Genomic DNA, 60,948 nt, shown 5'->3' with positions numbered 1-60,948 from the left:
TAGCAATTTACCAAATTAATTCTTTACGTGCTACTCTTATGTCATGCTTATGCGCGTACACGACGCGAGCTATTAGACAATGATATAATAAAAAAAAAAACAAATCTTTCTTAACATTGTCGGAACCATTGACATATAGCTCTACCTTGTTTCTTTCATAAACCTCTTTTATTCATGATAAAGCTCGCAAGTTTATCGCTTTTTAATAAACTTTAGCCCACAGTTGACTACTTCATCGATATATTACAGTACTATCTCCCACTGCAAGAAACGAGATGTCATTTGAAAATGAAAGCGTTGCATTTATCTTCATTATAAAACGACGCATAAAAACATCGTAGTCTGTCAAAGGTCAGTCTAGCTCAGCAAGACTGACGACGTATCCTATATGTTACAAAACTAAACATTGTAGTGATCTATTGTACTCAGTACATGTACTAAGTTGTGATAATACCATGTTCAGTCCTTCAACAGACAAGCCTCTTATGATAAATTCTTATTTATACGACATCCTGCTAACTAGAATATTTCCGCAGGCTTATTACGATGTTGTAGTGCTACTGTTGGGCCAAGTAAGTGATAAGGCCAATTCAATCATCTTCGAATCAGTATTTATGAAACCATCAGGGGATTATGTTAGACGTGCTTCTTCAGCTATGATGATGGGTCGGAACAGATAGACAAAAACACGAAATAAAGTAGTTTGATTACATCGAAAGGGATAACAGTTGAATCACTTTCTGTTGTCAGTTTACATACTTGTGCTACCCTTTAATCCGCCATTATAAAACACAAGGACATGAAGGAGGTAGGCCATTGATATCTCGCGGATATAGTGACCATGTGGTTATCATGAGAGCCTATTATAATCGAATCCATTCTAGCCGCGATTTATTTTGTACACGCTCCACCCTTTTCCCTGATAACAAATATGTACAAAACAGGCAAAGTTGTCACAAACAATACAGATATTGAAAGCACTTTGTCACAAAAATAAGAAAAAACATAAACGTGCCATTCTTTATTGTACACACAATCTCTCCCACATTCCTATTATAACATACAGAGACAATGTAAAAGTAATCGAAATCTAATTTGATTCAAATTTACACTTGAGTTGTCGCAATTAAACAGCATTCACACCAGAATACTTTACATTAAGATACAGTGAACGGCTTTACCTATCAAAATTCGTTCAATTGCAAAGAAATAACATTTTCTAATCTAACAACTATTGTCGTCTGATTAACGTTTTCATTGAGTACTTTTTTGATATCTCAAGACATTCTGATATACAGCCGGCTGGTCTCATTTTCCTTTCTACTTGAAGAGTACTTTCTTAGAGCATACCAGGTTCATATTGTAAACTTTGTTAATTTTACAATATGCAAGAGTTAGAAGAAAGAAAACATCCTGAACTGAATGATGAAAGTTTATGTCCATATTCAAAACTATGAATGTCATTTCGGGACACATACCAGCACAAGCCCAGGAGAAGACAGGGTTCCTGTGCATTAACATTCAAAAGGTAATATTCGTCCAAAACAAAGTTCATATATTTAATATCTGAATATCTGAAGGATGTAGAAGAGGTAAACGCTCTCGCACAGAAAAAAAAAAATAAAACAGCTTTGAGAATATTTCCGATAAAAGATATTGCTGAGAGTGAGTTGAATTGAGTTTATTTATTCTTACTCATCGTCGGTAAATCTCTTTCACCTATATCACCTATAAGCTGCTTTTCAGGAAGACGTTGACATGATAACAACAATACAACATTATGGGTTTTGTTTTTGTTGATAACGTATTGAATTATCTTAATGCTTAAAAAAATGATATTTAAGAATACATGATTTTGGTTTAGGTATATCAGGGATATATTCTAAGGTTAAGTAAATCATTGTGACTTATAATCTTCTCAAAACGTTCACATAGGCTTTCTGGTAAAAAGTCGGGGAGCAGTTTAAAGATGAAAATCAATGCTAGCTCCTCCTCCCCCCCCCCCCCCCCCATAAAAAATACAAGCAGTCAACTTTGAGTGTACTGTACTTAATCAAAGTACAAATCAGAGTATTGCAAAACCATCTTCAACGCATTTTGGAAACTCTTACTATAAAAACATTACAAAATTGGTGGGGGTTTTGTTTTTGTCGGTGATATATGGGGTTCTTGGGTCGCTGTGTCATATATATAGGATTGCTGTCACGCTTGCGGGTTTGGTGGCAAATGTGACCATGTGCTTTCGTGACGAAGATAATGTGGTGTTTACCCCCCCCCCCCCCCCATTCGTGGATATGCCATGAAGAACGTAAAAATAGGACCGTTGGTCATATATATATATATATATATACATATGTATATATATATATATATATATATATATATATATATATTTTATATATATATATATTTTTTTTTTGCGGGGGGGGGGGGAGGCTTCGTGCCCAGGAGGTATAACACCCATTTAAATAGATACATTTTCAGTAAAACTGGCGCTGACCTCTGCGTAATTTGGCCCACTTCCCACTGAAGCAGCTCATTCCCCGATCTGCCCCACACAAACTTGAAACTCCAGTCATTAGTCTAAATTATACAAAGCTCTAAAGTAGCTTATCACTTAAGATTTGACATTAGAAGATTTGTAAAGATTTATTAATTTGGGAGTTTTGTCGCCTCCTGGTGTCCATCTGTGCAAATATAACATTATATCACCAAAGCGATACATTTGGTGACAATCTGGCCACGTGTTATCAAGATGAAGATGACAACGTACATTGTAAATCCAATTATTTTGGTCCCTCCCCCTCCCTTCCCTTGGCCCCCAAGAGAAGCACCCCTGGAGGCACCATGAATAAACTTACAAGTACAGTCATGAACGTACTAACTCAAAATATCAACTTAACTCTATCACCTGTGGTTCTGTAGAAGAACACGTTTAGATGTCCCTTTATGGAGGAGGGATAGGGCCCCAGCGAGGTACCGTGCCCATTTAAATAAATTGATATCCTGTCCCTCCGTCTGTGGATGCTACCTATCAGGTTCGGTGAAAAGCGATCATAAAGTTTATGAAGAAGAAGATAAAAATATACAATTTGGGCCCTCATTTGAACCCCTCCCTATTATGTCAGGGTAAATGTGCAAACTCGTAGTATTAACTCAGTTTTACCACTTCCTCCTATAGAAAAGAAGATACTTAGATATTCCTTAATTTTGGAGTGTTGGGCTCCCTGGGCCCCCAATGGGAAGCATGGTGCCTGTTTGAACAAATTGAAATCCTACACGTGTATTACCCTTGGGAATCTACCAGCCATCTTTGGTGAAAATCTGCCATTGGGTTTTCAAGAGAATATGAAAAATGTAAAATACGCACGACGCACGACACAGACGTACAACGGATGACGAATGCCGGAAGGTGAGCTAAAAACCGACAAACATGAGTTATTATTGAACCTTTGTTAAGTTCACAATAAGAATCTTAACTTGAAACATTGATAATTAATTCAGTTTGCAATGATACAATATTTCAGGAAGGATTCTTGAGACTATCGCAGTCACTTCAATCTTGATCAAAATTAAACTACATGTATTACCAATAATGGAATTAACCGACGTGACGTTAATTACTTGCATACATCAGCTGTAATCACGAAATATACACATCAATCAAAGTGCTCAATTTGACTGAGGAGATGATGCAATATTCATTTTGCTTTTACTTCAAACCTTAATTTTCATGTCGTTTGAAATTCCACAATTGGCATCTCAAGGATGTATCATGATAGGGTTAAAAAGGGTAGAAGTGTGTCAAAACAGTCGGCTGAAAACATAAACAATTTTTGACCATTGCCAATATTCCCAACAGCTACCTTTTCTATCCTCCATCCTCCCCTGCCTTCCACCTCTTCTGTTTCTCCCCTCCCCGGTCCTATTTAGTCGATATCCTAAGAACTTTGCGACGATTCTTTGTGATGTTGGATACTACTCAGTAGGCCTGCTCCACTGATGTGTACACTTCTTGTTACTTATTGCTTGTCCTTTTCCTGGTGTGTTTGTCCCGTTCCGTCGAGAAATCATCTCCTCGAGCGTTTTCCCATGTCAGCTCGTTCCAATTCTTTTCGGATGTGGTAAACTTTGTCCCAAACGTAACTGTGTCTTGTTCCTTCTTTACGTTCTCGATACCTTAATCTCTGTTAATCACTGCTCCCCTGTAATGAATTGTGTTTTGATAGTGCAAGACAGTAAAAGGGTGAAAACAACAACATTAACAACAGCCGCAACATCATAAACGAAACAACAACACCAACAATATAGAAACTGGCCTTTACATCTTAAAGTTCGCAATCAGTAATAGAGGTGAAGATTCATCTTCAAAATCAATAAAGGGACCACAGAAATGGACACCCTTTTGATCAACTGCCTCTGTGTTTGCTAGCAACTTATATGACAAGATGTGAAAATGTCGACATCTGCGCTGACGTACCGCTTGTTCCTTCTGACAAACTGCATGTAGGGCCTTCTGGGATTTCTTACACCTCAAATTTAATTGCTTAAGTGTGTATCCCTGATAGATAAGCAGACAGGCCAGCACAGACAACAAACAATCACAATCGCACGCATTTACTGTCACTAGGATGTCTTATTTTTGATTAATTTATCTATTTTTTGTGCACATCTCTTGGACTTCAGTATCACCAGATGTGCGAATTAAAATGCATTATAAAATGGGTTCAAGAATGTAGCCAATAGGAAGCGCTGAAATGAGACACACCTCCTTCCTTTACTTCAGTACAATTGCACTGCCTGTAATCCTATGGTAGATTGCCGATCGTCTGTGCGCGCGGCGGCTCCTTTGATGAATTGCATGCATACGCGCTGTCAATCCTGTAAACAACTTCTAGTTCGGGCTGCCGGCCGGCCGGCCTGTCTTCCCTTGTGCATAACATGTGTGGCGTACGTACGTATACTCTACTATACGTACACTTTGTACAGTACAGTAGACCAAGCGTTATGGGACCGGACGCGTACATGGAGTCATTTTGAAGAGCAAATCCAGCGATTTAGCAGGTTAATTCTCACGCCGTTTTCAGAGTATGTTGTCTAGTAGGCCTATATGAGGAGTCTATATCAAGTCTTTAAGGTAAAGGGTGCATATTCTATGTAAAATAAGTAAGTTTTCATGCGGGAACTTAAGTGTCCGGAAACCCAACCCCCCATTATACTTATACTGTATGTGCGGGACTTCCGCGAGTGCGACGTGCGTAAATGTTTGGGACGAACATCTTCGGACGTCTTGACCCACAAAGGTACGTGAAAAACGCTGAAAATGATGTTAGTTTTCGAATTTTCGACCCATTTTATAAAACAAATGATGCACAGGATTATTTCGTGGCGTTAGTGGAGGCGTAGCTCACTCTCGGGTATTTACAATGTAGTGCATGTTTCACAATTGTAAATACCCTCGAGTGCACCACGCCTACACTAACACACTCTATCCTGTGCATCATTTGTATATTATCTTAATCGTAAATCCGAAAGGCAGTGTGGTTTTGTTGGTAGAATAAACTAAAAACACGAAAAATGCAATGTATACCTGCATCGAGCCTCATTGACTTCCACTGATCGATCAACTTCTGTACAGGCTTTCCATCGACTGTAATGCAATCCAGCTATGGCATGTACAATGAAACAAAAAAAAACATATGTACATGAAAATGTATACATTAATAAATCACAAGCACACAGGCATACAAGTTCAGAGAATATAACGCATCCCGTGATACATCGAATCTTATTTTCGTAAAAAACAAAACAAAACAAAACTGCTGAACCATACAGCGAATGCATGACATTACTCGTTCCTGCTAATGAGGAATGATGCAGCCTGTTGCTGGTGGGTTTTTCTTTTTCGACATAATTCCTTTCAATGGATTAAGGTTGATTCACCGAATAACAGTGAGATAATCCCAAACATTAGCAATATCAATGTTTATGAGTTGTGTTGGTCAACACTACACCGTTTTGTCAAGCATTAGTAGTTATGTATAGGACCTATGCACAGACTCGCTTTTGTCATGGAGGACAGATATCAGACAATACAACCTGAAGGTATATCAAAATGCAGCTTTTTGTGTTATTTTTTCCTCTGTTACAGAAGTAGTAAACAAACTGCAATGTCTAGATTTACTTTACAACGTTTGGCCTGTGATGCAACTGTCATGAAGAAAGTTTCTGGAAGGTTATGACATTTGAGATCGGCACGTGTAAGATTTGGCATGCGACACAGAAACTCAGCTAGTTTTGCTGCTGCTGCTGGCTCCGAAATCCAACCCATGAAAAACTCCACGGCAAGCTCTTGAATCTATAAAAGAAAACAATTCAAATGCACGATTATCTGTAACATATTGAGGAGCTCCTTAATTTCTAGCTTCTTTTGTACTTATTCAGGAACATTTCCTCTCCGACTGATCAATGCCAGCTGTATATTTTAAAGCCTGTGAATGATACAAGATTGGACCCTAACTGGGCGTCAAACTGCAATTGTTTTATCGCGCCTACCTGTAAGATTGAAAAAATGAAAATAAAATCTTTGAGAAACAAGTGAGAATTGGGATTAAGAATTTTCAATAAATTTTAAGAATAAAACAAATAATCTACAGCCAAAAATGATACAAATTGGGAAGAAGTAAATAACTGAAATCATCATAAATTGATGGCACAGGCGGACTGAGAAGTAAAGGGGTTATGTCATATGATATAAATCTTTCCGAAACACTGTGAGGGGATGGTTATTTCATTTTACCGAATTTCCAACGATGGGTTTTATGCAATTTAAGATTTCAAAACAAAACTACCATTACATTCATGTTCATGGTTCATATCACATCTATGACGATAATAGCTACCAATTATGACAAATATTCGACGGAAATCATGCTATGTCAAACCATACTTGAAGTCATTAGGGGGAAAAATGATGGGATCGACTATCGCATAGACTTTTTGCCTTAATAGGTTGGAACTTATTATAAAAAATGCTTTTGAGTTTCCTGTTTAAGGGTGTTGTATTAAAAGTTGGATGATGCCGAAATTACAGCCAAAACAAATAAACAGTTACGAGGATAATTATCTTTATATTGCATCATTCTTGACGATCCGTAAACACAAACATTATTCTGAATGGAACTCGCTAAATGCTAAGCTTCGTAATATGTGATTCTGCAAAACAAAACCAACAAAGACAAAATGCCAGATATGGAATGCCAGTTAAGGACAGAATCTAAAACAGCAAACTCTAAGCTTTAAAATGATATATAATTCGACTCAATGGTTCGTCGTAACCAGTCTAAACAATTGAAAGAAAGCACACCCTTTTGAAAAGTATATAGGAAAGAGGCTCCGAAGTATAGGGTGTATTCAAACGCTTGACGCTTTTAAGTCGTACTCCATACCAATAACAAGGAAGAAATTATAATATTTGGTTGAAATAGGCCATGCTCTATCAACACATTCTACCCATGACTAATACCAACATTCAAAGCAGTAGCATCTTCCTTTCAATTGTTGCTAAAGTTGAAAGTGGAGAGTGTGTGAAGGGTTTTTAAGAAGTTTCATAGTCACACATATAATCTCAATATTATTCGTAAAAGTGTTCCAAAAAACCCCACTTAAAACACAATTTCCCGTTTGTTCTATGATCCAAAACTTTTAAATTATGTAGGAGATTATTGTCCTTTCAAAATATATGAAAAAAAAAGGTGATGGCAACTTGCCTGGAAACAGAATGAAAATCGTTATGTTTTCATTGTTGCATGGATGTTGCATCAAGTGTTCATTATTTTGTTCAAGTAACACATACATGTACCTGACAGGATTGTGCCAGCTCGACGGCTGTCGAGAGGAAATCATCGGACAAGTAACAGCATTCCACACTGAAGCTCGACAGACTTGGCAAAGTACAGACCCATTGAACCAAATCTTTTCCCAGCGAGAATGGATGTTGGAAATGGGTTTCCCAATTTGAAATTATCAACTTCAAATGTTTAATCTGTCAAAAAACAAAGAAAGAAAATTGTTACCATTAGGAAATAACCTGATAAATATGAGAAAGATAATGACGAAACACACTCTTATTAGGCCCACTGTAAATGTTTAATCCTGAAATATGCCGGAAATATATGCACGCATTTATAAAAAGAAAAATAAAAGAAAAAGGAAGAAACCGCATATGATTATTCTCAACTCCCAATAATATAACTGGGCTATTTTCTCTTTTTAATCCTTCTACAGTTCATGGTAGGATTTCCATAAGAGACTATGTTACATATCATGCGTGTGGACAGAGTTTGAAACAAACAATGTGTTCAAACGTCAATCCTAAAAAATATGCCTAGGGAGATCGACACTGCCAAAAACAAGAACACACACTTACAAAAAAAAAAACACACACACAATGTCGCAAACGAGTATCAGCGCTTAAAAGTGTTTGTTCTGCTACAGGCCTCGGCTATCCCAAACTGTATGATGTGCTAGCATTTAAACTTTGAGCCTTTTTTTTTTCTTCTTTCAGAGCGTATTACTCTCAGAAACAATACTCAAACTAGGTATTATACATAAAGTAAACTTTGTGCATCCGATGAGCATGCTTACGATATGAAATTTCATTAGATTTTCCACAATATATGTTCGATGTCATATTATTGAAGGTTCCTATATTGTTTTCTATTTGTGAATAGTAAATGAAGAGTACTTTTGAGAGATTCTAATGGTTTGTCAAATCAATGGATACAAAGATATAGACTGGAAGGGAATTAACATTGGTATAAAGTTTTAAATTACCATGGAGAAGTAGTGAAAAAAAAACATATAATTTTACTTTCTCATTTTCAATCATCTGTTCCAGTTCGTATCTAGCAAATCTAACAAATATCCCAAATCCTCAAGATTTTTAACACAGAACACTTGACTTTTAACGAGAGGAAGAACGGGGTAGCCTATCAGAATTGTTACACCAAAGAGACCTGGAAAATTTTTCAGGCATGAATAATGTAATATCAATGTATCTATTTTCATGCGGAAAACAAAACACAAACGGGCTAGATGTTCTGGGCTTGCGGTAGTTTGTAAGTATATATATTTTTCTCTGTCAGTAGATGTGTGTGCGGGCATGTCTGTTTCTATGTGTGCTGCTCTCTGTGATCATGAGGGAGTTTGTTTTGGAAACCTATGTTCTCTGTGATTCTTGTTATCTTAGTTTGGTAGTAAGTCTTATTTTGCTCTTTAAGAAGCATTCTTTGAGTTTGATTATAGGTATGAAAATGTGTTCTGTATGCAGTTCTCCTTACAATGCTACGGTATTTTTTTTTAAATCAAAACTGCAATATTATGATGCAATGAGTTTTGAAAAACGGAAGTAATATATATATATATATATATATATATATATATATACATATATATCTTAACTAGCTTAACCTGGCTTTCGGTGTTGGAGCTCAATTTAGCATAGTGGTTTTGAAAGTAGCAACAGACCCAGTACTATCAGCAAAATTATTGATATTGCACAATGAAGCAGGGTCTAGCAACACTATCGTGGATGTAAATAATTTCTGACCAAGAATTAAAAAGGTATATACATCGAAAACCGAGTTTACCTTTAAAGAAAAAAAAAAGAGAAACGAGTAATTACGATTTTATGTAGTAAAAACGGGAAAAAATCATGTTAGAAATAAAATCTTTGCAAAGGACAGACGTAATAATATATTCGGCAACTTCACTTCGGTCGTCGAAGTTTTGCTTAAAATTCTCTTGTCAGCCGCCGAATAAGCTTCAGTCTCCAGAACGTAGATTTGTGTTTCATCTCTTTTGTTGACTGGCAAATTCAATCCATTTGTTTGAAAAGGCTGTATCTGAGAGGTGCTGAATATTCGATGCGATGCACATATTCGCTGACCAGTAGTATTCGTGGTTTCCGAATGAACCGGATGTTGGCAGCGGTCAACCATAAATTCCCCTCCCACTGATTTTACTGTATTGTACTGAGCCTAAAAATGATTCTGGAGAAATTATTATGCATTTATATTTCTCGTTACAGGAATATCTGTAGAGTTTGTTTGCAAAAACCGATAAGTCCATTTTTTGAAGATTTTGAAGTATGGTTCCTGTACAAAAGTACAACATAATACCTTTTAAATACTATATTGGTCACTACATATCAAGATACATTTTTGAAGTTATGGTCAAAAGAAGCAAAACTTCTCTATTATTCTCCTTATTTCTCTTGACATTTAATCGCAAATATCTCCATTTGGCAAATATGGACTTATCGGTTTTTGCGAACAAAATCTTCATCTTTTCCTCGGGGATCTTTTTTCCCTTTCATAAATTTTAAGAATCATGTTTTTTGTGAAAGTATAGATGCCCCCAGAAAAAGGAAAGTTAACTTAAATACTTCAATAAATAGATAGACAAACAGATTGGTGAATAGGTAAACGACAAGTAAATGTATTTTCTTTATGTATCTCTTTATTGTGCCCTTCGCACAATTACCCCCCACTCAGTGAGTGGCAAGATTTTCTTTATGTATCTCTTTACCTGGGGCCATCTTCCTCGTCAAGCTTAGCTTATGATGATGGTCCCCTGCATTTCATTTTTATCATTTCCTATTGCTTCCTTTCATATATGATATTCGTTCTTGAAAAAAAAGAAAATGTATGTAAGATCCAAACGTTACGAATATTAGCTGTGTAAATAACTATGTAAGTATTTTGTTGATTTGTTGATTTGTATTGATTTTGAAATGCAGAAATAAAAACTGAACTGAACTGAACAAGTAAATGTAAATATCAAAATGTCCATTGGTGAAGTCATTAAGCACAACAACCACTTGTCCAGAAAAGTAAAAATATCAATGCACAGATGATCAGCTCTGCACCTTATTGAAACAGAGTGATAGAAGCTTGCCCGCGTATCCATAAACATCTTATGCAAAGACAATGGTAACGTACTTTGCAGGACGCAGCTGTTGAGAAGAATTCATGGGTCAGTTGAAAGCGTGCCAGAGTTAGGTCTGAAAGACGTGCCATAGTGCACAGCCATCTGGACAAGTCCCCTCCTACGGATGATAGATTACCTGAACCTCTAACGAGGACGTCCTGAGACAACTTCAATTTGTCTATCTGAGGAAATAAAACAAAACATAACTAAAATAGAATAAATTTAACCATGTATTGTAAAGGCAAAATGAAGGTTTTATAAAGACCACTATAAACAATTCAGTGTTTGAATGAGATTCAAGTATGTTGATTTTTCACGTTCCTGACTTGCTTGCAGTCAGTTTTGGACGAAACTGCTGGCGATTGTCTGCACGTCTCATTCACTGCAAATGGATTTATTGGGGTAACTGTTGATAAATGTTTGAAAATGTTTCCTTAATAGAGTTCTCAACGAATTTCGATCATAAGGGAGTTATGAAATATTCTTTCGAAAGTAAAGAAAAAAATGTTTGTCATGCCACACACACACACACAACACACACACGCACACACACTGAAATACATTTCCATATTATATGACCCTGCATCACAAATCCAACAGGTCGTCAAACATGGATGTTTAGTTTAGGACATATTTCCTAAGAGCAGATTTTTAGCTTTAAAATAATGTATTCCTCAATTCAAATGGACTCTCCCAACCTTATTATTAAAAAGGAAGTATACCGCAACAGCAACAATGAAGAGAGTATCAGATTAAGCTGAAATTGAGCACGGTCCTTTATCACATTCTATTCATGGCTGTTATCAACTTCTAAAGCAGTAGCATTTACCCTTTCAAACGTTATTACGCCTGAAAGTGAAGAGTGGTTAAGGATTTCTTTTTTAAGACATGAAAAGGGCCTCAAAGACATCCCTAAAACCACACTAACCATACTATAAAAAAATTGTTCCTCGAAAAAAAGAAGTGTTACAAACACATTGCCCCATTATGTTTTTATGATCCCAAATTTTAGGAAAATGTAGGAGAGGAATTGCTCTTTCAGAAAATACGAAATCCCAAGATTGACTGGGTTGAACCGTTGGTTTTGTGATCCATGGTCATATTAATTCACGTTTAGAATCTGCATATCAATATGTCCATGGATAAATCCGTGTATAGTTCAATTATACATGATACACATAATGTTATTGTAATGTTATAAACAAAATTGTCCCTATTGATAAAATTGAAATCATAATTATACATTTGCTCTTCAAAAATAAGAGACATGGTGTCAAATATTCGTCAACGTGTATATTACTCCTATAACACCAAAGTCCTTGACAGTTTGATTTGAATGGACTACATTTTCTAGACAAATCCTTTTGAGGTGTTGGTCAATATATGGCAAATCAAATAAAAATGAACAACCTCGTATACTGTTGCCACGGCAAAGAAAATAAACAAAGTCATAATTATGTTTCATGATAAAAAGTGGAAAAAATATGTCGATTTCTTTGGCAATTTAAACACTGATGAGCATGTTCTTCATACTTGATGTGTCATCAAAGTCTATTATGAAGCAGAGTTTACAGTATTCTACACATCTTCTTCATCGTCAATTTTTATTAGGCATGGATCAGACACATTATATGTCATGATTACACACAGAATCGTTCAGATTGACATAGTTAGATGCGAGAATATGAATATCCTATTGTCTTTTCTAAAAAAAAGAAACAAAAACAAAAAACAAAACATCTCGTCTTAATACTTACAAAACTTTTCTCTTGAATCTAACTTAATTCTAATGACATACATCAAATATAATTTGCATGCACATTATCTTCTACGTTTGATAAGCACATGGGTCACACACAATCACCGTCGATGAGCCGAGGATTACTGCTAGATCTTCTTCCTTAAGGGAGGATATGTATTAAAAGCTACGTTAAGGTCACGCCCGATCACTTTACGATAATTCATTCAATACGTAAGTTATACCGGTACGTAATAAATGAAGCCATTAATGACTGATCGTGCATCTAATGGATATTCTTTTTTGCTGGTTCTAAGAGCTAACAGAAACATATAGAGTAGCGTTTATATCACAGAAAGGAGAAGGGGAAAAATTGATCAGTACTTTTGATATACATGTATGTAAATCTGTCCTTTCGTGTTTTATGTTCACGTAACAGCACTATTTGAGACAATAGAGGGATGATTAGACATGTAAAGAATTGTCTTGAATTAAAACAAGAAGTTGCAACTGTCATTAAATTGACTAGCCGATCTTCTGTGATGCAATTCTTCCATATAAATAATATGTAAGTATGAATTAACAAGGTTTTTTGTTTGCATGTTTGCGTATCCTGTGTTTCATATCACAAATACTTAACCCGTTCCATATTAGAATCTAATGTGGCCCGTGTTATTCTATATAGATTTAAAAATTCAGTATACAACGAGTTGCATTAATCGGCGTAAGCGGTTGTATCGTCAGTACAATTGTAAATTCATGCAAAGTCCATTTTTTATAGTTTCGTATATCTATCACTTTACCATCATGACCGTGTTCTTCATTACAACCATTTCCTATTACCGATGCTTTGCTCATTTCCTTCATTAGAACAACAACAAGAGGGAAATACCGGGTTAACAATATTAAATTGCAAAAGACTAATTTGAGTGAATTTGTACAGGTTTAGAAAGTGATTAACATAATTGTCTGAAACGCAATGGTAATTTAATACTCACCAATCCTTGAATTGACAAAGTTTGTCAAAGTTAGTAGAGATGGTATGGCAGACTATTTCACTAACAAAAAACATCCGAAATTCAATGAAGAAAATGACACATTCACATTCGCGACAAAAAAAAAAAAATGTCAGGCATGCTATTTTAGTCAAGAGCAACATACCTGGCACTTTGATGGCAATGCCGCGGCTGTTGAGAGGAAACTACCGTGAATGTAGGGACATTCCAGACTGAAGCTCGAAAGATTTGGCATAGTACACACCCATTCGGCTAAATGTTCTTCAAACGGCAATAGATCTTGAGATTCGTCTTTCCAGCTGTGAAAAGACAAATCCAGGTTTTGAATCTGTAAAGAAAAAAAAAATGATATGCATCACATAAATAAACAAAAAGACAAGGATCAAATCACATGAATATAAGAAGAATAAATGATTTTTTTTAATGGATATACGAGCGCTTGCATGTATACCCCTGAAACAAGCCTTTTGAAACTTTGATGATATCTTAATTGATATTAAGTTGATATTAGATAAAATCGAAATTACTGTCTTTTAAAAGTAGGCGCACAATGAGCACGGAGATGTATTTGTCGCGTGCGATGGATTTGAAGGTAACGTTTTACGATATCGCCTGCGTGAATTGTAGATTAGGAATAATGCCGTTTTCTATGGGGACAAGCGTACACACGAGTATTTTGGCATACCAAGTTGTCAAAGAGAAAGAGATAGATAGTCGAAAAGACCTATGAATTTTAATGATTGATTTAACATGTTCAATCCTCAGAATTACGTTTAACTTTCTAAAAGTTTGTATGATATTTTTCCCCTTTTCCTTCTCATGTAATGGTATACATACTTTCACAGTTATCCAATATCAGCTCCTTATTTTCCATAGAGCTTTTCTCATTCACCTACCATCATGAAAGGGCTTAATATCGGGTTTAATTTAGCGCGATAAATATTAGTTCTTCATGTAATAAGATCGATGAGCATGATTACTGGTACTTGAAACATGTCTTATGTGACACGTGAAGTATTGTTTATTCGACAGTTGTATTATGTAGGAGAGTACCAGTTGACCAAGCAAGCTACAAAAGTGTTTTGATGCAGATAAAATCCCTAAACTAACCTGCTATATATAAAAAAAATAGTTTCAGTGAGTCATACTATCAACTTCGTAGTAACATTGGTATCCATGCGTACACAAACATTTGAATATTGCTGATTCTGAAGAGAAGTATTGCGTATGATATGTAGAATATAAACATTTGATTGCTTACTTTGTGGTGTTGTTTTTTTTTTGCAACTGATTGACAAAGCGCCCTACATCGACGTAATAAGCGCCACTTCATCATTATTTTAGCAGTATTATGATAGAAAGACATAGGCAAACAAACTCGGTCTGGATTTCAACCAACGACCACCAAGCTGATCACTGGTCACGTGTCCTATGCACTTGATAACCTAGCTTCCGGCCGACAACCGGTGCTGGCTCTTAATCTACATCGGGTGATGCTTATTCATAAAAAAAAGAAAAGAGAAACAAACAGAACCCGATGTATTTTTCCGTCGAGTTGTTTTATAGCATACACCTGAGTGATAATCAGTTGCAATAAAGAAAAAATACACTCACGACTGAACAGTGGCTTCATAGCTACTAGCTCATAATGTCAATCTATTTTAACAATCTTATTAAATTTTAGGCAAATTGTGAACTATGTTACGCATTTTTCAGTGAATGGAGAATGGAGTCACTACGGGTGCATGTCGTGAGAAAGACACCCACTAGTCATACGGCCCACGAGTCATCTTAGCTCACAAGTCATAGAGCCTAGGAGTTATACACCTCACGAGTCATACAGCCAATTTGTTCGACACTATAGCTAACAATGCTCACGAGAACTACACATTAAGTCCCATGTTGTTTGTATCGAACTCGTGGGCTGTATTTGCTTAGCGTCGAACTCGTGGGCTGTATGACTCGAGGGTGTCGGTCTAGTGGGATGACCCCGACGCTACACGCTGAAATGAAGTTACCTACATTTATGCTGAGGTCACTCCCAATGCCAATTAATTCTACACATTTACCAATAAACCTATAATGAGATTTACCAATGGATAATACATCTTGGCTAACGTCCACTTGTTCTGACAGTGAACAGAGCCATTATGGATCCTTGCCAATTAGCATAATTAGCACCTCAGAAAGAAGAGAAATATAAAATAAAAATTTCTGATAGTGTTCATCTTTATAAAATTATTATTGTATCACTGAAATCACTAGGTTTCACCACGTACGTGAGACAATATACAGCTGATAAACTGTAACATAAACATGATATCAACACTACTGAGGGTGTACAAGACTTTCCAAAAGGATGTTTACGTGAGCTACAAGCACTAACACTCGCACAATAAATGACCGGCCTCATGTAAAGCTGCTTTTCTATGGAAGTTTGACAGTAGATAAATCAAAATTTCATTGGTACATGTTTGCATGAATGCGCATAATCTATAATCATGTAATAGTGTATACTTCTATGGCGCGACAGTCCTTCAAAAAGATGCTCATGGCGATTTTGGTCTTAAGGTTCGGAAATGAACAAAAGAAAGAAAGAAGAAGAAGGAAGAGGAATTATATAACATCTTTACTTTTTTGTTGTTTCCTACAACATAATAAAGAGACGTTTTAAATGATTCCACAGAGGATGACTGGCGAACAGTGACAGGTATGTCTTTCAAAACTTTTGGTCCAACGTGGGAGAAAGAATGAGTTCCCCATGAGTGCTTAACTTTAGGTATCTGAAATGAAAAGGAAGTAGATGATCGAAGTCCGCGAGAAGGGTTTATAACAATATAAAGAATTCCGGAGATAGTCGGATGCAGTTGAGTGAACCACATGATAAACAAAACGAGCAATTTTGAGAATGATTCGCTTTTCAACAGGAAGCCAATGGAGAGAACATAACACTGGTGTAATGTGAACAGCTTTCCTAATATAGGTCAGTAATCTTACAGGAGAGTTTTGAAGACGTTGTAGAGCGTTTATTTGTTGTTGTGACATACCAAAAAACAAAGAGTTACAATAATCTATACGAGAGGAAAGAAGGGCATGTATAAGCTGTTCGGCTGCTCTTTTAGCATGTTTAGTGAGATATCTCCGAATGAAACCAAAATTACGCAACTGGAATCTTTTGAAGGACATGGTACTATTAAAAACAACACCAAGATTGCTTACCTTTTCAGAAGAGTTGATAACACTGTTACCAATTCTCAATTGACACTTCTTCATGTAAGCCTTTGTCAGCATTTGTCTTGACCCCAACACCAATAACTCTTTTTATTGTCGTTCAACTTTAGTTGATTTTTGCTCATCTCATCTTTGATTTCATCAACACATGTTTCAAGTTGTTTTGATACTGTTGCTGCTATGGTTTCGGTTGGCGGGAAGGAAACAAACAATTGAGTGTCATCAGCATAGCAGTGACAATGAACACTGTGCTTCCGAATGATCTAACAAATGGACTGAAGATAGCGTGAGAGGAGGAGTTGGCCACTAACCGATCCTCTTTGAACTCCAAACTCAGTTGCTACATGTTTTGACGCTGCATCATCAATCTTGATGTACTGGAAACGGCTAGATAGATAGGAGGTGAACCAGCGCAATGCAGTACAAGAGACCCCGACAGATCAGTCGTTGAATGGGATTTCGTGATCGCCAGTGTCAAAGGCGGCAGACATGTCAAGGAGGACAGGCGCCGTGATGTTTCCGCTATCCATCTGTTTCAAAATATGATCCCTAAGGTTCGCAAGAACCGTTTCAACGCTATGGTGAGGCCTTTACGCTGCTGGAAGCAATCCAAGAGATTGTTGTCTTGTAGATGACCAAGAAGCCGTGAGAAAGCAACACGTTCCACTATCTTGCCGAGGTAAGGCAAGTTGGATATCGGACGATAGTTTAGCAGGATTTCAGGGTCTCAACTGGGCTTCTTGAGGGGTGGACGAATCACGGCTTTCTTCAGGGCAGGTGGGATGATCAATGCCAGTAAGTTAACTCTGATTAACTATTTTTGCAATACAGAGAGCAAATGCAGGCAAACATTTCTTCAGGAGAGTGGAGGGCATCGGGTCCAGCTCACAAGACGTACGTACATGGTGATTTGTATGATCTCAGATATCTCATTAATAGATATGGGAGAAAGATATTCCTGGCATGCAGAGGTCTTCAGAGTGAAGTCAGTCATATGGACAAATTAACGAATGTCCAGGATTTTACTAACAAAGAATTTACTGAACTGATCACACAAAACTTTGTTCGATTCATGCTGAGGAAAGGAGGAAGTTTGCTTTCTGCTCAGGAGTTCATTTGCAACTTTAAATAACTGTCTCGAGAGTCTTTTCCACAGTCTCCAACTCTGTTTGAGTGATACTATAGCTGCACTGATGAAGGCCTAAACCCGCTGTTGTTGCTGGCAATACAGTTGTCTGTGGATCTCAAGTTTAGATGATCTCTATTTTCTCTCGAACTGCCTTCGAACTAACTTTTCTTGTCGTATTTCGTCACTCTCCCATTGAGTCATGGGGCGAGTTACGACAGAGCGACGTTTTACTGGAGCATAATTATCCAGGATGGCAGAAAGGATGGAGTTATATGCAATAACAGCTTCCTCAGTGCTTCCAGCAGCAGTACACATTTTCATTCAGCGAAAGAACTCTTGGATCGATGCAGATTGTGTTATGGTCTATCGCCTTAATGTTCAGAGACATGTTTTGTTTGTCTTTTAGCAGCACACTTTGGAATGTTCTGTTTGCAGATGATTTTCATTATGATCAGATATACTATCATTGGCAGAAGCATCAGAGATAGTTGCTCCATCATCTAAACGGAAGATAAGCAAGTCTAGAGTGTGCCCTCGGATGTGGGTTGGCTCATTTTTATTTTTTATTTTTTGCTTTAGATTATGCTGACAGAATTTCCGAGAAGCTGAGAGTATTTGTGGTGAGAGAGTCCATCTTGATGTTAAAGTTTCTACAAATAACAAGGCTTGGAGATCGAGAGAGTTGTTCATTCAGAAGATTGAAAAACTCTAGAAATTCCTTTAAAGCATTAGAGTTGGGAGGTTTGTATCCTATAATCACATGTACAGTTTTAGAGGACTGACAGCTGTCCACTTGAATTACCTCGAAAGATTTCACATGAGTTGATGAAATCATCTTGATGTCAAGATTGCTTCTGTTGAGGAGTGCAACACCTCCTCCTCTTTTACAATGTCTTGGTATATGTTTGAATGTCAATCTTCTTGGGATAAGATATGCAATGGGAGCTGCATTATCAGTGGTAAGCCATGTCTCACAAACACCAACGATGTCTAGATCGTTGTCAATCACAAAGTACAAAGTCAGATGTTTTGTTTTTCAGCGACCTTGCGTTCCTCATGCAGAGAGAGAGAGAGATGTCCTGATCAGCAGATACTTTCTTCAAATAACGAAAAGATTTCACACCTTTCCTTTGGCTTGGTACCTGAGGCAAAACGTCACTGAAGGATGAATATGAGTCTGCACTTTCAACATGTCGAGATTTACGCCCACTGCCCTTCTTCCTCAATGTGTCCGCCTTCTCCTTATATCCAGAAGTTTGATGCGTTCATGGACTTCCTTCCTAAGTCTGTACGATGCACCATTACAGAGGGAAGGACTCAATTTTCGGAGAGCGGTCGGATCATATGAAACATGCTGATTTCGTTGAGAAGAGGAGTACACGTTCAAGGCAGTCACAGAGTCCAAAGGCCCAGAATTGGGACTAAGAACCCGAGATCTAATAAGGAGCAGTTGATAAGTTACTACTGTGTTGCCATAATAGCTAACACTTGGTCCACAGTACTTGAGTATGTTAGATTTCCACCTGGCATTCGCAAGGGAGCCGTAGCAGTCATGCTGTACGCTGAGGCAAATTCCTTTTGCAAGAAGTAAATAGCACACAATAGATATCTGCTTGGTCAACTCCATTGTGAACTGTTCAGCTTCTGAACCAAAACAATGTGAGACTTTGAGTAGGCTTGAGTGAACAAGTAAGGGACAAGAAGAACATGGCTGTTTAGGGCTCGCGCAAGATAGAAGTCAAGTCAAAAAAAACTTACATCAGTGTAGTTCTAGCTCCACTCAGTTGCAAGTTGGTCCTGCTGATTCCAGAGTCACAAATAAACTCAATAGTAGTTGATTTGTTGCAGATGTCAAAAATTTGTAACATAGTAGAAACTTGAGGAGAGAGAAGAGAGGGCTGCCACACAGACGCTTCCTACTCAATCAAATTGAGTAGTGAGTACGAAAGTAATCAAATTAATCTATATAAATGGTTCCATCATCAGTGAAGCTTTGACATTTATTGTTCGAAGTCGGTTGCATTACAGCTTCTTTTATCTACTAATGCATGATGCTTATCGCATTCTATGATAGTTTTCCCTTCCATCCTTTTCGTTTTACATTTTAGGACCAAACTGTTGCAAAACCCCTGACCAACAGACAATGGCCATTGTAACAGACTGGTGTCAGTGTAAAGAGAGAGAGAGAGAGAGAGTGAGAAAGAGAGAGAGGATATAATTATACCTTGACAACTTTGCAAAGAGTGTTATTCCTATATATCGCTAGAATGCAGACAACATGTATAAATAGTAGAAAAATGTTTCATAGTACGATGAATTCGTCATACATAGTCCAGGGTACCATACCTGACATGATGAAGCTAAGTCCACGGCTGTTGAGAGGAAATAGTCGGGCACGTAGGGGCATTTCAGACTGAAGCTCGAAATTTTTGGCATAGTACACACCCATCGGGCCAAGTTTTCTGCAGAAGTGTCATTCCAGCTCTGTAAAGATAGATCCACATCTTCAATCTGCAACGAAAAAAAAAATAAATACACACCAAATAAACATAAATGAATTAAAAAAACAAGGCATGCAAAGAAATAAACACAGAAAGACAAAAGTCAAATCAGGTGATTATGATAAAATAACAAAAATAATAAAAAGTAAAAATATACAACAATGTTGTGTAGCCGCATTCAACAAAATGCTTTTTTAAGATCTTTATATTGAAACTCTTTTTAAAATCTGCATACAAAAGACGTACTAGAGGAGTAGACGTTGTGTAAAGTGCATGAAATTGATGGTACACGTCAGTTGTATCATGGCGTGTCATTTTATAAATGAGATCTGTCATTGTCTCTGCAGTGGATGTGGTGACCACTGGGCTCATGAAAAAAAAAAAGAGTAGAGTCTCTTTGGAAATTTACCTAGTGAACAAAAAACAAACAAATAAACAAAGAATATACGAAGAACCAAAACCATGTGTTTGTTTCAATCTAGCTGCATGTGTATACCATGTTGAAACTGCAGAACTGGTTTAGCCTTGTACAAAGTCAGTCGCATTGATGCGTGTTTGTTTGAAAATGAAGAGTTTGTTCGCAAAAAAAACCCCGATAAATCCATATTTGCGAAATGGAGATATTTGCGATTAAAGGTCAAGGAAAATAAACAGAATAAGAATACTTTTGCTTCTTTTGACCATAGCTTCAAAAATGTACCTTTGTATGTAGTGGCCCATGTGTCACTTAAAATGTATTATTTTGACCTTTATGACAGAGACCGTACTTCAAAATCTTCAAAAGTGGACTTATCGGTTTTTGCGAACAAACTCTTCAAATAATATCATAACCGTTATATGTGCCATAATAATCTAATCTCAGGAAATATTTCCCTGATCTTTGCTGCTGTTGTTGTTGTTGTTGTTGTTGTTGTTTTATTCACAATCAAGAATGTAGGTCTACTTGGTAAGCTCTCTTGTCATGTTATAAATCAGTTTCATTAACAGCTGACGAATGAGGTCGATGAGCACGGGGAGTGCTACTAAACAAAAGGGTTCTGTTGACAAAAAAAAGATAAAAAACAAAACAAAACAAAACCGGATCCGGATTGATCCCTCTCACTATGATCAAACTAGTTGAGTACTCTTTATCAGTCTAAAAATACTATACATGACCTATATTTTGCAGAAATCGCATTCTATTTGGCTGAGTGGACCCAGGCTAATGTGGATTATTGAAGATCACAAATTGGTCTGTTTCTTACAAGATGACCACTTTGATGATTTTGGAAGTGCATAAAATGTGTAAACACAATGGACAGAACTGGGAGGGAATGGATAATTTACATGCTATACAAAGATCACCATTTGTCTTTGGTCACTAAGGCAAACCGTATTGAGTTTTCTGTAAGATATGGATGATATATTAGAGTTTCTTATCCTGAAATTGTATTTGGATTGATTCATTATTCTTAAAGCTATCGTTGCAAAAGGTTCGGTTGTACTTCTTTTTTTTTTTTTCTGGTGGCTGACATACTGTAGATTTTCCCTGATGTTATCAAGATGGTAAAAAAAAATGGGGGTGGGTGTCACGATTTCCATTGGATGATAATAAAAAGGATGGACATGATATCAATACAGGGAAGATCTAAATGTAAGAACCGGCGTGTCATTTGATCTCGACCCTTAATGGGGACCACCCTTGGATAGACCTTGAGCAAACTTGAAAGTACACTCTATGGGGGTTCTTAAATTTCTTGGGGTTGTTTTGTCTCGTTTGGTCAGGGGTATGCCCATCTGTGCCCCTCTGATATAAATCGTCAAGAAAAAATATAGGGAACATACTGTTTCAAAGCAGTACGTATGATATCTGTCCACTTTGCAAGCACTTATCCGTTGCTAGTAGGCGACCCCCACCCCCACCCCTCCCCCCCCCCCCCCCCCACAGACGATGAGCTACCTGCGAACACGTTTAAACCTCTATAGATAATAGACTGATGGTAAACACAGTCTGCATTTTTTAGTCTGACATTTTATCCAAATGCTTAGATCGAAAAGGTATTTACCGCTGTTTAATTCAAATGTCATATCGTTAATAAGCTGGAATTCGATTTTTTTTTCAAGCGTGATACATTTCTAAGTGACATACATGGCATATCACATGAACCTTATTTTTCATTTATTATGAAGAATATAAAATCCATTTTTCAAAGTCCACTCAACAATATATTAGTGTTTTCACTCTCTTTCATTATCATTACCGTTATTATTATTATTATCATTGTTATCAACATTATCATTATTATAATCATGATTATACTACAGTTTTTACAATTCAAGTCATGAACACAGAAAATTTGGTAATGCACCTTTGAAATAGCGTGCATATAAACGCACGCTTTTTTTTTTGTTTATGATAACCAGGGATGTTGGTTCCGCGTTTACAGTGAAAATTTTGTCATAAGGTCTTGCCTGACACTGCCAACCCTCAGTGCCGACGATCGTGTAGAAGGTGTTGTGTAGACGTGAGCTATCCATTGTAACTTTGCGCGGTGCACTGCTGGAACATAAGTCCTCCGCCAAGTACCGTGAGACAGTTCTTCCGCAGTTCACTTTATTAATAAGTAACGATTCCTAATGGGAATGAGTATTGAATGACATCAGTGAAAATGAATAATCAAAGGTAGAGTGACATTGTATAGTGGTGTGAGTAAGTGCTGCAAGGCTGGCCAATCGGGCCAAAATGTTAAGCTAAAGCTGAGAGGCTATAACGGACTTAACGACATCTGCATTCATGCTCTGTTGGCCACTAATGAAGAACTATATAGGTATATAGCGTGACATCTCGCATCTACATTTTGCATAGTCGTCAATGAAATTATGATATAACTTCATTGTTTTTGATACCATCGGTACTTAGCAATTTGTCAACTGTAGATTTTCGCAGATCAATCTAATTTAGACCGTTAATCATGATTGCACTTCTCTTAAGGTAAAGTATTGCTTGGGTCAGTGAAATGAAGACGTTTCAAAGAGCCTCAAAAAACCTAAAGCAATAATTATGTCAAAATGTTTCTGCCTATTTTAACGAAAGCATAAAATTGGGTTGTTCGTTTCCAATCGATTCAAACTTTACTTTACCTAGCAAAAACCGTAACAAATTAATACCGAAGTGTGGATCGAGCTGTTTTTTGACATGACTTTGCATCCCAACTTTTTTTTCTAATTCGAGTCAGATCTAACAACGTCTGCTAATAGAAAGGCGATAGACGATTGTGGCTCACGTTAATGAAGACAAAGATTGCGACGCATGCACTGGACCAGAAGTCTGATGCTATTCTACATAGTACATTTAGGCTTGGACAATTAATGTCTAACGTGTATTACTCACCGGTTGGCTACAGTGGACTAGAAAAACTACTCCTGATTTTGTATGTTCTGACATTTTAGGTATTAGTTCGTATTCTTTCCATTGTTTTCCCACTGTTCTCGCGGCCTCCGAAGTATGACACTCAAAAGCAACATCAAGGCAGAAGTACTGGTCACCTGATTCTATCAAGCCGTCGATGATTTCATGGCCTAGATCTTTTTCTAAAGACGAGGCGAAGTAGAGTAGGAAGCGGAACTCTTCATATCGAAGAAGAAATTTATATTTCACCTTATCGAACTTGGCACGATCACTGGCGAATAAATTTCCAAGATATAAACTCGCAATATATTCTTGGAACAATTTATGGGGGAACGAAACCGTTGACACAACGAAGGAAGGAATGTTGGCACCGCGTCGGAGCTTCCTATTGATGATGTCTCTCTCTATTGTCAAAACTCCCACTTTGCAGCATATTTCCATGGAATCCTGGCACTTTTTGAAATGTTTTTCAGGAAACAAAAGCTTTCTTTCTAACAAACCTACCAGTGCTGTCTCACTAATGGCTTGAATTGCACTAGTAGCTTCCTTTATATTCTCAATAACGTCCCTTTTCTGCAGATTTTCACAAAAGTTTGATGCGTAGTGTTCTTTTAGAAACGAGATCATTTCTCCAAAAATCTCAGAAAAGGTTTGCAATTTTTGCAAATTTTGTCGTCTCTCTTCACTGATGTCTTTCCACATGAGGCATAGCATTGCACAGAAAATGGGAAAAGGGGCCATGTTACATCGAATAACATCATTTTCTTCAATGAAACTGAGCAAGGTTTCCGCTAGAGAGTCATTATCTCTTATTCGAAAATATTTGTTGATATACGTTCCTAGATTCTCCTTGTTAAATCCTTGGACGCTAATAAACGTATAAGCTTCGGCAAGACTCTTGGTCAACCTAAATGCATCTGTTCTCCATGGCCTTGAGGTCACAATAACTTTGCATGACTCATATTGCTCTAATCCTAGGATTCGAATGATCTCACTACTGCTCTCTCCTATTTTCTCGCTGAACTCATCGAAACCATCAAACACAAGAAGAACTTTGCTTAGCTTTGTTGAAATGTAGTCATCTATCTGGGCTGCTGTTGATTCATTTGAGTCAGAAAGATATCTCTCCACAATGTCACCAATTGTTTTGTCAACAATGACATCTCGGAGAGGAATCACAATCACCATATCCAGATCCTGAAGAATCCTACCCTGGCACCAGTCCCAAGCGATCTTTGAGCAAAGTGTTGTTTTACCGACGCCTCCCTCACCCTGTATCAAAAGGCGCTTTGAAAGATTCACAGTTCCATCGTTGGTCAAAATATCCTCGTACGTTATTGGTGTTTTATGCATGTCACTTGGATTTGTTAGACTCAAATTTGTGTAGATTTCATCCAAGTTAACACGTTCCATATAGTTGAGCGGATCTACAGTCACCTTACGTCGTGTATTAAGGTAATATGCCTTCAAGTCATTTTTACATTGCTGTACTTGATTCTCCGTGAGGGAAAAGGTAGGAAATGATCCTGTTAAGGTAATAAAACATGGCGAATAAAAAGGATATAGTATGGATGCATACTTCACACAGATTGTATCGAAAGGTAATCAACTTATACATAAGAATAGTATGATATATAACATGTATAAGCTAAAACATTACAAAGTCATTTACATGGGCATTCAGGTTGACTTACAATTATGGATGCAATAAAAAAAAACCAAGTATAATCAATACAATAAGCAGCAAAGGGCAATATATATCACTATGAATATTGTTGTTTGCAAAATTTACTGTCCTGCAAATAATCAAAATGGGTTACTGCAAAGCAAACGCACAAAAAAGAAATACTACAAGCACACTACGATATACATTGTACACAAAAAGTAATTTACTGAGGACAAATTTTAAACAGAAGAAGTCCGTTTGGATAAAGTCATTCCTGACTTCACATACTTTATGTGGCTCAGTGATATATACTATTAAATTAAGTGCTCTCCTAATCAAAGTAAAGTGTTTCTGCAAGTGATAAATACTTCTACCTATGTTTTCTTTAGATAAGTTTATTATGAACTTGAACACCGGACAAATGAAAATCTGTATTAATTTACCAAAAATGGTTTGCACCGGACGTTACCCATTTTTTATTAACGTTTCTTTTTGTTTCTTAATTAATTTGCCTACTTTGTATCTATTCATCTTTTCCTCTATCAAGGAGGTTGAACTTTGGTCGGCGTTGGCCTGTTTGTCTGTCAGCTTCCCGAATGACTCCCATAGTTGTGAACGGATAGTTGTGAACGGATTAGGGTAAAGCTTACCGGGAAGATGAGAATGACTAAAGAAAGATATGATTGGATATTTCTATCAAGATCGGGAAATGCTAGTTCGAAACGAATTCGATCATATGTGACCCTGCACCACAAAACAAACAAAAAGTTGCCAGACATGGATTTTTAGGTAACAGCAGATTCTGAAAGAGCAGAATCTAAGCTTTAAAATGATGTACATCTCAATTCAAATGAACTCCCCTAACCTACATAAATACTGGAAAGAAAGGACACACTCTGGAAAAGGGTAAACTGAGAAAAGAGGCTCTGAAGTACAGGGTGTATTCAAGCGCTTAATCTTTACCAAGCTGTGCTAGCTGTGCCATGAAAGGGACAAAACACAGGGTGTTAACCACTGGAGCAACAACAATGAAGGGATTATCAGATTAAGCTAAAATTTAGCATGTTCTATAAACACATTCTGCTTATGATTAATCCTAACATTCAAATCAGTAGCATTATGCTTTCGAAAGTTATTAGACTTGAAAGTGAAGAGTGTGCAAAGAATTTCAAGACATGAAAAGCGGCTCCTAGGTCACACCTGATCATTCTACTCTTCCCAAAAAAAGGGTTGTAGAAAAACTGCTAAAAACGTACTTTCCCATTCGTGTTAAGATACCAAACTGAAGAGTAATGTCGAAGAAGAGTAGCTCTTTTAGAAAATATGAAAAACTCAAGATTGACTTGGTTGAACCATTTCACTTTTTTTAAGTCCTCACTTATAAATCAAGGGGTGCGACTTTTTGTTCGTTTTGTGGTGCACGGTCACATTTGAGGTTACACAAATAATTCTGAGGCTGGTATTGTACTGGACGCTGCATGATTGTTCTCTTTTTCTGTGTGTGTGGGGGGGGGGGGAGTGTGGGAAGGGTTGGTTACATCTTAAGTTATATTGGAAGAGAGTGTCATACTCGTCATCATTAATTCCACGTCAGCATGGTCCGGCCGCTGTGTTTTGAACAATCTCCAACAGGGATACAAGCCACATGCTGTGAAATACGAAAACATGAGCAGCGACATGATTACGAGAGATAAAACGCTCTGTATGTCAATTGATCGATTGATGTGCACGTTAATGAAGTGAAAGTAATGTTATGGTCAATTCTTATCTCGAATATCCATCCATCTGACAGCATCTTTTGTTTAGGACTATGCGAGAATTCACTTATAACCATAATATTAAAATGATAATTAATGATATTCTTAATTATCTTGTCCAAATCTGCAATGGGTTAGCTATTAAAACATACATTGTAGAATTCAGATTAATTACCATAACCTCTGCAGTAAACATGCAATAATTTTATTGTTATGGGTCTGCGATAAATGCAAATGTAATTTACTTCCATTTGAAAAGTATTAATCATAAAAAATGCTTACCTTCTTGTAAATTGTACGTGTGGTGCTTGCCCAAAAATATTCCAAGAAGGAGAAATAGGATAACTGAAGCAGCAACCACACCAAAAGGTAGTCCAATGGCTAGATCCGAATTATTGCTTTTTCCTGAAATTTAAAGAGGACAAAGAAGAAGAATCGAAAGACGTCATAAGTAAATTATTGTGAAACGAGTTCCCTCATGAAAAAAAAAAAGATTCTAGTAATGTCATATATGTTTAATCTCGAAAAAAAAAAGAAGAGTAGTCACCACCAAAGACATTATTCATTTCTGCAGATTGTTTGGTATTGCAAGAAGTCGGGACTACACAGGTCGGAAGTTGTGCTTCTCTCAAACTCATTGCCTTTGTTTGTAAGAGCAACATGAATATCCATTTTATTTCTTAGTCGAACAGTTACCTATTGTTTATTGATATGTGTTATCGTTGTGGTATTGACGAATGTCCAAGCTAGTTCATCACCCGGATATCACATATAAATGGCAACATTTTATAGAACCTTGTAAAGGTAGAACAATGATTCCAGTGGTCGACGTTCCATTCAGCGAGTCACCGGTAGCTACGCACTTGAAGGTTTGCTCTGCCTGATGGGTTGATGAAACAGTGATTGTTTCAAACCTCTCGTAGGTGTCATCAGATAGTGTTGCTTGTTGTGATACCGTAGAATTCAGTCTCTCTCCCGACTCGTAGGTCCAAAACATCGAAATATTAGGCTTGAATCCACTGACGACACAAGTAAGATTAAAGGACGGAGTGTTGGACGGAGTTTGGTACGTACACCGGCTTTGACCCGTCACGCTCTCATCGACGCATTCCTCGATGATAAATTTTGATGCCATGGCTAGAAAGCAAATGCATTGTTTGAAACGACATTTATTTTGCATTATAACCCCATAAGACCGAGGCTGTGTAAACCTCCACATTACAGGGTACGGGGCACTCCGTTTCCAGAATATAATGTATTTATCTCTTTATAAATAAAAGGATACACAAGACACAGGGGAGTAAACCAAGAACTGACTGTCATTGGTCATACCATGAAAGCTACATGGTCATAGGGCCCACGATCAACTAAGAACAGTAAAGATGCCCCTGAGTAATACACCCTCGAGTAATACAGCCTACCAAACAAGTTAAAGCAAATTAAACAACATCGACTTATCTTTTTTAATGTTGGCACTGGTTTGACTTGCCCTGCACTGGGGTAGATAAGCACTGATTCGATTTTATCAGTATTACAGTAAGTCCTAGTAAGTCCATGACAAAGAATGTCATAGGCATACATTAGAGCAGGATTCGGACCTATGACGTCCTGATTTCGCGGTTGCAAAGTTATGAATTCGAGAATAAACTCATGATAAATTGCAACGGTTGACCTCATTTTACCTTTTACCCACTCCAATGACCTTTGAACTCCAAATGATATTGAGCTGAGATCCTTGCATGGCATCTGTCTTTTAGATTTGATGTAAGGAAGGCATGTTTTAGAATGATTTTCAAGCCTAAAATCTCAAGGTACATTTTCATATTTGACATTGATCTCTGAACTAGTTAGTTTACCTTTGGCTTCAAATTATAATTGAGGTCCCTGTATTAAACCTTAAGCCCAAGCGATTTAGACCCTTCCCAGACCCTAGGAGATGGGAACATTGTGCTCCCTATATAACTTTGTTATGATGTATCATCGTCATATTAGGCACATAAGTAGAACTAGAAATGTCGCTATGGCGACTGATGCCTCCGCCATAATGCATGATTCTCCCAATAGGCGTATAGTACAATGTCTTCACAATGTGTGATCCATGACAGTTTCACATAACTGGCAAAATATTGATATGACAGGTTTGTCAGAATTGACTTGAATGTTCACTTTCCTTGAACTGGGTTTGCTATAATTGTCGAAGAGTGCAGGTACACATATTTGGGGAATTGAGAATTTTTACTTGAATTCTGACGGACCCTTTTTGTCTCGCCCACCGGAGGTGAAGGCAAGACTAAGGGATCCAAATGGCGTCCGTCCGTCGTCCGTCCGTCGTCCGTCGTCCGTCACAAATGTTAAAGGACAAGTTCACCTTCATAAACATAAGGATTGAGAGAATGTAGCAATATTAATAGAACACATCATTGAAAGTTTGAGGAAAATCAGACAATCCGTTCAAAAGTTATGAATTTTCGAAGTTTTTGTGCAGTAACCGCTGGATGAGAAGACTACTGCAGTGTATGAATAACTTGGATGTCACATGCGTACAACAATATAAGGGAAATATAAAGAGAATTTCACAAAATTCCATCTTTTGAAAAAAGTACACATTCCCCTGACTAGTAACCGACAAATGTTATGGGTAATATTATTCCCCCTGCCTTTAGGAAGAGTCAAGTCAAGTGCTCTTGTATTATGCGAAAAAAGTGAAAATATATTGAATTTTCTTTTACATTTTCTTTATACTGTTGTACGCATATGACTCACAAGCTGTAGTAGTCTCCTCATCCAGCGGTTCCAACACAAAAATTGTAAAAATTCATAACTTTTGCATCGATTGTCCAATTTTCCTCAAACTTTCACTGATGTGTTCTACTAATATTGTTGCATTCCCTCAATCCCTATGTTTATGAAGGTGAACTTGTCCTTTAAAGTTTACCTGCAAGACTCTCTTATGATGCATAACTTGGCAACTGTTACAGCAATGGCAGCAACACTTGGGTGATAGAAGCACTAGGGGTATCTTCATGCTATGGTGTTGTCGGAGGTCATGTGATGATGTCAAAGGTCATTTGAGGTCATATATTAAAGAGTATGTGCAAGACTCTCTTTTCTATGTTAAAGTTTACCTGCAAGACTCTCTTTTGACAAATAACTTCACATAAGTTGCTTGGATTACAACCTAACTTGGGTCATAGATGCACTGGGGGTACCTTCATGTTATGGTGCCGTTGGAGGTCACAGGATAAGGTCAAAGGTCATTTGAAGTCATACGTTAAAGTTTACTTGCAAGATTCTCTTATCACACGTAACTCAGCACATGTTGCTACAATGGCAATCAAACTTTGGTGATGGTAGATGTCTCTTGGGAAGTTGAAGGTAACCACAAGGTCAAAGGTTACAGACGGGGGTCAATGAACTTTTAGGGCCCAATGTTAAGTTTTTAGGGCGCATTTCGTTTATGGCTCATAACTTTTGATCCCTTTGTCCGTTTGTGACCAAACTTGGATGGAAGATGTCCCTTGGGAAGGTGAAGGTCGTCACAAGGTCAAAGGTCACAGACAGGGGTCAACAAACTTTTAGGGCCCAATGATATTTTTTTAGGGCGCATTTTGATTGTGGCTCATAACTTTTGATCCCTATGTCCGTTTGTGACCAAACTTGGATGGTAGATGTCCCTTGGGGAGTTAAAGGTCATCACAAGGTCAAATGTCACAGAAAGGGGTCAACAAATTTTTAGGGCCCAATATATATATATATATTTTTTTTGGGGGGGGGGATGGGAATTGAAACCTTTCCTTTGACCCTTAACCTTTGACCTTTGATATTCTGGCTTCGAAATTTCCTGGATAATCTCCATTAGGTAATGCATGTATATATCAAGTTTTAAAACTAATAATGCAAGCATTTCATATACGAGTGTATGAGGGAAATAGTAAAATTTTGAGTTGACCTTGACCTTTGACCCCTGACTATTGACCTATGACCCCTAAATTCCCTAGATGATCTCTGCCAGTCAGTACATGCGTATCATATGGAAAACTTTCGCACGATTTCGCGCATTTAGGGTTGACAGATCAGAGTGCACGTAGTCGCCGAGAGCCAACAGCCGAGTGCACTCGAGCATAACATGGGATGGAGCGGACTCGTCCATTGTACGGGAATCGGGAGAACCGTGCGTGTGCTTACTGGAGGGACAGAATACGTCTTTCAGGACAATAGCAGATCTGTACTACCATTTGTTTTTCGGACTAGTTTAAATGTTGAAATGATATTAGTATTTTTAGTACCGGGAATCTAGATTTCCTACAACGGCATTTCCATTTCACCACACAAGTTGATCATTCACGAGCACACACACCAACGCGTACAGTATCTACATAATGGGTTCACTCGATCACCCCTGTTGATTTAATGGAACTGAACCATGGTCTGTTCAAGCACGGCTTGTTTCAACCTCAAGTCATCTCTGCAGAACAAAATACGCATGATGATCCTTGAATTTGGCAATATTTACCTCTGAAAGAAGTGGTAATACACTCTGCAGGATTGTCAGAATATTAATAAAGACTAATCTGTTATAATGTGGACGAAAGACGATTCAAAAGGCATGATATCCAGCGAAAATTGTGAATAACTTGAACTCTCCCGCCTTCGTTTCACAGCACAAACACAATTGTTTGTTTACGCACACTCGTCCGTTGTCCGTAAGCATTAGGGGAATTGTGTACAATGGACAGCACAAAAGCTCGCACGCTTTAGCAAAGTCACAAGCAGTTTTGTAAAACATTCTTTGATTTGACAAGAAAAGTGCCCTAATTTCTCTCTGACCAGTCAAAGCAAGTTATACATCACTGAAGAGCCCAAACATTCTACTTCATTTTGAAGTGCGAGGGTAAACAATTCCACTAAGCTTCCGTGGTACAGCCTGTGATTTATATGGGCATGTCCGAAAATTATGGCTTATTTTGGGTACTCCGCCATAGACAAACTCAAGATTTGGTGATTTGAAGCAGAATTTCAGGGGAAAAGTGCCCTAATTTCCCCAAACCTATTTTTTGGGGAAATACACGGAGTAGAAAGAGGGTACATTCTAGTTTCATTTGGAGGGCGAGGGTTTTGAATTCATAGCCATGTTTTTTGTGCAGAGCTATTTTTGTCCCAAAGGAGGGGGATATGACGCGTCTTTTCACGTGTTATAAGCACCGGTGCTCTCGCTCCGGAGCAAATGCGCGCAAGTTTTCCATATGAATGTACCAAGTTCCATGAAGACACATTGAACCATTTGTGAGAAAAGTGATATTACAACATTTTCACCTAACCTTTGACCTTTTGACCTTTGACCTTATGACATGAAACTCTCTCTGGAAAATCTTTACGCAGTAGTACATGTCTACACCAAGTTTCAAGAAAATACCTTAGGGCATTGCATAGATATTGGGGAAATAGCAACATTTTTAGCATTTGACCTTGAACTTTTGACCTTTGACCTCTTGCCAATGCCACTAAGATCTAGTCAACTAATTGTCCCATCATACATCATCCTTGGACCAAGTTTGGTGAAAGCTGCTTCATCCAGTTTTGAGTTATCACGTAAACAGGTAAATGACCTTGATGTTTGACCTTTGACCTCTGTCCGATTTCACTAAAAAACTAATCAAGTAATTGTCCCATCATACATCATCCTCCGACAAAGTTTGGTGAAATTTGCCCGATCCAGTCTTGAGTTATCGCGTAAAAGGATACAATTTTATGATTTGACCTTGACCTTTGGCCAATTTCACCCAAAATCTAATCAACTACTTGCCCCAACGTACCTTATACTTGGACCAAGTTTGGTTGAATTCAGGTCAATATTACTTAAGTTATCGCGTAAACGAAAGCGGACGGACGTACGGACGGACGGACGGACAAACCGAAAACATAATGCCTCCGGCACCACTTCGTGGCGGAGGCATAAAAACTCAATCTCCATAATATGACCGTAAGTTTATACTTTCTAAAGATCACCAATTGAGGGCGCTATTTAAAAAAAAATATAAAGAAACACATAGGAAATATGCTAAACACTTGATTTTTCTGTATAATTTTTCTATCCCTCGTATGTGTTCTAATATAGACCAATCATTCTAATATTTGCCACAAATGATAAGCATGTCATGCCTCATCATTTCTTCTGGTTGAATACCTCATGGTCACCTCACGGGGTGCTTAGAAATCTATTATTAGACCTGTGATGTACTGTTTGAGATGTAGGTACATGACAATATAGTTGTCACATGTCATATTTCCATAATATTGGAATTGTGAGTTTGCAGATTGATAATTACAGGCATAAGTTAGCTTAAAGAATCAAAATCATACAAAATTCATGGGCAGTCTTTTGAAATGCCGGTGTGTGTTTTTTTTTTCATTATCTCTATATTAAAAAAAAAAACTATTTAAAAAATTATACGTATAAGAAAAAGCTGAAGGCCACAACTGCTTTACATTTTGCTTCTTCAGCAAATTTCAGCCAAGAAAAGCCCATATCACACACTATTACATTGTTAATTGAAATTGTAGCAGAACAAAAAAAAAAAGTGGCTGACATAGTGAGTTTAATGGTTCAATGGCAACCAGCAAAAGCAAATATAGCTAACTAATATACCAAAATGTTTCCAATAGGACTTAAGGGAAAGTCACCACATTTCTTTGAAATTGGATTAAGTGCAAAGGAGTGGCTAATAAAACAATGTCCCCCCCCCCCCTCCCTTGGACTTTAGAAGGTTGAGCCCCTTTTACACTTTCACGGATCGCATCACGGATGACCACGGATCGTCGATCTGAGATCATCCGTACTGTTTCCGACATGGCCGTGTTGACTCCGTGAAGTCATCCGGCATTATCCTTAATCATCCGGCATGTCCGTGGAAAAAATTAGGCTTGCTTAATTTTTCATCCCGGACATCACGGATGAAAATCAATACGAACTCTTCCTTGTTGGCACCGTCTACTCCGTGTAGCCGCCGTATTCCTTCCTTGCAGGCACCGGCTATTCCGTGTTGCCTCCGTGCTCATTTCGGGACAATCCGTGAAGACATCGGGACGTCCGTATTAGCATCGGCTCCATCCGGGATGAAAAATTCGTGTATATTGTCATACAAGCTCATAAAGTTCATGAAATTTGCTAAGATCTTTCCCAATCAGTACAGCCAACATACCCTCGTACTGTTCGTATAGTGGTCGCCTGAGAAGCGTCAGTGACCCATACACATCTCCTCGCTGTTTTTTTTTTATGTGTGTGTGTGTTTGTTTGTTGTTTTTTGGTTATTTTTTTTTTGTTTCATTTATGTCATGATGTTCCCGTAGAATGAGAGTTTGCAACAAACGTGACAAAGAGATTTGCCTTTATGATGTCGACAACTAGAGGTGTAGTAGGCTGCTGTAGATTTTCTGGTGTGCCTTTTATACTGTACATAGCTCTGGAAGCATGTCATCGAAGAATGATAAAGTATCAAAAGCAAAAGCAAAAGTCATGTGTCAATATTTTGGGGATATCCGTGTAAAGAACGCGAAGACACCTAGTTGCATCCGTGCTCAATTCTTGATATCCTTGTTAGCTCCGTATCGTTTCCGCTGTGGTCCGCGTTCGTTAATTGTCTGTCCGTGTAGGTACCGTACTTGGCCGTGTAGACTCCGTACTTGTCCGTGTAGACACCCAGTTGGGCTCGTATTTACACCGGGCATTGATTGGAAAATCGATATTTTGCATGCCGGAACACCACGGATGACGATCCGTGGTCATCCGTGAAGCAATCCGTGAAAATGTAAAAGGGGCTTTAGGGCTTCCACCATCAGGTTCGTCTACTAACACGCTCATGGTTGCAAAGTTAATGAGGGGTTTTGTAAGCGTTACATCAGAATATGTCCATAGTGATAGTCGCGTTGCGACTGTCATACAATGAACGGACGGCCATATGGGCATTAGGATCCCTGCCACGTCTTGACCGGGGGGGGGGGGGGGAGAAGGGTGAGGCAACAAAAGCATAGTTATTCGTTCAATCATTTATACAAGAAACAGATATCACCATATCTATTTCATAGAAGAGAAATTATAATCAAATGGCGTATTCAATAATGATAAAAATAATCATCATCATCATCATGATTTATAATCATATTAAAATTATAATAACAATAACAATAATAATAATAACAATAATAATAATGAAATAAATAAATGAATCAAGTTCGTGAAGTGCTGATTTTTTGTTTTCGCGGGGAGGGGGAGTGAAGAATATTAGAACACTTTAGTGAAAGGAAAAGGGACAATCGATAATACAGTAAGTGCAGAAATCGATAGACAAATTGACTATACAGAACGTATCAAAAAGAAAGTAATCCAACTTTAGAGGGCTGCCATTCCTTAAGTGTCAGTTATGAAGAGCACAATATTGGTTGTAAGGAATGGTGAACTCTTCCTATTTCCATTGGTACCTAATTATGTTGACAATTGTCATGCATGACTGAGCACATGGACCTTAAATACAGCAATGACAAATTGCACTTTTTTCCAAGTTTGCGTGTTATTGTGAAGGAACAATGCATGTCTGACTGCACGGATGAGATCTCTCAATGAAAGTGGTCAAATCATCAGGCCAGACTGCACAACTGCATATTCGAGTTTTAAGGTTTCTTCTGTTTTTTTTTTGTTTTTTTTAATGGTTTATAACCTTCTACATGGCCACGTTGTCGATATTTGGTCCTTCCCATTAAAGGCGAAACCATTATCCATTTTACTCTCTTCATATTCAAGACATGGTTTGCCACTGGGAGCTATGTTTTGAATATGAACAGAGAAAAATGGATTGTGTGGGTTGGCCTCTGTGGAAGCGACCAAGTTTTCGAACAAAAGGCAATGTTAAAGGTTATGGACCATAAAGTGTTAGGAGAAAACCTTAACACAAACCCTAAACACAAAACCCAAACACAAACCTGCATTCGTACAGGCTACCCTATTTGGCAACTCTCATTAACAGATCTCATCCTTGCAGTGAGAAATGCATTGTTTCCTCACAATAACAAACAAACTTGGAAAAAGTGCGATTTGTCATTGTTGTCACTAAAGTCCATGTGCTCGGTCATGCATGACAATTGTCAACACAATTAGGTGTCAATGGACAGAGGAAGAGTTCCCCTTCCTTACAACCAACATTGTTGTCTTCCTAACAGACAATGAAAAAATGGCAGCCCTCTAAATTTGGATTACCTTTTTTTATGCGCTCTGTACATGTTTACTGCAGGTCGTGACGCATGAATGGAAAACAGTATAGAGGAAATTGTATAAATAGAACTTAACAAACTTTCTTTCGCTTTTTCGTTATTCCAAGTACAGAATGATTAATTATATTATTTGAGCACGATAATCTAAGCTTTATTTGCTATTCCTGTTATTGTTTGAAAGAAATTATACTATCTTCATACTGCTATGTGGTTTTACACCTGTACATCCGGCATTTTGTCCATTTTATTGCATTGAGTGCAGCTTGGTAAGATTAAACTTTCTACTTCAGGGCCTCTTTCGTTAGTACACACCTTTTCTCAGAGTTTGTGTTTGTTTGGTTTTTTTTTCTATGTAGATATGCTAGCAGAGTCAATTTGAAGTGAGTTTTTCACCATTATTTTTTTTACGTTTGTTTCCAGAATCTGACTCTAATCAAAAACTCATGTCTGGCATCACTGTAAAGTTATGTATGGTCACACACACACACACACACACACACACATCATACATTTGTATATGTGTGCGTGGGTGGTGTGGGTGTGTGTGCGTGTATAACATTATATCACTACACAATGTCGCCAGACATGAGTTTTTAGTGAGAATCAGATTGTGAAAACAGACTTTAATCTTAACCATAACCAGGCCGGGAATTTTTGGGTGTTCTGTGGCCGGGGAGGGGTTGATTCAACGCCCCCCCCCCCCCACCTTGAGATCTCGGCCGTCGCTCCCGCAATCGCCATGAAAATTAGCACATATATTACCTGTGGCATGCATAATCTACCAAACTATACAAAAAGAAATGTGAATTTGTGAATTGTCATAATGATTATGCTATTGATATATATGCAGAAAATTATACTTTTTGCTCTAAGTCAGAAATTAAAGCTCCTAGACTCCTAATTTTGGTGATAACATTCTTTATAGCATTCCACACAACGTACTGGAAAAAATATGGTATCAAAATCAATATCTTATATATCTTATTGTTTTATGAGTTTCTTATGTATTTCTTTGTTTTTTCGACCTTTTGTTTTTTATAATTTTTTCACAAAATTTATGACAGAACCTATTTCAAGCATAATTATGCTAAAATTAATTAGTTTCAGCGTATAAAAGTGAAAACAATCATATCTTTATGAATGAGAAGAAAAAACTCCATTTCCATAGACTTTGTACACAAAATCACGTTTTGGGGCAATTTTAGGTCTGACAGGCATGTATAAAAGGTCGTGCAGCGTGGTAACGCTATGCACGATTTTCGCGAAAATGTTGTCAAAAGATGCGCGAGACTTAAATTGAAAGTAAAAAGTCAGTGAACGGTGCGGTCAAAAAAAAATCGCGCGGTGGAGTAGTCGCGAAAAATGTTGATATGACCGTAAGGTTGATTCAACCCAGATATTGAATAATAAGTGATAATATACATTACATAATTTGCTTTCTTTTATGCATGTCTTCATAACACGAAATATTACTCACAGTAAACCGTAATGAAGGTGGAATTCTGGAAAATCTGTAAATTGACTAACGCAACCTGACAAAAGTAGAGACCCTCATCGGCCACCTCCAAGTCGGTAATGACGAGGCTGAAATTCCCGTCGATATTGACGCGTTCCTCATAGCTCTCAAATTTTCCGTCGGAGAATCCAGCCTTGTCCTGCTGACCTGAGATGGTCTCCTTCACCCAGTAAACGGCAAAGGGATCCTCCTGGAAGTCACACGGCAGTCTGATGTCTTTCCCTTTCCATCCCAGAACGTTGGGGTCAGTACCTACCACTGAAGCTATAAACAACATGAATCGGAAAATTGAATGAATTATATCCGTCCATCCACCAAATGGTATCCTGTTTGTGCCACCTCCAACGATCTAGGTCTCTTTGGACGAAGTAATTGTCATAAGCAGCAAAGAAATCAGTTCATACTTTCATATTGTTCTGCATGCCTCGTGAAAAACTTACTATTTAAATAGATTCGTTCACATGTTTCGTATTGTATACTATGTTTAAGTGTTTGTGTGTGTGTGTGTGTGTGTGTGTTTATAATGATCTTGAACCCTCAAAGCTTAGAGTGATCTTAGTGTTCTATTCAATGTTATTTACATTTGTTAATATGAGGAAAGTAAAAATGGCAGGTACATACTGAAACAACATTGAACATTAAACAACATGCACTGGAAATAACATTTCGGTTGCAATTAACCATGAACTGGAAATGAAATTAGGTACGTTGGCCCGTCAGTCAATATACTTTGAATAGCCTTTGGAAAGAGCTGTTTCTATAGTTCTTCGACTATTCTGTTGACACTTTGATATACGTGTTGCGCTTGATGTCTCCTTTTGGTGCTTTAAATAGTGTAGACACTTTTGATCATGAAAAGATTTGACTTCCTTAATAAGAATAACCGATAACACAAACACACACATTCACATTTTTTTTGTTTTATGAAATTCTTTATTTGTATTTCATATTTCATGTTCTTTATTTGAATTTCACAATGACACACACACACGCGCGCGCGCGCGCGCACACACACACACACATGGGTATGTTATCATGGCATCCAGCAGTCAAGCATACCTTATGCATTGTTATAGATTACACATTAAAATAATATTTCGGATGGGATGTGATTTATATTCTGTCAATAACATCCATGCTTGTTATCATAAAAATCTTGTTTTATTTCTTTTCTGTTGAGCATTATATGTAGCCATTATTAATTTCATTCTGATGTTGCTGACCGCGTGTTTCTTCGTCATGACCCTTTCACTGATTTTATTTGTTCATATACTTTTTACGCCTATACTTATTGTAAGACACTGTGCTCGACCGAGTAAATCACACGACTAGATTCTCTTTAAACATAAAAGAAAAAAAAACATTTTAAAGTATAACCCTCTTTTTACAGTTTTCTGTTGTCAACCATTCATATTCTAAAACAGGAACATTAGGTCTATACTCAGGCATTGTCAGGCCAAATCGGTAGACGACCTATAGGGACTACCTCTGACAAGCCGTAATATTCATAGAGAATGGCTCCGTCGTGCATCATGTGTTGTCGTTGTAGTCTCTTGCATGTCATTTATCAAGTAACGTCAAATTTATACAATGGTGTAAAAGTTAATTTATGACTTTCAACTGAATTTAGAGACGTACGTGACTTTCACTATTAAAAAAAATATATATGATATGCTATTGGCATCTTAGAACAAATGGTGTTAGACAGGTTACTTCTGTCGTGTCCGATTTTAAATAAATTCTGCTAAGAAGGTTTAACTCTTTATGTGAACATAAAGGGAATTTTTGTTACCGTCCAATATGTTAATCTGTCAGGGATCACTCTGTCTAATTATTCTACTAAGTAATGCCTGCCAAATCTGATACCCTTTCTAGAGGTCTAGAATGGGCAACAAGAAAAACTCTCAGACTGTCGCGAACAATTTCTTTTCTAAATGCATTTATCAATGCAGAGTCAGGGGACATAACATAGCCATTTAAAGAAATGAGGTCGTCACTTTCAGAAATCATTTCAGTGTCCCAAACATTTACAGGCACTTCGAAGGGCATTATCTATGTCAAGCTTATCTCATATCAGAGCTTATGATAATACTTTCATCCAGGGGAGAGTGGGGAGAAGTGGGACAAAAATTGTGATTTGATGAACTTTCTCCTATAACTTTTCTGATATTTAGAATGGGGCACTCATGTCTCGGACCCAAAGACCACTGATGCTAGGCAATATGATGGGGCTTTGCTTCATGTTCCTGAAATTCTCATATTTGTGTTATTATTGATTTAAAAATGCTTCGGAACGGGGTGAAATGGGGCATTCCCTGGGAGACGTGGGTAAAGTGGGAAAAACAGTAGCTATAGGCTAGACAATTTTAAAAGCATAATTATCATTAACGTGTGTGTGTGTGTGTGAGAGAGTATTCCCTATGTATGTGAGTGTTTTAATATCATACACATGAAGGGTTTTATCCCAACATGTTATATAGGGCCTATCTATTAGGGTTCATCAGAGAAAGTTGCATTAAAAGAATCTGAAATTTAAAGAAAATAAGAAAATCTCTAGTATTATTCTCATCATAACTTTGAATACAGGAAGAAGTGGGACAGTGATGATGTCTCAGTTCTCCCCAGCACCCGAAAATTGAAAATGGCGGCTAACATAAAAATTTGGCTATTTTTGGCTAAATATTCTAAATCAAATTATTGGAAGTCATATAAGGCTTGCATATGGCGTGTTAAGTGCAAAACTGTACGATGAATTCAGAAAGCACTTCACACTGAATGCCAAAAACTGACAAAAAAAGTGTCCGGAAAAATAATTCAAAATTAAACTTTCCCTCAGAAATGTTGCAGAGCAGAATACCGATACCATGAGCTTGTATTCTGACGCAAAATGCCTAACAGGCGATGAGACTATAGAAAACTGATTAGTTCAAAACTTTTTAAAGATATGACAGGTGTCCCACTTCTCCTGCGTCCCAGTTCAGCCCACTCTATACTTAATAAATTCTGCATTTGGCTCACAGGTCCATTATAAGTAAAAGTAAAGTTACACGTACCTTTTGCAGAGGGTTTGAAGGAAACAAATGATATCATTTTTTTCTTTATTCATAACTATCATCACTCCACTTGAACTACAAATATTTAAAGAATGGAAAACGTCACTTTCAGAATTAATTTCACGGTTTATAACACAAACTAACATTGATTGCGAGCACGAAATAGCTATGTAAAGCTTTATATATCATGTCAAGAGGCTATGAGAACGCTTAAATGCACTTTACCGTTTTTTTTTTTTTGAGGTAGTAAGTTTTCCAGCATTCTTTCTACAGGATCATTCAAGAAAAGTTACACTCACCTTTTGCAGTGGTGCACCAGAACGCATACGAAGTCAGTGTCAATAGGAGAACAAGGTTGTATCTTCCATCCATCGCAGGTTATAAAAAGTCGCAGACTTCTTGTATGAAACAAAGTGAGTATGGTATCCTACCGCACGTTTAAATCATTACTCCCGTCAAATTATCACTGATATCATCATTCACAATGTCGGTTGACGAACACACCACATACACTGCACCCTTTCCAGATAAAGGGGTTCTTTTCTGAAAATAATATGGAGAAGTAAATTTGTGCGTCGTTCAAACCCTCGACGTACCCATTTGCTTGCTGGTTTGTCGAAACGTCAGTATCTCTTTGTCTATGTGGCGTACATATACACACCATTGAAAATACTCTCTTTCTTTCCGCGGGAGACATAGTTCAAGGTACAACGTTGGATAAATTCTGCTCGTTTACAATGTTTAGCATCGGTAAATAGATGGTGCATGGTAGCAATCACATATGATTTTGTAGGACAAATTCGCGGTCCCAGTTATCGATCAAAGTGCTGGTTTCATTCTTTGGGGCTAAAGGCCGAACTAAAATTCAATGGCATGAGTGCTGCTTTGGTGGGAGTGTGTACAATCCAAACTGTCAACGATAAATCATCAATCATTCCCTGTGAAAAAAAAAAGGAATAGCCAGTTCAAGAGCTTATAAGAATAATATCATAAGCACATTATTTACTCGCGCCAAATACTTTATCAGATCCATATGGTACACGTTAAAGATTAACCTCAACCATCACAAACAAGTTTCATTCTAAAATTAAAAATTAACTAAATTTGTAAGACAAATTACACATTAGACAATAGCACTACCACAAGCCCGTGCTGTTTGGACATTTTCCCTCAAGTTACTCGGCATAGAGAGACTTGTTTGTAATAAATATTGTTTATTATTATTTTGACATGCGATACCCCAATCACTCCTAAAGGGAAATCAACTCAACTTGTAATTATAATCTATACATGATCATATCATGAATTTTTTTTTTTATGTCAAAACACATGCGATTGCATTTTTTGGGGGAAATCTATCCTAAGCTTGCTATACAATACGCTACCACACTTTGCTCTTGTGACAAACCGCATGGAAAATCATGGACAAGGGGCATACCTCCCCTTTCGTTTAATATTAAGGCCCATGTCAGGAGCCAGACAAAGGTATTCTGTTTATCAATATGATTATGATCTATACAATCACTTATAAGAAAACCATATCTCTAGATTTATTTTAGGATTTTTTATTCTTTAATGATTGTTTGTTTTAATTGCCACAGCTATACAGCCTCTGTGGTATTTGTTCACAATTTCAAAAGTTTGTTTTATTCCCTGATATTGCGATTTGATGTGTTTCTCAAAAAACAATTTAATTATTGGTTTAATTAACGTACAAAGTCTGCATGATAATGATCCGAAATGATTCGCAGCACAACCAGTCTTCTTACATGTATCTAACATTTTCGTGTCCAAATGCTGACCTTAATATATATAGTGGCATGCTGTTTTGAGTACGTGCAACCTAGGATATCGTGCATGGCAGAGCATCCAGGAGGCAGGAGGCGGTGTGAAAGATAAAGTGGAGCCATGCAGATCGACCGCTTACATCAATAATGTCATAACTACATTGCTTACTCGTTCTGTTTGCGATATCACATTCATAATTTTACAGGTTAATGATTAACCTTAGGTTTATCTTTTGAGTCATAATTGACAAAAGCGATATCCGTTGGCAAAGATTGCAGGTCTGTCTGTGATAATTGTAGACACATTCTGATCTTTATTTTCCATAAGAGAGAGATTTTATTGTTAATAGCAGACTTTAATCTGTGTGATACCTTGCTCACGCTTTGACTCAGAAGAACAATACTGTTCCATCGATGCAACTTTATACATTTATGATTTTTTTCTTAATAGCAACATTCAGATATGCAATTGGGATCTAAATACATCATTCATCGGAGGCTTTCAATAAACTGCCACACTAAATACTCTGTCAAAGCAGCAGTATTACGGATGAAGGGGCATGCACAATTATGCTTAACTATATAGTACACTGCAAAATGTCCGGTGTTAAATATGAAACACCGAGCTGGTGTTAAATTTCCGGTGCTCACTCATGGTGTTAGATTAACACCTCCGGGTGTCATTTCAAAATATAAAATTGTTTTTTTTTTAACAGTTTCTTAGTTACTGCACTCCTTGTTAATTTTGAACTTCAACAAGACGATAAAAAATTTTCCGATAAAGTACTTGATTTTCGAAAGAAAAATGTGAAAACACATTTACACCACAGTAACACCAGGTGGTGTGATCTCCTATTGCAGCTGGACGAGTGAAATTAACACCACCGATATCAAATCAACACCATGCGGTGTCATTATTGAATTAACTCTAGCGCAGTGTCAAAAATATCACCAGCCACAGTGTCAAATTAACACCACGAAGTGCCAGGTGAACACTTTTTAACACCATCACAATACATTTTCTACACCTGTGGGTGTGGTCCTCTATTGATGTTTGGCCGACCAGTGTTGGATTTAACACCCATGGTGTTAAATCTAACACCGCTGTTTTTACAGTGTACATCATGTGTTTGTCTGGCCAGAAACCGTTTTTAGGGTCAAAAGCGTATTCACCAAATCCAGAAGCCTTAACAGCATCCCGCAGGACTGAGTGTTTGATTCATGGGGTATCAGTATCTTTGACATAATTATGAATGTTATTCTGTAGTACATCTTGCAAAATGTTTTCAGTTTAGTTGTTTGTGTGTTTCTTTGTTTCTTGCTGACTACAAGTTTTGAATTTCCTTTCATCAAACTTTTGAGATTTTGGTTGGTAGAGTTGACACACCAGTAGTTGTTTTTAAGCAGATATGGTTGGCTGGTTTGCAGTATATCACAATTGCATGCTTGTTAAAATTAATCTCTTGTTTGCATAAACATCCGGCAAAATAGGAGATTTAACCATCATAATATGAAATGTTATATCAATAAATCGATGGAAGCGCAGTGCCCTGTTGTCATATTTCACATTGGGTACGTGAATCGGTGAAGGCCGAGATGTCCATCGTCACCAAATGGTCACGGAGCGGATTGAAAAGAATGACGCCAGGATAATGGATCTGGAGAAACAAATTGAAGACCAATGATCCGAGATCGCTAAACTCACGAAAGCAGTTGAACGTGAACAAGAAGTTGTAAAGAGCCTGCAAAGGAACGCCAACGCACAAGAACAATATTCAAGACGCAATTGTCTGCGTTTCTATGGCGTCGAGGAGTCCAACGGAGAGAACACTGACGATCATGTGTGTTGAATAGTGAGCGAGGTTCTCAAAATTCCGATCACCAAAAACGACATAGAGAGATCGCATCGGTTCTGTGAACAAGGTGGAGCAAAGATCTCGAAATACTCGCGCATCACGGAACACCAAAGAAAAACCTCGTCCGATCATTGTGAAGTTTGTGTCATACCGAATGAGGAAGCTTGTCATCTCCAAGCGACGAGCGCTGAAGGGATCCAACATGGGCATTGACGAGGACCTCACAAAGCAGAATGCAGCGCTGCTACAAAAAAAAAAAACAAAAACAAAAGCGTGCCGTAAAGTTATCTCATCATCCTGGACATCGGATGGAAGAATAATCACTCTTCTTCCTGCTACTGGAGGGAAGACAATCAAGCGGGATCATCAACTCAGAAAGTGACTTAGACTTGATATGATAGTAACTTTCCCTATATAGTGCTGACGCCTATTCAACCAATGCAAGAAATGAAAATCCAATCTTTGGTCAAATCTTCATATAACTGCAGTAATATCAGTGTGTATGGTTATAAAGATGCATTCTCTTTATAGTGAATTGAGTATATGAATATAAGAACATTTTTTGTAACATTCTTCCTCCTCCTGATTCTTTTGTAGTACTCTCAGATATCACCGATCATTTCCCCATCTCGACTGGTTTTTCTTTAAATGGAGCAGTTAATAATAAAAACAACAATATATTTAAACGAAGAATTACTCATGAAAGTATAGCTAGGCTAGGTGCTAGCTTAGACACCGCAGACTGGTCCTGTATCTTTGATACAGATGATGTTAATTTGTCTTATGAATATTTTATGAAGATTTTTATCCAACATTTGGACATTTGTATTCCAAAACGTAGAGAAAAATCAGCTAATTACAAAAAAATACCCAGGCTCCCATGGATTTCAAAATCGCTCCTGCGTTCAATAAATAGAAAGAATAATTTATATTACAGATTTAAAATGAAACGTACTGAGCAATCAAAGTTGAAATACACTAGTTACAAAAATACTTTGACGAAAATTATACGAATAGAAAAGAAAAAATATTATACTAATCAGTTACAATTTTACAGGCATGATATGCAAAATACATGGAAAGTTTTAAAGCAAGCCATGAATATATCAAATGTTAAGTCAAATATTACAAAAATTAGATTTGATGGTGAAATTGTTGAAGATTCTCAACAAATTTGTGATGTTTTGAATAACCATTTTTCTTCAATTGGGGAAAGCCTGGCAAGTAATATTCCTCCCTCCACAAAACATTTTCCCGAATTTTTGGGTCCCCCAAATTCTAGTTCAATATTTTTTAATCCAACATACACTCAGGAGATAATTAATATTGTCTCTGATTTCAGTTCAAAAAAAGTGCTGGACACGATGACATCAGCAATTTTCTTTTAAAGGGGGTAATATCGTCAATTGCGGATCCCTTAGCTCATATATTTAAACTATCCCTTTTTAATGGCACCTTCCCCGAAAGTATGAAAATAGCAAAAGTCATCCCCTTGTTTAAAAAAGGTGACAAATTAGATGTAAATAATTACCGACCAATTTCTTTGTTAAGTGCATTGTCAAAAATTCTTGAAAAAATTATTTATAAAAGAACTATTAATTTCTTTAAATTTAATCATATATTTACGAATTCTCAGTTTGGATTTAGGGAGAAACATAGCACCAAACATGCATTATTGAGTTTTATAGAAAAAGTGGCACATGCTATCGATACATCTTCTCATTTGATAGGTTTGTTCCTGGACTTCTCCAAGGCCTTCGACACCATCAATCATGATATTTTACTTAACAAATTACACCATTATGGAGTGCGTTGGAAGGTCTTGGAATGGTTCAGGAGCTACCTCATGAACAGGAAACAATATGTTTCTTTAAATGGTTGTAATTCACAAATATTAAATATGTGACCCGCTACAACAAAAAGGTCCTAAAGTCGCGCACGGTCGAAGCCGTGAAAATCGAGTTTGAAGTCAGAGCATTAAAATTTGTCAAAACTTACGATTTTCTGATTTTGACATATTATTGGAGTCTGACATGTCTTCTATCATTTGTCGAAATTTTGACGCAAAATGATGAAAGGAAAGACCAAAAAATAGCGTTTTTCTGAGCCATGTTTTTTGGCGTTTCAGCGAAGCAGAAACTGGTTGGAAAATTTGGATTGAGCGCCACAGATAGGCTCCGCCCCTAACACCGACCAGAGTGATCTCATTGGTCGGTTTGCTGCTTGCTGCTAACCGAAGCGTGAAGCTCGCACACTGCCCAGTCGACTGGTGCGTGCAGGCGGGTTGCTCTATGCTCAGCCGCTTCTCTCATCCTGGTCACTGATTGGTCGGTGAGGAGACCGCAGAGCTGTGCTTGAATGAACTTTTCGGGGGTTGCTAGGGCTTACCTTCTATTGTCCGGAGCTGAAAACTGACTTGCGTGTCCCTTGATTGCGATTGCGTCGAAAGGAAAACTTTTAGGGCGCTTTTCTCGAAACAGTGATTTCCCAGACGTCTCGACATGCTCTCTTTTAAACATCGATATCTCCGCAGCCGATTATTTTTATAATTAATGTTATATATCAATTTAAAGCAGAAAGATTAGGGAATTATGTCATGCAATTTTCAAATAATCGACCTCGCCCGACTTTAGGATCATTTTGTTGTAGCGGGTCACATATTAAATGTGGGGTGCCACAGGGAAGTTTATTAGGTCCACTGTTGTTTACTGTTTACATAAATGATTTTTGTAGATCATCAGATGTTCTTTCTTTTATTCTTTTTGCAGACGACTCAAATCTATTTTTTTCACACAATAATCTTTTTACCCTTGTTAATACAATAAATTTAGAATTAGAAAATGTTGCCCAGTGGATAAAAGCAAATAAGCTATCTCTTAACCTTCAAAAAACAAAATATATGCTCTTTAGTAATTCTACTGAGGCATTACCTGTTGATATTGTTTTAGATGGTACTCCACTCGAAAATGTCTCCCATATAAAATTTCTAGGAGTAACAGTTGACAATAAGCTGTCCTGGAAATTTCATATTGACAGTTTATGTAAAATTATTTCACGTAATATTGGTATAATTAATAAGCTTAAGTTTTGTTTTCCTTTGTCGTCCCTGCTCGTATTATATTCATCCTTAATATTGCCATATTTAAGTTACGGTATTCTCGCGTGGGGAAATACATATAAAACATTCTTAGATAAATTACTTTTATTGCAAAAGAAATCACTCCGTGTTATATGTCATACTGCATTTTTGTCCCATACTGACCCACTATTTTATGAGCATAAAATATTGAAAATTAATGATTTGTATTTGTTTAATCTAGGACAATTTATGTATAATTATAATAAAAATAATCTCCCAAATATATTTGAAACAATGTTTCAAAGAAATCAATCCATTCATAATTATCCAACACGGCGATCAAATGATTTCCACTTGCCATTTCTGAGAACTTTGTTGGCTCAAAAACACATTTATTTACGACGGGCCAAAGTACTGGAATTCACTTCCCAGTAACATTACTACTGCTCAATCTCTGAATTCCTTTAAGAATAAATTAAAACCATTTTTATTGAAACTTTACAACATCCAACAGAGTTAGTTTCCCTTTATCATCTCAGTCAAGTCATCATTTTTTTTTTTACATAAGTCCTCCTATTAAACTATGTCCCTCTCTGTGTTGTAAATATAACGATGTGTTTTTTTTTTCTCCTGCATTCTTACCAACATAACTACGTATAAAAAATGTTTTGCATTACATTCAATCCAGCTTGTATTTTATCACTTATTTTACATTATGAAATCCAGATTGCTTGCGTCCACGATGGCACATGCTGTAGTTCCCTCTTTTTTTCTCCCTTTTTTTCCTCTCTTTTTTTCCTCTTCTTTTTCGTTTCCTTTTCTCTCTTTTTCCTCTTCCCAATCATTTTGATGTCAGTTGACATCGGTTCGTTTATTGTGTTTTATATTGATGTTTTGTGTATTTTTCTGAGGGTCCCATATCGTACAAGCTTTGCTTCTTAGTGGGACCCTCCACTTCCATCCTTATCCTTAGTTGACTTGTATTATACGCTTTATGTATTTAACAAAGATGTAATCACATCTACTTTTCATTTTCATAATTTTCTTATGTACCTTTTCAAGTTTTGTTCTATATCACAAATATCCCGTGTATACGCATTGTACATAAAGTTCTTTGTTCATTTTGATGGTGGTGAAAATAAAGTTGAAAGTTGAAAGTTGAAAGTTGAAGAACGACCCAAGTCCATGGAAGACCATTTCGAGTAAACTTTAAAAAATTCTATTTAACTGTGATGGGAAGGCAACATTGTATATACATATTAGAACATATATTATTATGACAATGGGCCGAATGCATAAACGCTAGCAATTGCTTGTGCTAGCCTTTTACTTGAATCCGTATGCATAAAAACAAGAAATTGCTTGCGAGCAGAAGCTTTTGCTAGCAAGCTAAAGCAATTGCTTGCTGCCCGCAAGCAATTGCTTAGAGACCAAGCATTTGCTTATAAACGTATGCATAAAGCATACCTTTTGCTTGTTCTTGCTAGCAACTGCTTACGATTTTCCAAGCTCTGTAAAATGAGCTTGAGCTTTTGCTTAACTGGGACGTTCCCTTTTAAGTATCATTTTTCATATCAAAAAAAGAAAGACCACACTTGTGCAGGAGTGGTATAAATCTAGAAGAAATTACTCCTAAGTAGTGTAAGAAACTTTTTGTTTCAACAACGGGAATGTTCAGTGGTTAGCACGCAAAATGTGATGAAAAACAGGTAGGATGTCTGACTTCGGTGGAGAGCAAGGAGACCTCGCTCCACGTGCGATCTGGAACATCCGGGCTACTATAAGCAGTGATGGGAATCAGCCAGTACGTGTGTGTGTATAGATGTGTGTGTGGGTCTGGGTGTGCATTTATGAGTGTCATTTCATAGCTCCTTTGCTATGTCAGGAGATGTTTCCGTACACACATGCCCTTTCAAATACATGCCGTCACACTCGCCTTTGTTCTTGTGTTCGCACAGGCGTGACGTCCTTTTTGTTGAAAACGCAAGCAATTGCTTGTGCGGGACAAGCAAAAGGTATAAGCACAAGCAAAAGTTTATGCATATGGATTTAAGCAATTGCTTGAGCTAGACCTTTTGCTAGACGAGCTTGTGCTTTTGCTTGAAGCAATTGCTTGTTTTATGCATTCGGCCCAATTAACATTTACATTAATTGTGGAGAGGCCATTTTGTGTGATGGACTTGGGTCGTTCTTTGATTCATATGGACTTGGGTCGTTCTTTGATTCATATACATGATATTCTGCTGTAGAGATGAGAGAAGGACGAGAGAGGGCGCTATATTATGAATGTAAGAATGACCCGAGTCATTCATTCTTACATTCATATAAGATTTAACTCATTTATTTCAGGCACTTCCGGGGGTAATTAGGATTTATCAAGATGAGTCCATGCATAAGCTACAATTTCCCATGTCGAACTGAATTTGGCCAAAAATTGGACTTGGGTCGTTCTTATATTCAGGTCTTCAATTGGTACCTTTTCATAAGAAGTTTTGTTTTTTTGTTCTGTTTTTTCTTTCTTTTCCGTTGGTAATTTCTATTTGACACGGGTAATTTGATTTTTTTCTTTATTACACTGATTCATTTTAAAAGTTGTTTGATATTCTCATGACTCTAAGATACCCCTGTGTATCATGTGCCAAAGCAGTAAAAAACAATCAGAGAGGACTACAATGTACTTCATGTTCTGCCTGGATGCACATTACTTGTGCGGGAATAAATAAGGAACAATATGATGACATTCATTACTCATTTATCAATTGGAGATGCACAAAATGCATTTTCCAGTACTTACTTTTTCATTCGTCCTCATTTACTGAACCCACGAAGGAATGTATGGATTGGAATGGATTAGTTGATCAAAAAACGCCGATGAAAAAAATCCACAGGCAATTTTGTGAATTCTCCCAATATAGATCCTGATGATTATCAAGTTGAACATGAAATAGATAAGATCTTTAATCACATCCCAACTAAATATTTTTTGACTTCTGAACTGAATGATGCCATACAAAAATTGCTCAGTGACAAAAAAAAAAAAAATCAGCATGATTCATTTCAATGCACGGAGCATGTGCCAAAATTTTTGAAAGAATACATACTTACCTTTCATGCATTGATTTTAAGTTTTCAGTGATAGCTATATCTGAAACGTGGATAAATTCAGCTACATATGAAGAGTTTGTTTGCAAAAACCGATAAGTCCATATTTGCCAAATGGAGATATTTGCGATTAAAGGTCAAGAAAAATAAAGAGAATAATAAGAAAAATTTTGCTTCTTTTGACCATAACTTCAAAAATGTACCTTTATATGTAGTGACCAATATATCATTTAAAAGGTATTATTTTGTACTTTATGACAGAGACCGTACTTCAAAATCTTCAAAAATGGACTTATCGGTTTTTGCAAACAAACTCTTCATATGTTCCTTTTGCACTTGACGGTTACAAATTTATCCATGTTGACCGACCAACTGGTCCTGGGGGTGGAGTTGGCCTCTTCATCCGAGAAGAGCTAAGCTTTACACATTATGCGTCTCAGGAGCAATGTGAAGGAGTTGATCAGTTATTCATTAGAATTATTTGTAAATCATTTCAAAATATCATAGTCGGCGTGATATATCGCCAACCAAAATATTCCATTTCTACATTCACTCCTTTCTTTGAAAAACTGATCAGTGAATTCAATATAAAACAAAATTTTGTATATTTGATGGGAGATTATAACATCGATTTGACTAAAAAAGACATAAGCATATCAATACTGGATTTTGTAAATGCAACTGCTTCTTCCGGATTTCACCCCTTGGTAGATAGACCAACTCGCGTCAGTGCTACGTCAGCAACAACTATCGACAATATATTCACAAATAATAACACCATCTCCACTCTGTCAGGCATCCTGATGACAGATATTTCTGAGCACCTACCAATATTTCATATGTCATTACATCCAGAGGACTGACGTAACAGTAAGAAGACAAAAATATTCAGGAAGATTACTAAAGAAAATCTCGCTACCCTTTGTGCTGACCTAGCAGACACGGATTGGTCAAGAGTGTATGAACAAAATGACCCCGAGGGGGCGTATAATGTGTTTTACGAAATATTCATTAATCTGTATGATGTGCATTTACCTTAGAGAGAAATCAAGAATAAGAAAAAAAAAAACAAGAAATCAGAAAACCGTGGATTACAAGTGGACTTTTAAAACTTATCAAAAATAAAAAAAATAAATGTTACAGGAAATATATTAACTCTCCCCTTGAATCAAATTTTGAAAGGTATAAGAAAATTCGTAATAAATTTACTCTTTGCTTACGCAGAGCAAAGAAGGGTTTTTATTCGAAAAAGTTTGATTTAATCAAAAACAATTCAAAAGAGACATGGAAATTCATTAATACAATTTTAGGGAAAGAAAAGATTATTACCAATAAAGAACAAACTTTTTCGCACAATGGAACTGATTTTCATGATACCGCCGATATTGCTGAACATTTTAATGAATATTTCGTTAATACTGGATCAAACATATCCGCTAATAATGTGGCGGATAATAAAGATTTTTCTATTTATATGAATAAACCTGTTTTTAATACTTTGTTTTTTTAAACCAGCCACAGTAGATGAAATTTTAGATATTGGAAAGGCATTAAAGTCTGGGAAAAGCAGTGGCTTTGACGATATTGATCCAACTGTGGTTAAATATGTTTTACCTTATATTGTTGAACGTTTTTTGCATGTATGTAATCTTTCCTTAAGTACTGGTATCGTACCATCCAAAATGAAAGTTTCAAAAGTTATTCCAGTTTTTAAAAAAGATGATCCCAGAATATTCACAAATTACCGTCCAATATCTATTTTGCCTTGTTTTTCAAAAATATTAGAAAAAATATCTTTTTCTCGTTTTTATGACTTCCTGCTTCAGTATGACTTATTATACGATAGCCAGTATGGATTCCGGCAAAATCTATCTACAGACATGGCAGCTATAGAAATACAAGACAGAATAATTCAAGAAATGAATGATGGTAAAGAAGTTTTGGCAATATTCATGGATCTTTCTAAAGCATTTGATTGTCTTTCTCATGAAATTTCTACTTCAAAAATTGAAATATTATGGTTTCGTGGTGTCTGTCTTAAGTGGTTTAGATCGTATTTATGTGGGCGGAAACAATTCACTATTCATGATTCTTTTCATTCGTCTTTTATAAATATCAATACGAGTGTGCCTCAGGGATCCATTCTTGGACCTCTACTGTTTTTGATTTATATAAACGATATTGTCAATTCTTGCCATGAATCTCATTTTATTTTATACGCAGACGACACCTCACTTCTTGCCTCTCATAATGATATCAATGTGTTGATTGAACTTTTAAACAAAAATCTTTATCAAGTACATAATTGGTTTAAGTGCAATTATGCTCACTTTGAATATAAGTAAAACACAATGTGTACTTTTTAAACACGGAGGTTTGCAATATGATACTAATGATATGATTTTAAAAATTGGTGATATATGTTTGAAATTTTATGATTTTGTAAATTTTTTAGGCGTTGTATAACATTAAGTTGAGTTGGAGCTATCATATTGACTTTGTTTGTACAAAAAATTTCTCGTTTTATTGGAATTTTGAATCGACTGAAATATGATTTGCCAAGTTACATTTTGTTCGCTCTTTATAATGCTTATATTTTATCTGTTTTATCTTATTGCAATCCTATCTGGGGAAACACGTATTCTTGCCATACTCAAAGACTTTTTATACTACAAAAGAAAGCAATTCGAATTTGTATAAAGTCAGATTATAGAGCATCAACATCTAAACTTTTTAAATCATTATACACTCTTAAATTGCAAGATTTGAATAAAATGCAAGTATGTTCCTTTAGGCAACGTTTTCATGCTAAAACTCTTTCACCTTATTTACAAAATATGTTTTCTGTGAACTCTGATGTACATAATTATTATACAAGATCGTCAAATCAATTCATCGATGGCGTTTTTTAACCGATAAATCTAAATATTCGTTATATCATACTCGTCCCGTTTTATGGAATACGTTAGAACTGAGGAAATTCAATACACAGTTTAATAATATGTTCAAAAGGCAGTACAAGAAGTTATCGATTAGTAAGTATTGATTGGATTATTATGTATAGATGTATTGGTCTTTCTTCTATTATGGTGTTTAATGTTTTTCTCTTTTTTTGTTATGATTAATTTTATTTTTTAAAAGTAATTTTCAAATGATTATAACGCGGGGTATGTGCAAAATAACAAGCCTATTCTGGCTTTCTACGCGCATACCATTTTCCGGTCAACCAAACACATAATGTTAATGAGTTTCTGTTCTCTATGTACATGTGATATCTGTTTTCCCGATGTGTGTTTTTTTTTTAAATTCTTTTGTCTGTATCATAATCTCGCCTTGTTTTGTTGTCGTTTCCATTGTTTTTATACTCACTTTTTGTACAATTTGCTTATATTCACATTTATTAATGCTCCTTGACTCGATATCATAGTCACATAGTGAAGTTCGTGACATTTTTTTTTTCTTATATTTTCCCGGCGAAAACATGTTATTCACGACACCTTCTGTCCTTGTGTACAAAGTCCACATGCAGCTTCGCTATGATGTAGTATACTCTGAAGCATACTTCCTTTTTCCTGAAAGGTACTTGTAATGTATTGTAAGCCATGCGAATATGTGAGTCTATATTATTGTGGTAGTTCAAATTGACTGCACTATGAGCAATTGTCCTAAACGTCTACATCAATACTCATTATGGGCTTTAAGAAAATAATTAACCAATCCTGATAATAGAATACTACTTAACGTTATTCAAGAGGGAGTTTCTTTAATTTGTCTCCCTCTACATTGAATGTGTTAAAATCGCAACTGCTTATCTGTAAATAATAATTTTCACACATGCATGTTCACATGCATGTTTTTTTTTTTATTTTCATTTCCAATCAAACACAGGTAATACACTTTGACATGATTACATATATTGGAACATAATAATACATATTGGTTCTTAAAAGAACTTCATGGAAATGAAAATTGAGGGGCTGCTAAAAAGCGAATTTGTAGATTGCAGTCCCCTCACTTACGTTACATTACTACAATACATTAATTATATAATTATGACTTTATAACACAATACAACGATACATGTACCGTACAAGCTAATCATTGAAAGTATACAGTTTTCATTCAATCGAATCGGATGGTTACATGAAGTATAGAAGCTTTCACATGTATACACATACACCTACACATACACATACACACACACATACACATACACACACATACACACACATACACACACACATAAGGATACACACGCACGTACACACATACACATACGCACACACACGCACGTACACACACATGTTTGCATCCACATACATTGTGCACACACAGAAGAGAGTAGGGAAAGAGAGAGAGGGAGGGAGAGAGGGGGGAGTAGAGAGAGCGAAGGGCAGGTCAGCATTCTCGATGCAGGGTGAAGAAAAAAGAACAACAATTCCAAACAGTCAAACTAATCATGGGGTACATATGAGCTAATCAAATATTTCTTTAAATTACTAGAGAATGATTTCAAACTAATGGAATCTTTTATATTTTTCCCAAGGGAATTCCAAAATTTGGGGCCACTGTAAATAAACGTGGATTTTGTAAATATAGTTCGGGTAAGGGGCAAATGATACTCATCTGTTTGACGAGTGGGGTATTTATGAATATCTTTATTCTTATTAAACATATTTTCAAAAACTAAAGGAAGTGAATTATTATACAAACTGTACATAAATTGACCAAGGTAATAATAATACAAATCCCTTACTTTCAAAACCTTAGGGCGGACGTCCACTTGGGCACGGACAAGCCCCGGAAGGGTTGCGGAAGCAAATTTTGTTATTTCGGCATCCTGTCCGCGACAGACGCGGAATAACTTTGTGAATCGGCTTGTCCTGGGACATTCCTAGGACTGTCCGCGGACTGTCCGCGGACTGTCCGCGGACTGACTGCGGACAAACCTAGGAATCACTCCGGAAGAGCGCGAAATACCTCGAAATATGCTAATCGTATCCGGGCAGCGCGGAAACATCTAGGATTACACCAGGAATGAACGCGGACAATCATGATGCCTTCCGGACAACACAAGTTAGGCATGCGGACAAACTGCGGACAATACCAGGAAAATGGAAAGGTATAAATTTGGCGCTGACTTTGACTTTTCCTCATTTGACTGCTAGCCGTCATTGATGCTCCTTGTTGTGCTTCCGCAGTAGCGGCTGATATTATATTGATATGATTGGTCAATATTATTTGAAAATAGAATGTGACCACCAAAAGTCGAAGAATAGGATTGTCTGCATGTCGGCTGACGACTCATTTTTTTTTTGATTTGTCTCATCTGGGAGAACAATTTTTTCTCTGCCTACAGTCACATGGATGATATTCGCAAACTTTTTGAACCATATATATATATATATATATATATATATATATCATATACATAAAAATGTAAATGTATGTACATGTATATAATCATTTTGATAAGGTAGTCCACGTTTGGGCAAGGTAAAAGGATAAGTACCAAAACTGCAACAAAGTTCATGCTGTATTCACCAACGGTTTATTTCTTCACAAGAAATAAACCGTTGGTGAATACAGCATGAACTTTGTTGCAGTTTTGTTACTTATGTATATATATATATATATATATATATATATATATATTCTTTATTCCCTTTTTTTTAGACCTGTGCTTTATCCATCGTGAAGTATATACATGTTTTGTCTGATACTTCTGTAGAGCATGCCAAAATGATCCTAATTATTAAATTTGTTTTTCTTTCTCTGATTTTTACCCTTGTGCATCTCTAACCCTCTCTTATTTTGATCACTTTTGAACATTTTCAAGTCCGAGATTTTTTTTTCATGCTTAGAGCTTACTAGCCTATTGTCAATGAAGTGTAAAAATGAGGAAACATTTTTAACCTACTTTAGTTTACTTTTTCTTTTTTTTTTTGGGGGGGGGGGGTTCAGCTGGGCTGTCAAATTGGACAATCGAGTTTATTTGCAACCAAAACAAAAAGAGAAGAAAAAATTATTAGGTAATAGCAACTACGAAAATCATTCAGGTAAAGAATATTTCTGAAATGATTTGTGATGCTTAACGTGTACTTTTAACACTCAGCAAAAAAAACAAAACAAAAGAAAGACAAAAATTTAACGCTGATTTATTGCTATTTCTCTCATTTCACTTGAATTTTGAAGTGACAGAAAATTCTTCATTTTCCTCCATCATCTTTAGCTTTCATTGTTATTTTGGGCTTCAAAGATATTACATTGTAATGAAACCACAGGTTTATCTTTGCAATTGAATTCATGCTTTTTAGTGTGATGAATTTGTCTTTTGTTCTAATATGTTGTATCATTAGAAAGCATTTACGTATGAATAACAACTTGTTCATGCGTTCATGTGTACATAATACATTAACATTTAGCCAAAAATTATATGCCTTTTTTTTTCTGAGTGTACTTCCACCTACTTTTGTGATTTTTCAACTGGGCTGTCACATGGGACAACATAGTTTGTTTGCAAATGAAATACGAAAACAACATAAAGGAAAATGTACTGTAGTAAGTAATAGGAACCAGGAAAGTCACTCAGATGAAAAATAATTTCTGAAAAGATCAAATCAAAACAAACATACTAGGAAGTTAGGGGGCTGATTTCACTTCTTTCTGGTTGCTTTTGGCACAATCTCTACTACCTTCTTCTTTGCCTTCTGGGACCGGAAATTCCTTAGATTTACCTGTTCTTCGTCACTAGACGAAAGGTGTGCCTCTGATGGAGATATTTGCATGGGGGCCTCGCCTCCCTTCTTGCTCATTTTGCGTTTCAGGCATGACGCTCGCGGAAAGTGTCGACATTTTCGTGTCTGGATCACAAAATTTCCGCATAGGTTCCGGACACTTGCATATATAGATCCGCATCGGCTCCGCGCTGTCCTAAAACATTCCTGGTGTCTTCCGCTTTCATTCGGGAAGCTTCCCCACACCGCGGGATTCTTTCCGGAGCGTGTGCGGAAGGAGCGGAAGGGTTCCGGACAAGCGGGACATCCTCAGGACATTGTCAGGACAAGTCGCCGAAGGTGTCAGGAAGTTCATTTCCGCGTCCAAATTTTGGTCTCGATCAAAATTTGGACGCGGAAATTTTTCTCTCTCCCGAAGGTGCGGAAACGCCCGGACATGTTTAGGACAGTGAGCGGACACGTTCAGGAACGTGCGGACAGGTTCCCGAAGGAGTGCGGAATACCAAATTTGCATTCCGGGGCTTGTCCGCGTCTTGTCCGCGCCCTAGTGGACGCCTGGTCTTATTCTCCACAAATAATCCGTCAGTATGGGAATATTTGGAGGTTTTACATATCACTCGAAGTGCTTTTTTTTTTTTGTAACAAAAATAATCTATCCAAATAAGTTGAATGTGTATTTCCCCATACTATAATTCCATACGTTAAATAAGGTAAAAGTAACGTTGAATATAACATTAGCAACTTTTTAACAGGAAAAAAAACTTTACTTTATTAATTACACCTATTTTACTGGAAATTGTGCGGCATATACAATCTATATGCTGTTTCCCAGAAAGCTTACTGTCTACAATTACACCAAGAAATCTAACGGAATAAACCTGTTTTATCACTTCATTTTCAAAAATTATATCATGTGGCAATTTATCAAGGGTATTACTAAACAACATCACATTTGTTTTCTGCAAATGAAGCGATAATCTATTTGCTCTTAGCCATTGCATTATCTTGTTCAGTTCTATATTCATGACATCAACTAATGTATGAGGATTTGAATGAGAAAAGAAAAGATAAATATAAAAGAAAGAACATTTGGAGATTTTGGAAAATCATTGATGTAGATAATAAAAAGTAACGGCCCTAGTATACTTCCTTGTGGAACTCCACAATCAACTGAGCACAAAGAAGATGTTTCATTGTTTATACAAACAAATTGTTTTCTGTCTTTCAAATAGCTTCTGAACCACTCCAAGGCCTTCCCACGTATACCATAATGATTAAGTTTATAAAGAAGAATGTCGTGGTTAATCGTGTCGAAGGCCTTGGAGAGGTCAAGGAAGATTCCTGCAGTTTGTTGAAACTTATCAATTGCTCGAGATACTTTTTCAGTGAAAGATAATATTGCATGTACTTTGCTATGTTTCTTGCGAAATCCAAATTGATATTTTGACAAAATGTCATTTCTATTGAAGAAATCTATAACTCGAGAATATATTGTCTTTTCTAATATTTTAGATATATTAGGCAAAAGTGAAATAGGTCTGTAATTATTCAATTCTTCCCTATTACCCTTTTAAAAAATTGGAACGATTTTTGATATTTTCATAACATCTAGTACCTGCCCTTGTGATATTGATGAATTAAAAATATGAAACAAAGGATCAACAATATAAGGTATTATATTTTTTAAACAGTATACTATCAATATCATCATAACCAGAACTTCTTTTAGAAGGTAAATTATGTACAATATCTAAAATCTCATATACTGTTACAGGGGAAAAAAGATTGAATTTTGATTACCTACGTCCAGGTAATCGTAAAATTCTTTAGTAGACAACGGAATATTTGCACACAGATTCCGGCCAACAGTTGAAAAATGTGAATTAAATATTTCTGCTATCATACGGGGTCGTAAATCTTTTATTTCAAATCCATCATTCTTAATTTTAGAAATAATGATAATATATTACATTTGTAATGCGCTTAACACAATGTTTCTAAGCGCACAGGGAGAAGACGAGAGGAAAGATGAAAAATGAGTGAAAACAGACAGATCAAAACACAAGTAAGAATAACATGACATAAATCAATGTGAACCAGTCATTAAACACATACAATAATTGAATTACACTCAACACATTAACTTAGGGAAGCAATCAATATGGAAAAAGATGAGTTTGTGTAAGAAGTGCCTTAAATGATTCTACTGATGGGGCTTGTCGTATATAAATGGGTAGATTGTTCCAAAGCTTGGGTGCAATAACCGCGAATTAGCGTTCTCCGTAGCGTGTCTTAGTGCGAGGTCTGGGTAACAGTTGAAGATGGGCAGTAGCATGGGAGCGCAGACGTCTAGATGCAGAAGAAGTTGATGAGGATCGGAGACTAAGTTCTGTAGGTATGAAGGAACTTGGTTATGGATAGTTTTGTAGACAAGGAGGAGAACTTTGAAGATAACACGTTCCTTTATTGGCAACCACTGAAGTGACTGCATGATTGGGGTAATGTGTTCAAACTTCTTGGAACGTGTGACTACTCTGGCGGCGGTGTTCTGGATGCGTTGAAGGGGTGCAATATGGGATTGGGGTAAACCGGCTAGGAGACTGTTACAATAATCAAGGTGAGATGACACGAATGCATGGATAACCTTTTTTTGTGGCAGAAGCGTTAAGGTACTTGCGGATCCTGTTAATCCTAGCTATCCCCCACGAAGCTGTCCTGCACTTGTTGAGGATATGCTGGGCAAGGGAGAGGTGCTTATCAAAGGTTACACCAAGGTCTCGGACACACTCAGACTTCTGCACACAACCCGTAGATAGGTCCAGGGGAGGAACATCATCAAACCGCTGTCTGAATCTCGAAGATACATGCAACAATTCAGTCTTCTCTTCATTGAGCTTCAGGTTGATGGCCGAGGACCAGGACTTGACATCGCGTAAGCAATCTGTGAATCTTTTTGTGGCATCATTTCTGTCATTGACATCAGCTCTCATAACGAGGTAAAGTTGGGTATCATCCGCGTACATGGCGTGCTGTATACCATGATGTGAACTGATTACATGACAAAGAGGGCCGGTGTAGAGGGTGAAGAGCAGAGGGCCAACAGTGGACCCCTGTGAACCCCCCAACGGAGAGGGAAGGA

General features: G+C 37.0%; 1 protein-coding gene across 2 annotated transcripts; it reads right to left on the bottom strand.

Annotated features, from left to right (window-relative positions):
- Positions 1–2,449: 2,449 nt before the first annotated feature.
- LOC139708581 (uncharacterized) lies at positions 2,450–41,964 on the bottom strand. Of its 2 annotated transcripts, XM_071620517.1 has the most exons (14): positions 41,548–41,964; positions 38,157–38,459; positions 28,214–28,555; positions 27,701–27,823; positions 27,232–27,309; positions 23,978–25,521; positions 23,059–23,220; positions 20,453–20,617; positions 13,892–14,074; positions 11,004–11,174; positions 7,862–8,044; positions 6,185–6,358; positions 5,591–5,666; positions 2,450–4,205 (listed from the first exon to the last, which is right to left on the bottom strand). In XM_071620517.1, the coding sequence occupies exons 1-14, from the start codon at positions 41,618–41,620 to the stop codon at positions 4,195–4,197; spliced, it is 3,588 nt and encodes a 1,195-aa protein (XP_071476618.1). In that variant the 5' UTR covers positions 41,621–41,964; the 3' UTR covers positions 2,450–4,194. The 2 variants fall into 2 exon arrangements, with proteins under 2 accessions (XP_071476618.1, XP_071476619.1); XM_071620518.1 differs by lacking the exon at positions 41,548–41,964 and having other exon boundaries at positions 38,212–38,337.
- Between the last annotated feature and the right edge of the window lie 18,984 nt (positions 41,965–60,948).

Source organism: Diadema antillarum, unplaced genomic scaffold, assembly GCF_040938485.1.
Source record: "Diadema antillarum isolate AM-2024a unplaced genomic scaffold, OU_Dant_1.0 seq00001350_RagTag, whole genome shotgun sequence".
Lineage (NCBI taxonomy): Eukaryota > Metazoa > Echinodermata > Echinoidea > Diadematoida > Diadematidae > Diadema > Diadema antillarum.
Note: the sequence above shows the minus strand (reverse complement) of the source record. Positions and strands in the feature narration are given on the sequence as shown.

Bases quoted from the DNA above. Each gene is read 5' to 3' on its own strand.
- LOC139708581 (XM_071620517.1), bottom strand. From the start codon at position 41,620: ATGGATGGAAGATACAACCTTGTTCTCCTATTGACACTGACTTCGTAT. The intron at 27,824-28,213 runs GTTCTATAAAAT...TTTAAATTTCAG, and splicing joins CATTGTTCTACCTTTACAAG to GAAAAAGCAATAATTCGGAT. The intron at 20,618-23,058 runs GCAAGACCTTAT...TTTTCGTTGCAG, and splicing joins CTGAGGGTTGGCAGTGTCAG to ATTGAAGATGTGGATCTATC.